The 70951-nt window shown below is 39.5% G+C and overlaps 6 protein-coding genes across 14 annotated transcripts in view; 2 read left to right on the top strand and 4 right to left on the bottom strand.

Moving 5' to 3' along the window:
- The first annotated feature begins 17522 nt into the window (after positions 1-17522).
- Positions 17523-21281, top strand: c8h22orf15 (chromosome 8 C22orf15 homolog). 2 transcript variants are annotated; one of them, XM_058071658.2, is made up of 5 exons: positions 17524-17689; positions 17803-17889; positions 19325-19447; positions 19579-19653; positions 19726-21280. In XM_058071658.2, the coding sequence occupies exons 1-5, from the start codon at positions 17665-17667 to the stop codon at positions 19857-19859; spliced, it is 444 nt and encodes a 147-aa protein (XP_057927641.2). In that variant the 5' UTR covers positions 17524-17664; the 3' UTR covers positions 19860-21280. The 2 variants fall into 2 exon arrangements, with proteins under 2 accessions (XP_057927642.2, XP_057927641.2); XM_058071659.2 differs by lacking the exon at positions 17803-17889 and having other exon boundaries at positions 17523-17689; positions 19726-21281.
- Positions 21282-21477: 196 nt separating this feature from the next.
- On the top strand, positions 21478-30177 carry upb1 (ureidopropionase, beta). Its single transcript, XM_058071649.2, has 10 exons — positions 21478-21642; positions 23240-23411; positions 23486-23573; positions 23639-23733; positions 24707-24865; positions 24934-25103; positions 25931-26012; positions 26185-26227; positions 28239-28393; positions 29436-30177. Exons 1-10 carry the CDS (start codon positions 21539-21541, stop codon positions 29517-29519), a joined length of 1152 nt encoding a protein of 383 aa, XP_057927632.2. The 5' UTR covers positions 21478-21538; the 3' UTR covers positions 29520-30177.
- gucd1 (guanylyl cyclase domain containing 1) lies at positions 29437-34549 on the bottom strand. The gene is made up of 6 exons (XM_058071657.2): positions 34231-34549; positions 34023-34107; positions 33738-33903; positions 32233-32324; positions 31908-32149; positions 29437-30789 (listed from the first exon to the last, which is right to left on the bottom strand). Exons 1-6 carry the CDS (start codon positions 34235-34237, stop codon positions 30698-30700), a joined length of 684 nt encoding a protein of 227 aa, XP_057927640.1. The 5' UTR covers positions 34238-34549; the 3' UTR covers positions 29437-30697.
- A 2398-nt stretch (positions 34550-36947) lies between these two features.
- On the bottom strand, positions 36948-41527 carry zbtb26 (zinc finger and BTB domain containing 26). Of its 3 annotated transcripts, none has more exons than XM_058071646.2 (2): positions 41266-41440; positions 36948-38760 (listed from the first exon to the last, which is right to left on the bottom strand). In XM_058071646.2, the coding sequence occupies exon 2, from the start codon at positions 38730-38732 to the stop codon at positions 37401-37403; it is 1332 nt and encodes a 443-aa protein (XP_057927629.2). In that variant the 5' UTR covers positions 38733-38760; positions 41266-41440; the 3' UTR covers positions 36948-37400. The 3 variants fall into 3 exon arrangements, 2 of the variants coding, with proteins under 2 accessions (XP_057927629.2, XP_078645321.1); XM_078789195.1 differs by lacking the exon at positions 41266-41440 and adding an exon at positions 40657-40733; XR_013627099.1 differs by lacking the exon at positions 36948-38760 and adding an exon at positions 39090-39378 and having other exon boundaries at positions 41266-41527.
- Positions 41528-42057: 530 nt separating this feature from the next.
- susd1 (sushi domain containing 1) lies at positions 42058-57666 on the bottom strand. Of its 4 annotated transcripts, XM_078789199.1 has the most exons (19): positions 57656-57666; positions 55880-55954; positions 55666-55806; positions 54164-54319; positions 53929-54081; positions 52035-52214; positions 51733-51912; positions 50471-50650; positions 50209-50388; positions 48766-48945; positions 46940-47119; positions 46496-46660; positions 45217-45311; positions 44942-45128; positions 43570-43663; positions 43192-43447; positions 43070-43109; positions 42717-42810; positions 42058-42188 (listed from the first exon to the last, which is right to left on the bottom strand). In XM_078789199.1, the coding sequence occupies exons 2-19, from the start codon at positions 55932-55934 to the stop codon at positions 42170-42172; spliced, it is 2535 nt and encodes an 844-aa protein (XP_078645325.1). In that variant the 5' UTR covers positions 55935-55954; positions 57656-57666; the 3' UTR covers positions 42058-42169. The 4 variants fall into 4 exon arrangements, with proteins under 4 accessions (XP_078645325.1, XP_078645324.1, XP_078645326.1 ...); XM_078789198.1 differs by lacking the exon at positions 57656-57666 and having other exon boundaries at positions 55880-57565; XM_078789200.1 differs by lacking the exons at positions 50209-50388; positions 50471-50650; positions 57656-57666 and having other exon boundaries at positions 55880-57562.
- A 1819-nt stretch (positions 57667-59485) lies between these two features.
- The window catches only part of LOC131128625 (uncharacterized), an 11855-nt gene continuing 389 nt past the window's right edge, over positions 59486-70951 (bottom strand). The window contains exons 1-7 of one of the 3 annotated variants that reach the window (XR_013627098.1): positions 70933-70951; positions 70705-70868; positions 68348-68590; positions 68078-68278; positions 66302-66477; positions 62318-62405; positions 59486-60127 (exon numbers count right to left, since the gene is read on the bottom strand). The exon at positions 70933-70951 is cut by the window's right edge and continues 389 nt beyond it. Coding sequence is in view for 2 of the 3 variants with exons in the window: in XM_078789192.1 (XP_078645318.1) it covers positions 66308-66477; positions 68078-68278; positions 68348-68590; positions 70705-70868; positions 70933-70951 (797 nt within the window). In the remaining variant the exon portion in view is untranslated. Of the gene's footprint in view, positions 60128-61928; positions 62406-66129; positions 66478-68077; positions 68279-68347; positions 68591-70704; positions 70869-70932 lie in introns of those variants that run through there. The other 2 variants (XM_078789192.1, XM_058071650.2) reach the window with 2 other exon arrangements.

The raw sequence follows: 70951 nt of genomic DNA, 5'->3' as shown, positions 1-70951 counted from the left end.
GATACGAATCAAAATTTATGAAAACAAATCATTATACCGGTTTGCGCGCAGAACTCACAGCTAGGAGACCAGGGTTCAATTCCACCCTCGGCCATCTCTGTGTGGAGTTTTCATGTTCTCCCCGTGCATGCGTGGGTTTTCTCCGGGTACTCCGGTTTCCTCCCACATTCCAAAAACATGCTAGGTTAATTAGCGACTCCAAATTGTCCATAGGTATGAATGTGAGTGTGAATGGTTGTTTGTCTATATGTGCCCTGTGATTGGCTGGCCACCAGTCCAGGGTGTACCCTGCCTCTCTCGCCTGAAGACAGCTGGGATAGGCTCCAGCAAACCCCACGACCATCGTGATACGAATCAAAATTCATAAAAACAAATCATTATGTTGCCCTGTGATTGGCTGGCCACCAGTCCAGGGTGTACCCCGCCTCTCGCCCCAAGACAGCTGGGATAGGCTCCAGCACCCCCGCGACCCTCGAGAGGAAAAAGCGGTAGAAAATGAATGAATGAAATCATTATGTTCCAAGAAATGACTCTTTGGGTCTCAAATATTATGTTAAGAAAAACCATCAACCATGTCTCAGTTAGTGGACGCTTTTTAGTAATAGCAAAAACACGGACCGGGACTTGATGGGATGGTCACCATAGGTGCGTTGTCAACAAGAATAGTGATACAAATCAAAAATTTATGAAAAACAAATCATTATACTCCAAGAAATGACTCTTTGGTTCTCAAATATTATGTTAAGAAAAACCATCAACCATGTCTCAGTTAGTGGACGCTTTTTAGTAATAGCAAAAACACGGTGGACCGGGACTTGATGGGATGGTCACCATAGGAGCGTTGTCAACGAGAATAGTGATACGAATCAAAAATTTATGAAAAACAAATCATTATACTCCAAGAAATGACTCTTTGGGTCTCAAATATTATGTTAAGAAAAACCATCAACCATGTCTCAGTTAGTGGACGCTTTATAGTAATAGCAAAAACACGGACCGGGACTTGATGGGATGGTCACCATAGGAGCGTTGTCAACAAAAATCGTGATACGAATCAAAATTTAGGAAAACAAATCATCCAAGAAATGACTCTTTGGGTCTCAAATATTATGTTAAGAAAAGCAATCAACCATGTCTCAGTTAGTGGACGCTTTTTAGTAATAGCAAAAACACGGTGGACCGGGACTTGATGGGATGGTCACCATAGGTGCGTTGTCAACGAGAATCGTCATACGAATCAAAATTTATGAAAAACAAATCATTATACTCCAAGAAATGACTCTTTGGTTCTCAAATATTATGTTAAGAAAAACCATCAACCATGTCTCAGTTAGTGGACGCTTTTTAGTAATAGCAAAAACACGGTGGACCGGGACTTGATGGGATGGTCACCATAGGTGCGTTGTCAACGAGAATCGTCATACGAATCAAAATTTATGAAAACAAATCATCCAAGAAATTACTCTTTGGGTCTCAAATATTATGTTAAGAAAAGCAATCAACCATGTCTCAGTTAGTGGACGCTTTTTAGTAATAGCAAAAACACGGTGGACCGGGGACTTGATGGGATGGTCACCATAGGTGCGTTGTCAACGAGAATAGTGATACAAATCAAAATTTATGAAAACAAATCATTATACTCCAAGAAATGACTCTTTGGGTCTCAAATATTATGTTAAGAAAAACCATCAACCATGTCTCAGTTAGTGGACGCTTTTTAGTAATAGCAAAAACACGGTGGACCGGGGACTTGATGGGATGGTCACCATAGGTGCGTTGTCAACAAAAATCGTTGCACGGCATCCAATGGGGTTATTGGCATAATCCACAGATTAAATATTGCAAATCATTCAATGAACCTTGAACAATTTCACGTAAAACTGTATCTGGTACCAGTATCAGCTATGCTGGCCCTGCTGACCAACGTATCGGATGGACACCGAGATTAGAAGTATCCTTTAGCCATTGTTAATGTTCATTGCTGTAGACGTAAACACTAACCAGGTCTTTCCCTATGAAGGTACAACAGTCTCGTGACGGGCCAGAGGGCGCAGTGCATCATTGCCATCTGTTGGTTCCTCTCCATCATCATCGGCCTCACCCCCATGATGGGCTGGCACAAGTTCTCTCAGAAAGAAACCAACGGGTGTCCGCCGGGCCTCATGAGGTGCCTCTTCGAGGAAGTGGTTGTCATGGATTACATGGTGTACTTTAACTTTTTCGCCTGCGTCATCATCCCGCTGCTGCTGATGCTGGCCATCTACCTGTGTATCTTCATGGCAGCTCGCCACCAGCTTAAACTCATGGAGGTCAAAGCGTCTCACGGGGAGAAGTCGCGCTCCACTCTTCAAAAAGAGGTCCAAGCTGCCAAGAGTCTAGCCATCATAGTTGGACTGTTTGCGGTGTGCTGGCTGCCGCTGCACATCATCAACTGCTTCACTCTTTTCTGCCCCGAGTGTCAGCGTCCTCCTCTGTGGATCATCTACGTGGCCATTATACTGTCTCACGGAAACTCTGTCATCAACCCGTTCATCTACGCATACCGCATCAGGGAGTTCCGGCAAACATTCCGGAAAATTATTTGGCGCCACATATTGGGTCGACAGGAGGTGATGGAAATACGTGGTAGTAAGCGAAACTCCATTCACAGCAGCATTAATGACTCCATTCGATTTAAGGCAAACTGCCTCAGCTTTGATCGTTTCAATGAGCAGGGAAGCAGCAGCAGCATCTCCCAAAACTCTCATGCTTCCTCCGGAGGGGGCGGCCAATTGGGAGTACCCCCAATGCCCCTTGGCGTCTCTAAAGTGGAACCCATTAGACCAGGGGTGGGCAAACTTTTTGACTCGCGGGCCGCATTGATATGACAAAATTTACGGGGGGGGGGGGGGGGGGGGGGCAGACTATATATTTTACACATAACAATCCACCTGGTATTATTGTATCTGTAAAATTGTCATGCAATCTGCTATTATTTATTATTTTATATTTATATTTAAATATTTGAAAAATAATAAAATATTATAATAATTACAATAAAATTAAAATAATAATTATTATATTATTATTATGTAAAATATGCAAATATAACAAAAATGTTATGGATGCTGTATGGTATCATGTACCCAGAAAAAATTATTACGTTTGATTAATGTTCATGTTAAAGGTTAAATAACTGTTAATAGTTATCCTCCCTATCCGTGTGGAAGTGGTAAGTTTTTGGCTATTTAAGTTTAAAGGAAATAACCTGAAGGCAACCGTTTAGGTCGCTAGCTCTCTAGTTTGCGAGTTAGCATGTGTCTCAAGACCCTGCAGTTGCGCAATATGTTGTAAATAACAAGGACACTAGTTTGAGGCCCCCGCCTTGATATGAAAGTTTAATGTTAGTGCGGCCCGCGCAAGTTTGATATGGATGCTGCATGGTATCATGTACCCAGAAAAAATTATTACGTTTGATTAATGTTCATGTTAAAGGTTAAATAACTGTTAATAGTTATCCTCCCTATCTGTGTGGAAGTGGTAAGTTTTTGGCTATTTTAAGTTTAAAGGAAATAACTTGGAGGCTACCGTTTAGGTCGCTAGCTCTCTAGTTTGCGAGTTAGCATGTGTCTCAAAACCCTGCAGTTGCGCAATATGTTGTAAATAAAAAGAGTATAAATTGTCACGTTTCGGCATCACTGTGTTGCGGTGCGACCCCAGGATGCAGAGAGCAGGACCGAATGCAGGTAAAAATATTTATTTTTGCAATAATTGCGGCAGGCAGGAAAAAGGCAACACAACTTGCTGACTGACAAATGATAATGATCCCACGAAGGGAGAAGCGCACACCTGAACTATATACCCACACAAATTAGGGACAGGTGTGAACGATTACGGCAACCAAGGACGACAGGACAAAACAGGAAGTTAACTACAAAATAAGAGTTCCAAAACGGAAACCAAAACCTAAACCGAGAACATAAACCAACTGTCACGCAGGACCTCACGCAGGGCGTGACAGTACACCCCCCTCAAGGACGGATCCCAGACGTCCAAAACAAATAGTAGTCAAAGAGGGATGGGTGGTGGGGGGACCGGAGGTGGGTCGCCGACGGAACCCTTCTGGGGGCCGGCCGGGGCGGCAGGCCCGGCGGAGCCAGCAAGACCCCTCCAAGTGATGGAGGGAATGGTTGGGTTGGTAAACGCCTTCCGGGGGGCGCCCTCGACCAAGCGCGAGGTAGGCTTCCTCAGGCGGGCGCCCTGGGTGTAGAACCAAGTCTCCGGCCGAAAGTCTAGAGGCCGTCCGGCCCCGACGCGGAGACGGCAAAGAAGCAGGCGTCCGGTCCCGACGCGAAAAAGCAGGCGTCCGGTCCCGACGCGAAGAAGCAGGCGTCCGGTCCCGACGCGAAGAAGCAGGCGTCCGGTCCCGACGCGAAGAAGCAGGCGTCCGGTCCCGACGCGAAGAAGCAGGCGTCCGGTCCCGACGCGAAGAAGCAGGCGTCCGGTCCCGACGCGAAGAAGCAGGCGTCCGATCCCGACGCGAAGAAGCAGGCGTCCGATCCCGACGCGAAGAAGCAGGCGTCCGATCCCGACGCGAAGAAGCAGGCGTCCGATCCCGACGCGAAGAAGCAGGCGTCCGATCCCGACGCGAAGAAGCAGGCGTCCGATCCCGACGCGAAGAAGCAGGCGTCCGATCCCGACGCGAAGAAGCAGGCGTCCGATCCCGACGCGAAGAAGCAGGCGTCCGATCCCGACGCGAAGAAGCAGGCGTCCGATCCCGACGCGAAGAAGCAGGCGTCCGACCCTGACGCGCCGACGGCGAGGCAGCAGACGTCCGACCCTGACGCGCCGACGGCGAAGCAGCAGGCGTCCGACCCTGACGCGCCGACGGCGAAGCAGCAGGCGTCCGACCCTGACGCGCCGACGGCGAAGCAGCAGGCGTCCGACCCTGACGCGCCGACGGCGAAGCAGCAGGCGTCCGACCCTGACGCGCCGACGGCGAAGCAGCAGGCGTCCGACCCTGACGCGCCGACGGCGAAGCAGCAGGCGTCCGACCCTGACGCGCCGACGGCGAAGCAGCAGGCGTCCGACCCTGACGCGCCGACGGCGAAGCAGCAGGCGTCCGACCCTGACGCGCCGACGGCGAAGCAGCAGGCGTCGTCCCTGCCAGAGCCTGTCCATCTGCTCCAGCAAGCCCTGCTGCTCGTCCTGCAGGTGGAGTGGGCTGTGCCTCCCCACTCCCCCAGCAGGTGGTGCCATCCTCCCCTTCCATCGGCGGGCTGGGCTGTGCTTCCACCGTAGCCCAGCAGGTGGTACTAGCCCCCCCTCTCGAAGGCGGATCCCAGACGCCGTAATCCGAGGGAGCCGAAACCAGGGCAGGGAGGAGGGAGGCTTGGAGGAGGGCTACTGGCTCCTCCAGGTCAACAGTCCCGGCCACAGCCACCTGCCTGGTCCCGAAGCTGCGCGGCTTGGGCACGGGCGGGATCAGGGACGCCACGCAGCTTGGCATGGGAGCCGGGTCTTGAGAACCCCAGTGGCTGCGTGGCTTGGGCACGGGCGCCAGGTCTTGGGGACACCTGGGACTGCGTGGCTTAGGAACTGGAGGAATCCGAGAGGCCACGCAGCTTGGCACGGGAGCCGGGTCTTGGAAACCCCTGGGGCTGCGTGGCTTGGGAACTGGCAGAATCTGTGAGGCCACGCAGCTTGGCACGGGAGCCGGGTCTTGAAAACCCCAGGGGCTGCGTGGCTTGGGAACTGGAGGAATCTGAGATGCCACGCAGCTTGGCACGGGAGCCGGGTCTTGGAAACCCCAGGGGCTGCGTGGCTTGGGAACTGGAGGAATCCGAGAGGCCACGCAGCTTGGCACGGGAGCCGGGTCTTGGGGACACCTGGGGCTGCGTGGCTTGGGAACTGGAGGAATCCGGGGAGCCTCGCCACTTGCCACGGGAGCAGTCAGGGAACGCCCGACGGGCTGAAACTCGGCAGCAGCGAGAGAGTTGAGCTGTGCCGTGGCGTGACATGGCGAGGCGGAAGAGGGCGGCCACACCTCTTGGCGACGTGCCGTGCGCCGGCGACGCCGCCGCGTCGGAGGGTGTGCAGCGGTTACCGGGAACACCGACGCCATGGGCACTAGGGTGCCGTCCGGCCCCCACACCATGGTTTCCAGTTCCTCCGGAGTATACCTTGCACATTCTTGCTCCATTGCCTTGAAGAACTGCCGGGTCCATTCGTCGAACTCCGCGAGGTCGTCGTCGGGTCCGTCGAAGCCGGCAGGGCAAGAGGGCGGGTGCACCTCGACTTGGCGTGGAGGGGAAGACGAGCTAGGCGTCGCTCTGTGGCGCCGCGGCTTGCGTCGGCGTCGCGAAGGGTTTGGAGCGTCGTCGGCGGGTCCGGGATACAGCCACGCCGTAGCGACGAACGTGTCGTCCGGACCGCACACCAAATCCTCCATCTCCCATGGCGGCATCGCCATCTCCTCGTCCTCCATCGCCTTGAGGAGCTGCCAGGTCCAATAATCGCTCTCCGCGAGGTCTTCGTCACTTGGTGGGATCATTCTGTCCCGTTTCGGCATCACTGTGTTGCGGTGCGACCCCAGGATGCAGAGAGCAGGACCGAATGCAGGTAAAAATATTTATTTTTGCAATAATTGCGGCAGGCAGGAAAAAGGCAACACAACTTGCTGACTGACAAATGATAATGATCCCACGAAGGGAGAAGCGCACACCTGAACTATATACCCACACAAATTAGGGACAGGTGTGAACGATTACGGCAACCAAGGACGACAGGACAAAACAGGAAGTTAACTACAAAATAAGAGTTCCAAAACGGAAACCAAAACCTAAACCGAGAACATAAACCAACTGTCACGCAGGACCTCACGCAGGGCGTGACATAAATGTGACTATAGTCGTGTTTTGTCATGTCTACAGGGCTCTAATAATGCTTTGTTCATTTTAATCTGAAAAAAAATAATTTGTCTACCCACCAACTATATGTGGTTTCTTAAGTTTTTATTATTTGCCGTTTTATTATTATTATATATAATTATTATATTTATTTATTTATTACTGATTGATTGATTTTCTTTATTCTTGATTTGTTTATTTATTTTTCATCTTATTTTGTGTAGAAAAATAAAAAGTAAGATATTTGAGAACAGTGGAATGTTTTATCAGAGCTCAGAAAATTGGAACCAAAGCAAAGTTTATTCATTTTTCTGTTTTTAATAAATGCGTTTTTTTTTTTTTTTTTGGGAAAACCTGATGCGGCCCAGTCTCACCCAATTCATGGCAGTAACTGAAAAAGAAACAAAAAAATGACATTATATGTACTTTTCTAAAAAAAAATTTTTTTGTTTTACTTTATTTGCCTTTTATTTAACCTACAAATGTCTCAGATCATTTAGCCCGACCCTGTATAATACACATAGTAAACAGTACATGTTTTAATTCTTAATTAATCTTATTTGTATTGGTTTAGGTTTTTCGTTGTTTTTCAGGAAATATTACATTGACAGATGTGTGTAGTTTAGGTCTCTTAAGTACTTGAACTCAACCCCGAGTGTCTACAGCTGTCTTTCAAATGATTATAATTAGATTAGACCTCATCCTATGCCGTCAGGGGAAATTAAGGTTCTAATAGCAGCAATGTCACAAGTAATATACAAAACAGGAACAGCAATATTCCTCATAATAGAGAATAAAATTGAATAATTAGCAAGAATAACACAAATATCAAAGAGAAAAGTCAAATGACTGAAGTTTTAAAATGTATATACATTATGTGTTTACTTTTTCTGGATTTAGGTTCTGGATTTAAGAGAAGGTGAGGCCAGTTCTCATATCAGATCCTGGAGAAAGATCTGGTTTACTCATCCTGGGAAAAGCAGAGTTAATCAGTCAAGACTATCTTTGGAGTTCCTTATTTTCCCAGCGTTACTTGCAGTTCCCCTGTGAGTGCAGGTTACACGAGTCAGGGCCTATTTCTATTTCAAAGGTCCCCCCAGGGTCCAAAGTACTTTTTAAACATTTACCACAGAGACCACCAGGATCTGTGACCGTGGCCTTTTTATTTCTATTCTGAGGCGTTGGTCTTATGAATGAAGTACAACGTTTTAGCTAGTGTCTACAAAAAGGAAATTCACTTTCGTTCCATCCATCCAGTTTCACTATGGGGGGGGGCGGGGTATGCTAGAGCCTATCCCAGCTGACTTTGGGCTAAAGGCTCCCCTGCTCTTGTTTATAGCTGCTTACTGACTAGAACAGCTTTCTCATTTAGCAACACTGACACCTGCTGGTGCTTCACTTGAACTACTCCCATGCAATCTGTTACTGCAATAATGCAGTACCGCCAATATAATGAATATCAACTCTGAACATTGGGAAACAGTATTCTGGTATTTTATTTAGAACTAATTAGTCAGGTGTGAGGAGGACTTAAGTGGTATGGACTCTGTATTGGTTTTACTGTATTGGTAAAGGGGGGGGGGGGGCTGAGTCAAAAAGCACAGCTGTCAATTTACCATTCCCACCCTCATCTATGGTCACGAGTTTTGGGCAGAAAATGAATGAATGACTGAATTATACCATATACACCAGGGATCTCAAATGTGCCAAATGTGGCCCGCAGGACACTAGTTTGAGGCCCCCGCCTTGATATGAAAGTTTAATGTTAGTGCGCCCCGCGCAAGTTTGATATGGATGCTGTATGGTATCATGTACCCAGAAAAAATTATTACGTTTGATTAATGTTCATGTTAAAGGTTAAATAACTGTTAATAGTTATCCTCCCTATCCGTGTGGAAGTGGTAAGTTTTTGGCTATTTAAGTTTAAAGGAAATAACTTGGAGGCTACCTGTTTAGGTCGCTAGCTCTCTAGTTTGCGAGTTAGCATGTGTCTCAAGACCCTGCAGTTGCGCAATATGTTGTAAATAAAAAAAGTATAAATGTGACTATAGTCGTGTTTTGTCATGTTTACAGGGCTCTAATAATGCTTTGTTCATTTTAATCTGAAAAAAATAATTTGTCTACCCACCAACTATATGTGGTTTCTTAAGTTTTTATTATTTGCCTTTTTATTATTATTATATTTATTTATTACTGATTGATTGATTTTCTTTATTCTTGATTTGTTTATTTATTTTTCATCTTATTTTGTGTAGAAAAATAAAAATTAAGATATTTGAGAACAGTGGAATGTTTTATCAGTGCTTTTCTTGTAGAAAATCAGAACCAAAGCAAAGTTTATTCATTTTTTTCATGTTTTTAATAAATGCGTTTTTTTTTTTGAAAACCTGATGCAGCCCAGTCTCGCCCAGACCCTAGCTCCAGTGGCCCCCAAGTAAATTGAGTTTGAGACCCCTGTTCTAGACCATGCACGTAGGTCGGCATTATGGAATACTGTAGAGGAGTCGAGGAGGAGGAGTACAATACTATAACAAGAGCGATGTTTTAACAAGGACACAAAAACACTACAGCCGAACAGAACAGATCCTCATTCATTCATTCATTTTCTACCGCTTTTTCCTCACGAGGGTCGCGGGGGGTGCTGGAGCCTATCCCAGCTGTCTTCGGGCGAGAGGCGGGGTACACCCTGGACTGACCGCCAGCCAATCACAGGGCACATATAGACAAACAACCATTCACACTCACATTCATACCTATGGACAATTTGGAGTCGCTAATTAACCTAGCATGTTTTTGGAATGTGGGAGGAAACCGGAGTACCCGGAGAAAACCCACGTGAACATGCAAACTCCACACAGAGATGCCCGAGGGTGGAATTGAACCCTGGTCTCCTAGCTGTGAGGTCTGCGCACTAACCACTAGACCGCCGTGCCGCCCCACAGAACAGATCGTGCCCTCATTTTTCCGTTTTTTTTGTTTGTTTTTTTTGTTTGTTTTTTTTTTTAAAACCTGATGCGGCCCAGTCTCACCCAGACCCCCCAGGTAAATTGAGTTTGAGACCCCTGATATATACCAATATTTATGTATATTTGATGAATAGATAAAACCCTCTAGAACACACTTTATTCACCAGAAGGGAACATTTCTGGAAAATAATGGAAATTCAATTGAACACATATCAGTAACCCTTCAAAACCATTTGGGTACTACATTTTATTTATATTATAAATTATCAAAAAGCACTTTTATTCAAGATTATAGAGCAGCTTGACTACCATATACAACATGTGAAATTGGTGCATTCAGCTGAAGTGAAGTGCGCTAAATTGTTTAAACAGGGGTGTCCAACGTGCACCACAGGGGCCATTTTAGTTCTGCAACAATCTTGATAAGTTTTGATAAGTTCCTTCACTTGTTTCACAACCTCGAGGGGAACTTGAAAAAAGGGGGGCTGAGTAGCCACACTGAGGAAAGACTGGATCCACTCGATGCTTTCGCTGTTTTTTTTTTGTTTTTTTTTAGCGAGGCACAAGTCTCGTTGTGGCAAAGTACAGCACGACACAGCACAGTACAGCACAGCACAGCACGGCACAGCAGAGCACAGCACAGGTGAAAACCTTCAAATAAAAAGGGGAAAGTATAAGTATACACAATATACATACTATTTCTAAATATATATAATATGCACAATAATATACAGTAAAGTCTCGTTATATCGATATTGGTTATATCGAAGTACTGCTTATTACGATACTATTTTCATTTCCCGGCAAATTTCTAGTATTTTATGATATAATTAGTTCCGGTTAGTACGATACCCGGTTATTATGATAATCCGGTTACTACGATGCCCTTTTCATCTCGCCAGCCAATTTGTTCTGCTTATATCGATACAAAAGCATCTTAAAGCTGAATCAATATTTGCTTAAGGATTTCAATACCACCATTAACTAAATCTGTAAACGGCGTATTGTTTGATTTTCGGCTTTTCCAACGACAAATGGTAATTAGAGGATTACAGGTAATTAATATGAGGTAAGTATTAAAAAATCTTTTGAAGTAAAGGAGTAAATATTTGTATAATTTAGAGGGAAGATTCAGTGAATAGACTTAGTGTTTTCAGATGTGTTCAATATTCTTGGCACTAGCTTTACTGATAAATTATGAAAGTAAACTTACGGTATTGATTGATCAAAGAAGCAATCTCTTGTTGTTTGAAATAAATCAATACACTTGTATCTTAAAGATTAATATGAAATGTTAAACAATATTGAATCTTTTGTGTTAAAAGGTGAAACGGGGAAGCAGAAGAAGATGGAAGATTTTTTTTAAGTATTGCAGAATAAGTAATGTAAACGTTGCAGTTTTTGTTTTCCATACATGTATTTAATTGTGTTGTATTCAGATATCTTTTTATCGCTTGCAATAATCACTGTTTTTCATATGTACATGCTGGTGTTCGTGGTTTCTCTCGTGTGTATAGAACAATGTCGAGTGCATTATTGAATATTTACTCAGAGTCACTATTGCAAGAGTGCGTTATGAAAATAATAAATGTTGAAAAAAAATGTGACCCATCTGACTTTAACTGAATTGTGTTATGTATATGAATGCAATCATTTTTTGCAACAATGTTTATGGTTTTGTCTACTGAAGCGTGAGGATTTTGCATTGGTTGAATTTTAGAAAAGAAATAGTCATTAAAAAAGCGTAAAGACGTTTTTATTTAATGCATAAGTTTATTTTTCACTTCACTACAGTACAAAAGCATGCTAGATACGCAATCCATGAACTCAAGGAGAAAATTACATGCCATATCAAAGATCCGCCCACTTTTAATGCAGTTCGGCGCAGGATCGGATATATCGATAGTCCGGTTATATCGATATTTTTTCCGACTCCCGAGAATATCGATATAACGAGACTTTACTGTACTTGACAAGATAGGCGCAATGCCAATGGTTTAAACTGATCAAATAAAATAACGAAATAATGAAGAAAGAAATGAAGTAAAGAATAAGTTAATAAATGCAGGTAAAGGGGATGAAATTATTTCCAATCGTTGTCAAAATGTATAATGGTTAATGTACTGCTGAACAACATGATTTATATACCTTATATAAATACTTATATATGTACAGTAAAGTCTCGTTATATCGATATTCTCGGGAGTCGGAAAAAATATGGATATAACCGGACTATCGATATATCCGATCCTGCGCCGAACTGCATTAAAAGTGGGCAATAATGCACTCGACATTGTTCTATACACACGAGAGAAACCACGAACGCCAGCATGTACATATGAAAAACAGTGATTATTGCAAGCGATAAAAAGATATCTGAATACAACACAATTAAATACATGTATTTGTACGCTTGTGTCTTCGTTGGAATAGGTGTGTATGCTATGTCAGTTGGTTCTTCTGTTGCAGGCATGTGTTTGGCCAGCTACGTGGGGCGGGTTGAGCATGACCTGTGAACCAGGAAGTGCGGGAATCGGTGTGTGTGTGCTGTGCTCTGGTGGTGGAAGTGTGAAAAATAAAGTTGACTGGAAGCAGCCGTTCGCCGTGTTCTTTTTTGGTATTGAAATCCTTAAGCAAAGATTGATTTAAGCTGCTTTTGTATCGATATAAGCAGACCAAATTGGCTGGCGGGAGATGAAAAGGGCATCGTAGTAACCGGATTATCGTAATAACCGGGTATCGTACTAACCGGAAGTAATTATATCATAAAAGACTAGAAATTTGCCGGGAAATGAAAATAGTATCGTAATAAGCAGTACTATCGATATAACCGATATCGATATAACGAGACTTTACTGTAGAGCTCCAGCTCGCACAAGGTTTGGGGTGCAGTTCTGACTACCTTTTGATCCCACCTGTCTGCAGCCTTACCTGCTAAAAAAAGGAAGTGCCCTAATGCAGACGCCCAGGTGCGCTTAAAGCTGATTCCCACTTCCGGTTTAGATTTTTACCCACCTGATCTCCCGTGTTTAATTTAGCAAATAACGTGCTAATCGCAACGAAAAGTTATTACTTCCTTAATGAGGGCTTTTGTCCAAATTATTTTGGACAATGGTTTGACTTGACAGTGACCTTCATTCTGAGGCGTTGCAGGGGTCTCCATGTGAGCTGTGTAACGCTTCATATTCCCGAGGGGCTTCACTCGCGACATTAGCCCAGGATGCAACATGTGTCTCAATGTCCTCCTGGCGGGTCTCTAGCAGTTTACTACAAGCCGTAAGTTGAATTCTTATGTGTCTGTTCATCACCTTCCTCTGCTTGTTTTTACTCGGTAACTTCTCCAGAGGAGCTCCGGTCTTGTTGTCGTCCTGAGATGTAGAGGTTTTACAATCCAGAATGGCTTTGGTGCTCCTGTCCCCATGAGATGCCGTTCTTGTCGGGTCTTCCTCAGCTGTCCCACCGGTCTCATCCTCCTCGGGGATTTCAGGAAGATAACAAATCATGATTTTCTGCCTGCTCCTGCGTTTCCTTTGCTTCTTTTCAATCTGCATGATTAAGCTTCGAGTCGAGTCCACTGATGGTCTTGTGGTTGACTCGTTTGACTTGAGTGTCTATCTGGAAATATGCCCTCTTGATTAACTGGTCCAGGATGTAGTCTGCGTTTCTTCCGAAATCAGCTGGGATAGGCTTCAGCAGTACAAAATATATAGATGGATTCGGTCTGTGGTGAATTTAAGACCACTGATGTAGTTGGACACATCCGAAAAACATCTTGTAAGAAAAATAATCATTGTGACAAATACAAAGGCTTCAAAGTCAACAAGGACTGTATGTCGTTCTTCTTTTGCGGCCCCCCAACTCCTATGAAAATGACTTTACTTATTTACACCTCTACAAATAACACTTGAGGTTTTGCTCGTATTGTCCTTATTGTTCCATCACTGATATTGTTTACAAATTCAAGGAACAAGTCCACTTGGATACAGAAGGGCTTTGGAAAAAGAAAAAGCCAACTAGCCAATAGTATTCTTGGGCTAATTTTGTACTGTTGACTTGATTTTGAGTAGTTGATAATGAAGAGTGATTAGGCTTAGCATTGTATATATTAAGTATTGTGTGTATCTTCCTTGTACTTGATATGTTCAAAAATTAAATTCCACTAGAGAAGGTTTTTAGCGTCTGTGCATATTAGTGTTTTAGGGTAAACATTTTCAAGGGTCAAATTTGTCCTCTTTTTGAAATGATTTCTTTTGTTTTTCAGGTAACAGGTTATTTATTTTTTTTTTGCTTTATGCATAATTTTACCTGTTTGAAAGTTTACCAAGTCAGCAAATTGTAGTAATTGTGATTTTAAGAATAACGGGTTGTACAGTAAAGTCTCGTTATATCGATATTCTCGGGAGTCGGAAAAAATATCAATATAACCGGACTATCGATATATCCGATCCTGCCCCGAACTGCATTAAAAATGGGCGGATCTTTGATATGGCATGTAATTCTCCTTGAGTTCATGGATTGCGTATCTAGCATGCTTTTGTACTGTAGTGAAGTGAAAAATAAACTTATGCATTAAATAAAAACGTCTTTACGCTTTTTTAATGACTATTTCTTTTCTAAAATTCAACCAATGCAAAATCCTCACACTTCAGCAGACAAAACCATAAACATTGTTGCAAAAAATGATTGCATTCATATACATAACACAATTCGGTTAAAGTCAGATGGGTCACATTTTTTTTCAACATTTATTATTTTCATAACGCACTCTTGCAATAGTGACTCTGAGTAAATATTCAATAATGCACTCGATATTGTTCTAAGTCTAAGTCACTAAGTCTATTCACTGAATCTTCCCTCTAAATTATACAAATATTTACTCCTTTACTTCAAAAGATTGTTTAATACTTACCTCATATTAATTACCTGTAATCCTCTAATTACCGTTCGTCGGTGGAAAAGCCGAAACGGTGTTAGCCAAAAATCAAACAATACGCCGTTTACAGATTTCGTTAATGGTGGTATTGAAATCCTTAAGCAAATATTGATTCAGCTTTAAGCTGCTTTTGTATCGATATAAGCAGAACAAATTGGCTGGCGGGAGATGAAAAGGGCATCGGAGTAACCGGATTATCATAATAACCGGGTATCGTACTAACCGGAACTAATTATATCATAAAAGACTAGAAATTTGCCGGGAAATGAAAATAGTATCGTAATAAGCAGTACTTCGATATAACCGATATCGATATACTGATATCGACTTTACTGTATGTTGTATAATAACGGGTTGTATGCCCCGCTCTGCTTTTTCTCATGTTTTAACTGTGTATTAACAAATGAATGTTGTATTTTGGTGTGTCTTCTACTCTGTTTACTTGCTTTTATTCAACTCCATTCTTCTGTAAAGTGTCTTTGAGTATTTTGAAAACCGCTATACAAATAAAATGTATTATTATTATTATTATGTTCTCTGTAAGAGAAATGATGGATTATCCTAAGTGACCTTTTTTGTGGCATGCTTAGTGAGTCAAGTGCACTTTTATAGTCATTACCTCATATCTCCACACAATAAGTTCGATATGGTAACATCAGTGCACAATAGAGCGGATGGAGTGATTTTTGGTGAGGTTTAATGTGAGTTTTCCAGTTCATATTCTCATCTATTATGACCCAGAGAAATTTGTTACTGTTCACTCTAATGATGTCCGCCATGTCCGTCAATTTGTATTTGTGCATGCATATCCTTTTTGCCCTTATCAAATAACATGATTTTAGTTTTACTTAGGTTCAGGGATAGTCTGAACATCTTTTTAGTATGGTTGTTTATCATACTTAAATGTTTCCAAATTAAAATATTAATATCAACGACAACACAACTGAACACAAAATGCAGTTTTTAATTGAAAGTTTGTATGATTAACGCAGAAACAAAATCTAAACCTAACTAAACTGAGATTAATATCAGTATCAGTCTTGAAAGGTTATAAATCTATTTCCACTCCAGCGAACCACAATGAGAGCCATTGTCCACAAATGGCAAAAACATGGTGAACCTTCTTAGGAGCCAAAAAAAAAAATTCCCCAAGATTGCACAACGACTCATCAAAGAGGTCACAAAAGACCCCACAACAACATTCAAAGAACTGCAGCTCTCACTTGCTTACATGCAACAGTAAAATATGGTGGTAGTAGTGTGATGGTCTGGGGTTGTTTTGCTGCTTCAGTTATCTAAAAGACTTGTAATAAACGGAAATATGAATTCTGCTGTCTACCAAAAAAAATCTGGAAATGTCCAGCCATCTATCTGTTCATGACCACTCGACCACCGTGCAGCCCCATCTTTGGTATTGAATGAGTTAATAATTTAGCAATTTGTATCCTTGAAAATGCTTCATTTAGGCCAAAGTAAGTACAATTTTTTTGCCTCAAAATCATGCATAAGGCTAAAAATAACTAATTAACAAAAAAATATGATCTCAGGGAAGAAGTACCTTTGAAACACTTCTATGCTAGGACTACGTTATGCTAGCCATAGCATTTCAGTATGTGGAATCAAACTATGGAATGGATTGAGTAAGGAAATCAAACAATGCACAACGATGAGCCAATTCAAGAAACAATACAAGCAGTTGATGTTTGCTAAATACAAGGATGAAGAGTCTTGAACCAGTCATGATGTGCTATATATATCACTATATTGACACTTACTATGGCACCCATTATGGCATTGGATGCTCATATCACCTCCTACTTCGCTATGTGACAAAAAATTAAAAAATTTAAATTAAAACTATATTAGGAAAGCAGGAAGTGAACAAATTTAACAGTTAAGAGTCTTGAACCAGTCATGATGTGCTATATATATATCACTATATTGACACTTACTATGGTACCCATTATGGCATTGTATAGTCATATCACCTTGTACTTTGATACGGGACAAAAAAATAAAAATAAAAATAATAATTAAAAAAAACAAATTATATTAGGAAAGCAGGAAGTGAACAAATGTAAGTTACTGTGCCGCCCCGTCCCTTAATAATGAAAAATGTAATTTAAAAAAATGGATTTGGTGTTCAGTTGTGTTGTCACTGACTAATGTTGAAATTTGTTTGATGACCTGAAAGATTTAAGTGTGCCAAAAAATGCAAAAATATAAGCAATCAGGAAGAAGGGGGGAGGGGCAAACACTTTTTAACACCACTCTAAGTTTGTTGTGGTATTGCCCAACCTAAATTGCAACAATTGCAATACGAAACAGTTATTGGCCCTTTCAATGTTGCACAACAGCCAACATATACAAATATATAGTATGCATGTAACATGTAATTTGACTCTTGCATATGCTTGTATTTCTCTCAATTTTGTTGCATTTACCTGGTTTCAGTTTCGAGTACAGTACAGATAAATGGTTAGGGGCTTGGGGGGGGGACGGGGGCATGACGGAAAATCATTGAGAAGCGCTGGTTTGTTCTCGGCTATAAAAGATCCTTTTCACGCTGCAAAGTGGCATTAAAGTCCAGAGTGCCTTTTTGTCTTTGTGTGGAAAAATCCATGGCGACCAAACAAGATTTCTCGCTCCTTTTCACACATTTTACAAGACTTGACTTTCTAAAGAAAAACAAGCTGATGATGTAATGATGTGTGTGTTTGTGTGTGTTTGTGTGTGTGTGTGTGTGATCATAGAATCTTTGTGTTGAGCATGAAAGCCTCAATTGCTGACATCGGATTTTTTGTTACCGCCTGGGCTCTTTGGCGTAAACACATGTGGGTTTGGAACTCCTCAAGAGAACAGCAGAGAACAAACCGAAATGTTTGTCACCGTCCTGTTTGGAGGTTAGAAATATTCTATTATTTATTTCACACTGAACCAAACTTTGCTTGACTGTTTTATTTGTAATGCGAGTCGTAACAAGTATGCCGTTTCTAATAACGACTTTTCTTGACAGAGAGCAGAATGGAAATGTTCAATATCAACTGCAAACTGATTCACTTTATCCACAATTTAAAAGAGCGTTGCGGTGTGGATATGAAAGGTATTTATCAACACTCTTGATGCCAGAGCCTGTGATCCCAAGGAAAAATAATGGATGATTTTCAAGAAAAATGTTATGAATATCTATTTGGTTAGTTGAAAATTAGTTATGAATGTTAAAGAAATCAAAACAGTCCACAGCCAAAATAATTAATGTGCAGTAGAGGAGCACCATCTTTTATAGTCATTACCTCATATCTCCACACAATAAGTTAGATATGGTAACAATAGAGCGTATGGAGTGATTTTTGGTGAGGTTGGTGATTTTTAATCACAAAATGCAGTTTTTAATTGAAAGTTTGTATGATTAACGCAGAAACAAAACCTAAACCTAAAAAAACATAACTAAACTGAGTATCAGTCTTGAAAGGTTATAAATCTATTTCCACTCCAGCAAACCACAGTGAGAGCCATTGTCCACAAATGGCAAAAACGTGGTGAGCCAAAAAAAAATTCACCAAGAGTGCACAACGACTCATCAAAGAGGTCACAAAAGACCCCACAACAACATCCAAAGAACTGCAGGTCTCACTCTCAGGTCTCAGAACGGCTTTGAGACGACAAGCAAATGGTGATAAATGAGCAACTGATATGCCTATAAAAATGAAATGATCAAATGTATAAGTACTCACATCTAGAGAAATATGAACAGATGGAATCTATTTTTATAAAGTCATGGAAAATTATTATATATTATTATTATTATTATTCATTTTCTACCGCTTATCTTCACGAGGGTCGCAAGGGTGCTGGAGCCTATCCCAGCTGTTTTTGGGCGAGAGGCGGGGTACAACCGCCTGCGGACAATTTGGAGTCAGCAATTAACCTAGCATGTTTTTGGATTGTGGGAGGAAACCGGAGTACCCGGAGAAAACCCATAAAACCCATGCATGGGAAGAACATGCAAACGCCACACAGAAATGGCAGAGGGTGCACAACTATTCGCTGTGCAGCCCCTATTATTATTATTATTATTATTATTATTATTATTTTATTATTATTGTATTATTATTTTATTATTATTATTATTTATTATTATTATTATTATTTTATTGCTATTATTTTTGTATTTTATATTATTAGTAATATTGTATTATATATATATTATTTTATTATTATATATATTATTTTATTATTATATATATTCTTATATATATTATAAACAATTATTAGACCACCCTTGTTTCTCAATTCATTGATATGTTTTAATACCTGGTACATCTAAAGCTCCAATTGTTTGGACAAATATAATGATAACAAAAATAGCTCATAACAGTTTCGTTTTGAAAGCTGATATGTAGCAACTTCCATGTTTTTCTTCATACCAAAATTATAACTAAATTACCCAAATCACTCAAGTTCTTACTATAAGTTCGAACTATAACTGTTGAGCAAATTGACTGGGCCATTAATGCTCTATGCTTCTCATGGTACAGTTTGTGTGGACCTCATGAACCACAACGGGACGGTGATGAACCTGGAGACCAAACGGTTCACTGTGGACATGGCCAGCAGTCTGCTAGCTGAGAGAGAGTACTACGTCCTCCTACAAGTCTGTCGTGAGTCCTTCCTGTCTACTCTTAAGACAAAATGACTAAATATGATTAGAAAAACTCTTGATTTACTTGAAAGAAGCACAGAGGACACAAAGGTTTTGTTCCTCAAGTAAAATGAATCTATTCTTCTTCAGGAAATGACGATGACGGAAGTCAAAAGTACATACCCCTCTTACAAAGTGTCAGTCAAAGCCATCAAGAATTGACAGGTATGTCATGAAAAGAATACTATTCAGTCATGTCCTTGAGGTATACAGTAGTATTATTGCATTCTGATGCAGAACTACTGAGGAAACTGTGCAACCCCGGCCAGGAGGGAGACAAGAAAGACAACGCTCCAAGGAGAGGACGCATAAACAGGAAGGGTCCTGCTAGCCACAAAGAGCAAGGCAGCAAAAATGTCTCGGAAGCATAAAGCACGAAAACAAAAACAAAGCATCTTGGTTTAGATCAGGGGTCTCAAACTCAATTTACTTGGGGGCCACTGGAGTTAGGGTCTGGGTGAGACTGGGTGAGACTCAGGTTTTCCAAAAAAAACCCCAAAAAAAACGCATTTATTAAAAACAGAAAAATGAATAAACTTTGTTTTGGTTTTGATTTTCTACAAAAAAGCTCTGATAAAACATTCCACTGTTCTCAAATATCTTAATTTTTTTTTTTGCAAAAAATAAGATGAAAAATAAATTAACAAATCAAGAATAAAGAAAATCAATCAGTAATAAATAAATATAATAAAAATAATAAAACGGCAAATAATAAAAACTTAAGAAACCACATATAGTTGGTGGGTAGACAAATTATTTTTTTCAGATTAAAATGAACAAAGCATTATTAGAGCCCTGTAGACATGACAAAACACGACTATAGTCACATTTATACTCTATTGCGCAACTGCAGGGTCTTGAGACACATGCTAACTCGCAAGCTAGAGAGCTAGCGACCTAAACGGTAGCCTTCAAGTTATTTCCTTTAAACTTAAATAGCCAAAAACTTACCACTTCCACACAAATAGGGAGGATAACTATACCATACCATACCATACAGCATCCATATCAAACTTGCGTGGGCCGCACTAACATTATACTTTCATACCAAGGCGGGGGCCTCAAACTAGTGTCCTGTGGGCCACATTTGGCCTGCGGGCCGCGTGTTTGAGACCCCTGGTTTAGATGCAGTATTTAAAGACAACCTGTATTTGTAATTTCTTGTTACAACACAGTGAAAAGTTGTGTTTAGCAAATATAATATTTATGTACATAACAGATGTACGATCAGATGTTAACAGTGCCATTGAAGGGATTTGAACATGAAGGGAACTAATGTAATATAAATGATGCAAGGAGATTTAAGGGTTTTTTTTTTGGTCAATTTTTTTCACCTATAATACTTTCATCACTTTAAGTCTGTACCAAGTTATTAATGATACAAATTAAATACACATACTACTGTTAAAGCCCACAACTCTGTTGTATCTTAATGTTTTCTCTTCAAGCAAGCGCTGAGATTTGGTGGACCTTGAACGCATCGTAGTTACTGTGAGACACTAATTACACAAAATATTTTGTCGCATTTGTTTTCTCCAAATTTGAGAAGACGGAAAAGGTTTTAGTTTAATGCACACCAGAATGTGATGTTGATAAAAAAGCATTTTGAGTTGCCCATCCTGTCCAAGTGTCGGTTAATAACCAACCTCAGCAAACATTGGTGAAGTCGAGGTACATCAGCATGATACAAAAACACTAAAGAAACTAAAAGTTCTGTGCAGGTTATTGTGTGTAGCTGCTCTATAGGAGTCCACAACTCAATGCAAAGGGCCGAAAAATGAGCACGATAGGTGCCCTTTAAATGTTCATTTATGTATTTCTGTGCATCTGATGCTATTGGAGCTAAACAAGGGAGGGGCTTGAGTTAGTTTTTAAGAGCATTTGAGGCTGTCCGTCCTTTCCAAGTCAAGTTAATAACCAACTTCAGCAAACACTGAGTGAGGACGAGGTGCGTCAGTATGACGTGGAAATACAGATGATAATCAGTGACGGGTGGACAAAAAAAAAAATCTTCTGCACGGAACCTGCAAAACCTGAAGGATCTGCTAAAATGTCTGCGTGCGAGTTTGAATCGGTTGAGAAAAGTCTGGACACTCACATCCCAGAAGCTGAACTGAAAGAGGTCAAACGCATCTTATATGGCAAGGATACAGAGTGAGTTTAAATAATTTGGTGTGTACTTTGATCAGTGTGCTTCAGGATGGCCCTTTGACCTGTTTTACTAGCCTGGACAGACTTGTTTTGCACAAAACAAACATGAAAACAATCAGATAGTATCTTAATGCTAATGATTATTAACATGAGTAACTGATCATTATTATAGCAATATGCATGCACTGTATACATGTTATAAAGGAAACACATGATCATACTATCTTCTTCAAAATGCTTTCAATGCCGAATGAAGTTATGGTAACTCATTTTAATGTATTTAATTTATCATTTCTAATTTTGCAATGTTTTCTGCATGTAAAACTACAATTATTCGCTATAAAATGTGGGGGAGGGAGGTTCGAATTCCCCTTTGAATTTTAATGATCAACATTTTGGACACAAGAAACTAATAGGTGACTCACCATATTGACTCATCTGACGTGCCTCGTCCTGGCTCTATTTCGGCTGTAGCGTTTTTGTGTCCTTGTTAAAACATCGCTCTTGTTGTAGTATTGTACTACTCCTCCTCGACTCCTGTACAGTATTCCATAATGCCGACCTAGAGCAGGGGTCTCAAACTCAATTTACTTGGGGGCCACTGGAGCTAGGGTCTGGGCGAGACTGGGCTGCATCAGGTTTTCCAAAAAACAAACATAAAAAACGCATTTATTAAAAACAGAAAAATGAAAAAAACTTTGCTTTGGTTCCGATTTTCTACAAGAAAAGCTCTGATAAAACATTCCACTGTTCTCAAATATCTTAATTTTTATTTTTCTACACAAAATAAGATGAAAAATAAATAAACAAATCAAGAATAAAGAAAATCAATCAATCAGTAATACATAAATAAATATTATAATAATAATCATAAAACGGCAAATAATAAAAACTTAAGAAACCACATATAGTTGGTGGGTAGACAAATTATTTTTTTCAGATTAAAATGAACAAAGCATTATTAGAGCCCTGTAGACATGACAAAACACGACTATAGTCACATTTATACTTTTTTTATTTACAACATATTGCGCAACTGCAGGGTCTTGAGACACATGCTAACTCGCTAACTAGCGAGCTAGCGACCTAAACGGTAGCCTTCAAGTTATTTCCTTTAAACTTAAATAGCCAAAAACTTACCACTTCCACACGGATAGGGAGGATAACTATTAACAGTTATTTAACCTTTAACATGAACATTAATCAAATGTAATAATTTTTTCTGGGTACATGATACCATACAGCATCCATATCAAACTTGCGCGGGCCGCACTAACATTAAACTTTCATATCAAGGCGGGGGCGTCAAACTAGTGTCCTGCGGGCCACATTTGGCCCGTGGGCCGCGTGTTTGAGACCCTTCGTCTAGTGCAAAACTGAATGCAGGGTTGTAGCTGTTGTAGCGGTAACAGGCTCATGTCTTCAACTCTCACATGAGTATACCACACCTTGTACTGGTAGCAGTACTAAATGCGCTAACAGAAGATACAACAGAGCAGCTATAGATTGCTCTAATACACCACAAGGACACAGAACCATACTTCATACGCTCTAAAAAAAAGTTTGCAATTGCAATTGCTTTAATATTTTCTGCATACAGGAAGTTGGACCTACCATCAAGTGCTGTTGAGGCTGCACGTGAAGGTGACTTTGAGCTGAAGGGCTACAGCTTTGAAGCGACACATGAGCAACTGCGGTTGCCAAGAAGGATCCGAGTGGGACTCATCCAGAACAGCATTGTTCTGCCAACAGATGCACCGATTCTGGACCAGGTTAGAGAGAAGATTGGAGAGAACTTCAGTGAAATACAATTTCTGCTTGAAACACACTGTCCGTCTCCTTACAGGTCAATGCTCTGCATAGCAGGGTTGGGGAAATTGTCCAAGTTGCAGCCATGTGCGGTGTGAACATTGTCTGCTTTCAGGAAACATGGAGTGAGTGCAGATTTTGATTTGGAAAACAAAATATGTTAGACTGACTTGCTTGTCTCTGTACACAGCCATGCCGTTTGCTTTCTGCACGAGGGAGAAAGAACCGTGGACGGAATTTGCGGAGTCTGCTGAAAATGGAAATACTACACGATTCTGCCAAGAGGTGACCAAACAGACATCTCACATATAATACATATATCTAATCAATCAGTTGGAGTTGGGCTGGACTCCTTTATTCCATCTAAATCTTAATTGTTCCAAACACTAAGTTATTTGTTTATTTTGGACAACTGTTTCTCATCAAACACAAATAAAACAGACAAGCTGCAAACAGGCCCTAAAATCCAGTATCAGTGACCCCTGACCTATTGTTCTTCTGAATTTTCTTTGTTTATTTACAACATATTGCGCAACTGCAGGGTCTTGAGACACATGCTAACTCGCAAACTAGAGAGCTCGCGACCTAAACGGTAGCCTTCAAGTTATTTCCTTTAAACTTAAATAGACAAAAACCACTACCACTTCCACACGGATAGGGAGGATAACTATTAACAGTTATTTAACCTTTAACATGAACATTAATCAAACGTAATAATTTTTTCTGGGTACATGATACCATACAGCATCCACATCAAACTTGCGCGGGCCGCACTAACATTAAACTTTCATATCAAGACAGGGGTCTCAAACTAGTGGGGCCGCGTGTTTGAGACCCCTGTGTTAAGAGCTACAGTTTGTGTTTTGGTGTTATGTTTTGCCATTTTTAGTGTAGCCATACAGCAAAATGTTTGCAAAAAATGTTTGCAAAATGAAGATTGAAACCGATTCTTCTAATTCTTCACTAAATGGAGAACAGGAAACAGGAAGATAGCGAACAGAGATGAATCAGGGTGCATTGAATGAAAAACTAATTATCTGGCATCTTGCAGAACATGACATTTGGAGATATTTAGTCTTTGTCACTATCTGGTGGAGTAAAGGTGTAACTACAAATTTCAAAGGTATTTTCTGTCATAATCATAAGCCAATACCACTCTACAACTTGCACCCCCCTTGAAGTAGTCCCCCTGAGGAAGTCTATTAGTCACTCTAATAAGTGCTATGATGCATATTAACATTGTGATGATCTCATTCAGCTTGCCAAAAAATACAACATGGTCGTTATTTCTCCAATTCTGGAGCGGGACGACATGCGTGACACGGTGTGGAACACAGCAGTGGTGATATCAAACTCCGGAAATGTACTGGGAAAGACCAGGAAGCACCACATTCCCAGAATTGGAGACTTTAACGAGGTCAGGACGTACAGTCTGTTAGATTTTGTGATTCATTTCAGACATGTAAAAAATGTCTTTGCTCTCAGTCAACATATTACATGGAAGGTGACACGGGTCATCCGGTGTACCAGACGCAATTTGGAAAGATAGCTGTCAACATCTGCTACGGGCGCCATCACCCTCTTAACTGGTTCATGTTCAGTATGAACGGGGCTGAGATCATCTTTAACCCTTCGGCGACTGTTGGAGGTCTCAGGTAGGCACCAATGTATATCTTTACTTTTTTTTTAAAAGCAATAAGATAATTACAAATCCATAAGCACAAATCCATCAGATGCTAGACAAACCAGCCACACCCAAGCCTCATATTAAAAGCTAAACAAAGGAGGGGCTTGAACCCCCTCAGCAGACCCGACACAGACCCCAGTGTGGAGGACCCCCACTGAGGAAACACTGGAGTTAAAAGCTAAAGACTAAAAGCATAAAACAGGACTAAAAAGATAAAAACATAAGAAAAGTTTAAAAATATTAGTTAAAAGCCTGATTAAAAAGGTGTGTCTTTAATCTTTCTTTAAAAAGATTTAGAGCCCTGTAGATGAAACAACACCCCTACAGTCAACTTTATACTAGTATTATCCAAAATAGTACACATAATAACAGAAAATAAACCAGACATAAATAATACTCATGCTCATGTGTGTTGCTGTAAATGTGTTCCGGTGCTTGAGGAGTTGAGTTGGGGGCAGACAGGAAGTGGCGTCAGGGGTTCAGAGTTGAATTTCAAATTGGTAGTAGCCCGTGTTAGACATTTTTGTGCCAGTTGTGAGTCATTAAAAGTGTTTCGGTGATCATTTCTTATGCTTTTGTGTCTCACTGTCTTTGAATGCATCTTGTGAATGCCTTAATTTCACCATTTATATGCTATATGCAAAATAATACTTACTAATAATCTGCCATATTCAACCAGAAAACAGCATGATTTTTTAATAAATATATTTCTTTAACCTAACTTTATTTTCAAGGGAATTTTTCTCATTTTCAAGTACATCTTTATGCTAGTAATGGTATGTTTTTTTTCTGCAGTGAGCCCATGTGGCCTATAGAGGCCAGGAATGCAGCCATCGCTAACCATTGTTTTACCTGTGCAATCAATCGAGTCGGGACGGTAAGTCACATATTGACAAGGTTTTTTACCCATGATGAGAGAAAAAAAAAATCATTACTAAGGTCATGCAACAAACTTGCAATACATTACTGTTACTTGCTATTATTTGTTAATTTGAATGTTTATTTGAATAAACTTGAATCAATAATAAACATCCCTTTGTTTCATGCAGGAGCATTTTAAAAACGAGTTTACATCTGGTGATGGAAAAAAAGGTAGGACATTAAGAGCTTTTGTAAGATTTGAGCAATACTTGTGTGATTGAATGTATTACTTAGAATACTAAAACACCTTCCAGAGTTAACTTATATATAAGAGTATACAGTAAAGTCTCGTTATATCGATATCGGTTATAACGAATTACTACTTATTACGATACTATTTTCATTTCCCGGCAAATTTCTAGTCTTTTATGATATAATTAGTTCCGTTAGTACGATACCCGGTTATTATGATAATCCAGTTACTACGATGCCCTTTTCATCTCCCGCCAGCCAATTTGGTCTGCTTATATCGATACAAAAGCAGCTTAAATACATGCCTGTATAGAATCTAAACACACGAGAGAAACCACAAACGCAGTTGGTTCTTCTGTCGCAGGCATGTGTTTGGCCAGCTATGTGGGGCGGGTTGAGCATGACCTGTGAACCAGGAAGTGCGGGAATCGGTGTGTGTGCTGTGCTCTGGTGGTGGAAGTGTGAAAAATAAAGTTGACGGGAAGCAGCGGTTCGCCGTGTTCTTTTTTGGTATTGAAATCCTTAAGCTGATTTAAGCATTGTTCTATACTATAGAACAATGTCGAGTGCATTATTGCCCACTTTTAATGCAGTTCGGCGCAGGATCGGATATATCGACAGTCCGGTTATATTGATATTTTTTCAGACTCCCGACAATATCGATATAACTTTACTGTATATTGAAGCAGGCGAAATTATCAAGTTCATTTGCATTTATTGTGTGATTAATAACTTTATTATAATCCCAGCCATAGTGCCTACTGTACAATTAAAAAATATTTCTTAAATATGACAATATATTGCAGTGTTTTAATTGAATTTCTATGACGGTAAACTCTTTTGCACGCTGTACTGTATGCGATTGGTTCTGTCTGCAGTTGCCAAGACTGTATGACTGACAAAAGGGCTCACTCCGTTCACGCCGTTGTTCTATGAAACAATGCAACCAAAGTGTTGAAACCAAAACAGAGTGAAATCTCTTTCCTGTCTGTTTTTAGGCAGGAGTCAAGGAAAACAGACATGCATGCACATGGCAATATATTGAAGCAGGCAAAATTTGCATTTATTGTGTGATTAATAACTTTATTATAATCCCAGCCATAGTGCCTACTGTACAATTAAAAAATATTTCTTAAATATGACAATATATTGCAGTTTTTTTATTGAATTTCTATGACTCTTTTGCACGCTGTACTGTATGTGATTGGTTCTGTCTGCAGTTGCCAAGACTGTATGACTGACAAAAGGGCTCACTCCGTTCACGCCGTTGTTCTATGAAACAATGCAACCAAAGTGTTGAAACCAAAACGGAGTGAAATCTCTCTGTTTTTAGGCAGGAGTCAAGGAAAACAGACATGCATGCACATGGCAATATATTGAAGCAGGCAAAATTTGCATTTATTGTGTGATTAATAACTTTATTATAATCCCAGGCATAGTGCCTACAAAAAATCTTGCGACATAAGACCTTGTGACACCCCTACCCTGTAGTGCTATTTGAAACGAGGGTGGTGGTCTTCTACTGTTAAGATGTCGAATGTGACAGTCTTGTTGTTTGCCTGTTTTTTTATTGTATTTTATGCTTATTATTTTGGTTGCAACTAATGACTATTTTCTTAGTCGTTGAATCATGTATGATGCATGTAATTTGAGAAATTTGTATCTAATGTAAGTTATATTTAAAATGCTTTATTTCCGTGCGTTCCGTTTCTGAAATGGAACTCTACTTGAGTCTTTAACGAGAACCGGTTCGCAGTATTCTAAGCTAACAAGTAGAAATCAAATGTCAATCAAACCTTTACATACACTTCATGTTAATATCATTTTTTGTTTACTTTGTGCTAGTACAGTTATTTTGCACTACCTCAAATTCAATTATTGTCATCAAATATGCTACCACTGCTATATCAGATTTGACTAACATTTATGCGCTACCGGTGATGTTTTGCTAGTAACTAACCACAATGTCATCGTGCATTGTTGTCTGCAGCTCACCATGACTGTGGACACTTCTATGGATCCAGCTATGTGGCAGCTCCTGATGGCAGCCGCACCCCAGGACTCTCTCGGACCCGTGACGGACTGTTGGTGGTAGAACTGGACCTCAACCTGAACCGTCAAATCAGTGACAAATGGACTTTTAAGGTAAAGAAATTATAAACAGATTACTATTTATTCCTACTTGAATCCATAAAGTCCTAGACCCATTTCCAGTGTTTCCCATATATTCATTTATTTGTGGCGGCCCACCATAACAATTTTTTAAATATTTGTTTGCTTACATCCGTCATATTTTTTCATTGTACGTTTCTTAAAATTAATATAAAAATCTCATCTTGTCAACCTGTCACGTGAATTGAGTGTCTCGTAACACTCCATAAATGATAATAAAAGAATCAACATACATTTATGTTACTGTTCCCAAAGACACAATGTGTCAGCGAGATCAACTCCTTCCTCTTCGCCACTACCTTCCTGTTTTGTGTTGAGTTATTTCTTGAAATAATTACTCATGTTTTTGGGAACAGTCACATCTTCAACAAAGGTAAAGGTTCATTTATCCCTTTAAATCATCATTTATCTGCATTGTAATTATTTTCTGTATGTAAAACGTGAAAAGTGTGTTATGTTTTGACATCTTTTGGCTTGCTGGAGCGGATATTTCTTATGGGTAGAATTCATTTGGATAGCGTCGGTTTCGTTTACATTCTGACATTCTGGAACAAATTAATGACGCTAACTAATGTTACACTGTACTTTGAATGAATTCAAAACAACTCGATTGTATTGGAGGACATATTAGCATTTGTGATATACAGCACGTCCGGTTTTTTTCATAGCAATTAGCAATAGCTAAATTAGCAATAGCTAAAAGCCCGACAGCACGTTTAAGTGAAGTCATTCAAGATATATAATAATAGCAGTTGAGATGCAATATTTGACGCGCTGTTAAACCCGTTAACATTGTGAAATGGCTTTAAAATTAGCTTTAATAAGAAATAAATAAGATTTGGGGAAATTAGCTAGCTTACCTGCTATTTTGGGGAAGACATGAATGTCACGTGACATAACAAGGTTCAAAAGCCTCAGAGGTAAAAAAAAAAAAAAAAACCAAACAACAAAAAAACAAGTATGATTTGAAATGTTTTGTAATATAATGTACTGTATATTGTCTTTTTGTGTGTAGATGACCGGACGCTACTCTGAGTATGCAGAGGAACTCACCAAAGCTGTGAGACATGACTACAAGCCCAATATAATGAAGGAATAGCCCAAATCTCCTGTGGGAACGATAAATAAACCTCCACAGTATGAAACACTTTTTTTTTATTATTGTTATATGCTGTTAATGAGGTTGCAAATGGTTTTATAGCATGAAACAATACAACTTGTGTGAAATCTTTTGATTTATAACATTGTATGATTACATGGTGAAACGTCTAGTGCAAGAACTCAATGTCGGAATGACAAAAATAAGAACATGTGAGGATGTGATACATTGAACAAAACAAAAAAAAAATGTAGGCACACTTTTGTCTGACCTTTGTTCTGCCCTGGATTTTTCCATGACAACAGACACTTGTATTAAAAAAAAAAAAAAAAGTGAAATAAACAGATGCGTTCATGATCAAGCATGTTCTTTTGGCAGTGTTTCCTTTGGAAGAATTCATTGACGCCAGTTTCCCTTTTTTGGGGATCAACAAAGTGTTATCTTTGATTGGCTCATTGGAACACTTCATTAGTTACACTTGCACAATCTAATCATGAGAAGTGCTGCATCGGATAATGTCGCCTATTCGAAGACAAGCACAATGCTCAGTTTATTTGATTTTTTTACCCTCTCGTGTAGACACAATACTGGAAAACAAGAACGCAGTGCAGTTGTAAAATACACACACCATAATAAACATATTGCTAGTTTCGCAAAACTGAGCATTATTATCTTTGCACAGGTAGATTTGAATTACCTGAGACTTTCAAAGCTCCACTAGTTCCCCTTATTGTGAACAAGTGACACAAAGTGACTTTTTAAAAAGTAGTGCTGAAGCTGGTCACGTGACCTCTAACATAAATGACTTGAATACAATGAGTACTGTCATCGTAAAAACCTGAATTAAGTGTACGTTACTTCCTGAAAACTCCTATTCTAAAAGGTCATAATTCATCTATTGTTACTTCCTCTTAATCCTCTTAAGGTTACGAAACATTCAACAATTTAAAAAGTCGTCTCAAAACAACACAACACAATCGAAAACAATTCAGCTTATTGAGTTAAAACCTGAACAGGCTGAGTGGTGTTGTTTTGTATGAAGGGGAACAATAAAGTCTTTTCATGTGAGCTGTCGGGACTCCAAAGCACCGATGAGGATGGCCAAACGGTCTCTGGACCAAATGAAAGAAGTTCACTTTTTAATGTTCATAATGCAAGTGACCTTCATACACTGTCAATCAGCTCTCCTTGAAGATGAACAGGATGTCTTCATCTGTACCGTAGCTCCGTCGAGCCTCCTCAAAGTTACTGACGGTCGTGCAGCACACACCTGAATTGACACACATAATACCTTGTCAGAGAAATTTTATGAAAAACATTTTTTCCCTCCATTTATTAGCAGGGGTCTCAAACATGCGGCCCGTGGGCCAAATGTGGCGCGCAGGACACTACGTTGAGGCCCCCGCCTTGATATGAAAGTTTAATGTTAGTGCGGCCTGCGCAAGTTTTGATATGGATGCTGTATGGTATCATGTACCCAGAAAAAATTATTACGTTTGATTAATGTTCATGTTAAAGGTTAAATAATTGTTAATAGTTATCCTCCCTATCTGTGTGGAAGTGGTAAGTTTTTGGCTATTTAAGTTTAAAGGAAATAACTTGAAGGCTACTGTTTAGGTCGCTAGCGCTCTAGTTTGCGAGTTAGCATGTGTCACAAGACCCTGCAGTTGCGCAATATGTTGTAAATAAAAAAAATATATAAATGTGACTATAGTCGTGTTTTGTCATGTCTACAGGGCTCTAATAATGCTTTGTTCATTTTAATCTGAAAAAAATAATTTGTCTACCCACCAATTATATGTGGTTTATTAAGTTTTTATTATTTGGCGTTTTATTATTATTATTATATTTATTTATTACTGATTGATTGATTTTCTTTATTCTTGATTTATTTATTTTTCATCTTATTTTGTGCAGAAAAATAAAAATTAAGATATTTGAGAACAGTGGAATGTTTTATCAGAGCTTTTATTGTAGAAAATCGGAACCAAAGCACTGAAAAAGTTGGTATATTTTTCTGTTTTTATTAAATGAGTGTGTTTTTCTTTTTTTGGAAAACCTCATGCGGCCCAGCCTTGCCCAGACCGTAGCTCCAGTGGCCCCCATGTAAATTGAGTTTGAGACCCCTGTATTAGGGGGTCTAAGGAGTAATCTACAACATTGATGTATCGATTTCTATTCCTATGATCCAACTACATCAAATTACATTAAGCAAGTTCCCACTCCGGGTAACATATATTCATATAACATCATTTGAAGGGTAGTCAATCGATTGCATCAATACTAGGAAATAAAGTTTTGGATGTTATAAGAATGTGTGGATATTATGATGCTATCCAAGGTCTAAAAAAAAAATAATAATAATAATCGTGGGATACAATTACTCACGGTCAGAATATGCAGGGTTGTTGTACAAAATGCAGCCAGTGGTCCTGTTGAAGCCCCGCACCACCACAAAATGACCCTGATACTCTGGTTTCCTGCAGAAACACTTCTGGCCCACAGGGAGGAAGCAGCAGTATTTGACCGGTGCAGAGCAGAGTTCACATGTCAAGATGACAGCATTGATGAGCACGATGGCAACATGACGCTGTTCCAGGTGGGATTCAATTTCCTGAATTGTCACAGAGCTGCGGTGAGATAAGCACAGTTCCAGTGAATCGGCGATTCACCAAAATCATCCACATGAATCGCTATGAACAATATCACCCACCATTTCTTCACCAGTACACCTTTGTTCTCTGCTTTAAGGAAAAGCTCATTGACTCGGTCTTCTTCCATATCAAAATGCTTCTTATAAAATGACTGCAAACAGGATAAAATACAAAAATATGAAAAACTTGTTAGTATGAACTTCCATCTTTTTTTCCCCCAATTTTGCTGTTCTTCTTAAATAATCTTTAGGCGTTTTCCCGTTGTAATATTATGACTTAGTTTTTACAACTTTATTAGAATTTTTTAAATCATGTAATCAAATAATTAGTTACGAAAACATTTTCCCACATATCACACTTAATAATTTTGACTTTTTTAAAATTTTGTAAATGTTCTTCTCATGACTTAAGCGGTATAGAAAATGGATGGATGGACTTTACTTCAATAATATTTTGACTTTATTCTCATAACATTATAATTTTTTACACAACCTAGAAACCAGGGAACGGCCAAAAGAAACAAACAAAGACTTTTCCAAAAATTACAACTTTATTAGTTGTTTTGTTCCTCATATTCCGACTTTAAACTAATACTAATAATTTATTTTTTCTTTAATATTTAAACCCTATGCTACTAAAACATTATTTGTCGTTATAATATTCCATTACTCTCAAAAATGTTATTTTTGTTCTTATTCATGTACATTTATTGCTGATTTTTCAATTTTTGCTAGTTTTTATTAGGTTTTCTTGTTAAATTATAGAATATTTTTAGATGTGCAGCAGGTCGTAAATAGTAATATTTTGTTCATTTGTGCAATTAATAGTTAGATTAATCATTCAAGATGCTTTTTAACAGATCAATGTGTGGAAAGGCTCATTAAAAAAAAAACACTGAATGCAAACGTTAAGCTCAATATCAATCGCATTTGCAAGGTTTAGACCAGGGGTCTCAAACACGCGGTCCGCGGGCCAAATGTGGCCCGCAGAACACTAGTTTGAGACCCCCGCCTTGATATGAAAGTTTAATGTTAGTGCGGCCCGCGCAAGTTTGATATGGATGCTGTATGGTATCATGTACCCAGAAAAAATTACTACGTTTGATTAATGTTCATGTTAAAGGTTAAATAACTGTTAATAGTTATCCTCCCTATCCGTGTGGAAGTGGTAAGTTTTTGGCTATTTAAGTTTAAAAGGAAATAACTTGAAGGCTACCGTTTAGGTTGCTAGGTCTCTAGTTTGCGAGTTAGCATGTGTCGCAAGACCCTGCAGTTGCGCAATATGTTGTAAATAAAAAGAGTATAAATGTGACTATAGTCGTGTTTTGTCATGTCTACAGGGCTCTAATAATGCTTTGTTCATTTTAATCTGAAAAATATAATTTGTCTACCCACCACCTTAAGTTTTTATTATTTACCGTTTTATTATTATTATAATATTTATTTATTTATTACTCCTGTGGCCCCCAAGTAAATTGAGTTTGAGACCCCTGGTTTAGACTAAAATACAAGGCTACAAAAGACAGTAAATTAGGAGAATCAGACCATCATTTGTGCAAACGTACCTGATTCCTAAAGCCCTTATCAACACCCAGAGTCTGTGTGTAGAAGCAATGTTTGATTCCTAGGTGGCACATGAGGTAGGCCAGGTCAATAGTCCACACACTCTCTGTCATCCTCAGCTCCCAGCATGCCCGCTGAAACTCCTCATCGCTGATGGGGTGGAGATACCTTACAAAGGGATGTCACAGGTTCAGTTACACTCCTTTTTCTACTCATTAATAGCTTACAGGTATGGTATACATGTTTATTATATACTGTAGAATAGTTTCACGCATATTCTAACTTACTTGAGGACCATTCTGGAGCAGGCTAGACCACAGTCCCAGTGGTAAAGCTGCCGAACGACAGGTACATCCAGCAGGACGGCATCATCTGGAGAGAACATACACACGGAATGGTAACGTTGTGGAATTAATTGATGGCATTGTGGTGCTAGTGTGGCTAACAAAGCACGTACATTACGTTTAATTGTTGACATCAGCTGGCGTCACTCACCTGTCATTCTGCTGTATTCTCTCTTGGTGGAAAATCCGCCTCCTAGCTAACTCAGCTGAAAATGTATAGTCTTAGCTACAGCATTTACAGCAATTAAGTCGGGTTTCCTTATCGAGAGAACCGCAAGTTTAACGTCACACGCTTCCTAAAATTATGTTGAAATTATGTTAGCAGATTCTCTATTGTTTATTCTTAAACACTTCGACGAGGACGAAACGGTGTTACACACGTTCAAAAACTCAACAAAAACAAGTTGCCTTAATTCAGCGTCTCTTCCGGTTCGCCATAGCTTTTCTTCTTCGGTCAAGTTTACCGGGGTGACGCATACAACAATATCCAAGGCGCCACCTAGCGGATGTAAGTGTACATTGCCTGTTAGCCTTGTGGAATTGGATGGAGAATTAATGTTGAGGTTTTTATTTTTTTTATATAGTTACAATACAAGTAAACTATTAAAAATATAATACATAAATATACATATAAAAGCTCCTCATCGTTGTACGTTGTACTCCTTTTTCTACTCATTAAAAACTTGCAGGTATGGTATACGTAACTACTTATTATACTGTGTAACCGTTCAAGTTCCGTCTTTATTTCAGACATGATGAAAGATTTTTGACAAAATCAGTAATACCTCTCCCAATGAAACAACTGTAATGGAGATATTTATTGTTATTACGCAGTAACAGGAATTACCATACATTTTGCATGAACAATAGACAGAATAAGGAATGTCATAGTGGTAACAGTGACATATGTGTGTTTTGTACTATAGTTATGCAGGGTTTTATGGAATGGAAAAAAATCTATACAAATATAATTTTTCCACACAAAAAGTTAAGTATGGTATCCCGTTTTCACACAAATCTAATGAAATATTTTTGGTATGTATCAAATGTTTTCCATACATTATACTTGTACACTTAAGACTGTATATAGTATACTTGTATATACACACACACAAAAAAAGAAGGTTTTCATTGTCAGTTATCCATTGGACAAAGTTGGAAAAATGACATGATCCTCAGTCGTGTGCAATATGAAGGCATCTACAATACTGTACATTACAGTGAAATAAGTCCACAGTGATAAAAACCTAGTTACAGAAGAGCTGGGACACAAATGTACAATATGAAAAGAGATTATTTTCTGTGCTGTATAGTTACCAGTTTATGGAAAGTCTTTGTAATGCTACCGTGCAATGAATCATGAAGGCTGAAGACAGAAATCTACATTTTTGGCATCACGCCTGTCAGCGTCTTAACATTTATATCACAGAACCAGCTGTTCCTGCTAAACTGCAGGGGTGCCAAACCCCCCCCCCCCCCACACACACACCGAGGGCCACATACATAAAAAACTATTCAGTGTACAGCAACAAAGCAAATTAGTGTAATATCTACTAAGATAGCTAATCAGTAATTCATTTATTTTATTTTACTGTATGCAAGGGGGCCCAAAACCCCCAAAACAAAGCATGGACCGACAGCAGAGTACTTAAATTTTTTTTTTTTACATTTATACTAGTTGTAACCCAAGCTGAAACACTATTTCAACTTATTTTCAAATAAAAAAATGTTCAGCATTCACAGCCGCGCAAATTCACAGGTTTTTGGTCAAAAACATTATGTATTTTCCCCCCAAAAATAGGTTGTTTAATCCAGAAAAACACATCTCATTCTCACGCAATAATACATACAATAAAAATGTACCACTGTTCAAAAGTCCATAATTTTTACATTCACTTATAATGTTTGCAATCAAGGATTCGCACTGGAACTGGAAGTTCATATATGAGTGTAAATTGTTACTGGAAGTACTACAGGTAAACATTGTGGATTATGTAGACTTAGAGAATGTCTGCTTGTGACGGTGCTGCCAATTTCATCTGTTTATGGATCATATCCAATTATTATTCATGAGTACTGAGTACCTATACAGTGTGTGAGGCATATACCAGGCTCATACCTGGATTTAATAATTAGGGGAGCGACCTACATGTAAAAATAGATGTTTTTATTTCCTCGTATTTTTTCTTCATCTGCTGGTGTTCTCGTAAAGTAGCACCAACAAAAAACGGGCATCTACTGTACTTAATTTATCACACCACGCCAGTACAGTGATATGACAATAAGCTACATGGTAAATACCTAGTACAGTTATCCCTCATTTATCACGGTTAATCTGGGATTAATAAAATAGTACAAACCTAAATGTGAGTATTTTCTACTGTGCAATGTTGTACAGTAGGGTGCATCAAAAAACACAATTATTGAATTTTTATATAACCTAGGATGGTTTTTTTTGGAATGTGGGAGGAAGCCGGAGTACCCGAAGAAAACCCACACATGCACGGGGAGAACATGCAAACTCCACACAGAGATGCCCGAGCAGGGAATTGAACCCGAGTCTCCTAGCTGGGAGACCTGGCAAAACAGCAACAGCAACAGAGTCAACTATAATGAGTAATATGAATGGAAAGATGACTGTAGGGGTGTTATTTCATGTCTAGAGGGCTCTATAAATATTCATTTTCGACCGCTTTTCCTCACAAGGGTCGCAGGGGTGCTGGAGCCTATCCCAGTTGTCCCGAGTACCCGGAGAAAACCCACGCATGCACGGGGAGAACATGCAAACTCCACACAGAGATGGCCGAGGGTGGAATCGAACCCTGGTCCTCTTAGCTGTGAGGTCTGCCGCCCAAGTCTATCATTTCCTATTTTGAAATTTTTAAATTCTGAAATACTGTACATACGATAGTGGAAATAATTATTTGACACTCTGTTGAATTTGTCATTGTGGACCGCCATAGATACATTTGCCACTTACTTTTTTTTCCATTTTGGATTTGGCGCTCTGTACTGACTGTCTCACAAACACATTATAACGGGACTGTCTGTGTATCCTGACAGTACAGCTCCGTACAGTAGATGGCATCATAACTCTGCTCCGCCGTGCCGCCAGCCAAATTGATATTATGAAATTAAAATTTCGCATTCAAATTTGATGCACCCTATTATACAGTATATTTCATTGACGACATTTACTACAATGGTGTTGCTTCACGTCCAGTTTTTCCAATTTAGTCCAATTTTGCGGTCAATCTTACCTGGGCAATGTTACAGTAATTTTTTTTTCCACCGTGTAGTCTCTCTCATCCTTTCGTTCATTTAGACACTCTCATCCGGACAGTGTCTCAAATTGTACCTGAAGTCTGTCTCATAATTGTTAGACTGACTGATAAATGGTCCGCCGTTGTCATTCTCTTCAGGCACGCCGTCATGCAAATTGCCTTCGTTTGCGTTGTCAAAGCTGTTCTTGCCATGGATCTGCTTGAGGTGCTTGCGGAGAACGGGCTTATGCGCGAACATCATGTCGCAGTAGTTACAGCGGTGAGGCTTGTCTCCGCTGTGCAGGTTTAAGTGGTCGAGTAAAGAGCACTTCTGCGTGAAGGTCTTCCCGCAGATCTTACACTGGAAGGGTTTGATGCCCGCGTGGACCCGCATGTGGCGGTGAAGGTTCCCCTTTTGCGTGAAGGTCTTTCCGCACAAGAGGCACATGAAGAGCTTGTGCATCTTGAGGTGGTTGGCGTACTTCTCCAGCTGCCGGAAGACGCGGCTGCACTTGGGACACTGGTGGTACCACTGGAGGGGTTTGTCGTAGTTCTTCTGTTTTTCAGCAGGGTTGGACGGAGACGGAGGGCGGAAGGGGTACCCCGGCATGCTCGGGGGTGCCATCATTTCACTCCCACGGCTGTCAACGGTGGAATTGATGAGGGAGTGTTGCGGCTCGGGTGAGTGAAGGGCAGCCGGAGAGCTTGTCGGGAAGGTGGACTCCACAGACTCCACCTTCACTATGCTGATGTCACTCTCTTCCACTTCCTGAACGGGATGCAAATCCGACGTGTGAGGAGGAGACTTGGGTTGTATAATGACATCATCGTCATCCTCGTCATCATCAGTACTGATGTCCTCCACTTGCTCCACCCTCTCTAGATCCTGGACAGTCTTCACCTGGAAGTGCTCCTGTTCTCTCAATGCCTGGGAGCACAAACGTTCCTCTCTGTTGGCTCTTTTCATCTCAACGTCGACTTCCATCTTGGGTGGCGGCTGCGGCTTGATGAATTTGTTTAAGGCTTGAGTACACTGCTCGACAATGTGGCCCATTTGGAGGAAGCTGGCCACCGTCAGGTAGTTGACCAGCTCTAATTCAGGAAACTCCAGTTGGCCCGTGTAGCAGGACAGCAGCAGCTGTTGGCCAACCTTTGCCTCCTGGATCATGGAGATCTGGACTTCGTTGGAGTCCTGCTGAAGGATGAACTGGTCTCGGAGGAAAGATGAACCGGCGGCAAACACGACCTTGTGACCAGGGACTTTAAGCTGGTTGATGCGCACAGTCACATCACAGAAGCGGCGCTGGTGCCGAAGCAGGTCCATTTTCTGCAGCATGGAGTCCCCGTATGTAGCAAAGTGGAACTGCAGGATTACCTGATTCTGGGCCATAGTGAACTACGGACCACAGACAATGCACCTGTAGAAGAAAGAAGTATGAAGTCTATCATTTCATTCATTCATTCATTTTCTACTGCTTTTTCCTCACGAGGGTCGCGGGGGTGCTGGAGCCTATCCCAGCTGTCTTCGGGCGAGAGGCGGGGTACACCCTGGACTGGTGGCCAGCCAATCACAGGGCACATATAGACAAACAACCATTCACACTCACATTCATACCTATAGACAATTTGGAGTCACCAATTAACCTAGCATGTTTTTTTTTGGAATGTGGGAGGAAACCGGAGTACCCGGAGAAAACCCACGCATGTACAAGGAGAACATGCAAATTCCACATAAAGATGGCCGAGCGGGGAATCGAACCCGGGTCTCCGAGCTGTGAGACCTGGCAAAACAGCAACAGAGTCAACTATAATGGGTAATATGAATGGAAAGATGACTATAGGGGTGTTATTTCATGTCTAGAGGGCTCTATAAATATTAATTCATTTTCGACTGCTTTTCCTCATGAGGGTCGCGGGGGTGCTGGAGCCTATCCCAGCTGTCCAGAGTACCCGGAGAAAACCCACGCATGCATGGGGAGAACATGCAAACTCCACACAGAGCGGGGAATCGAACCCGGGTCTCCGAGCTGTGAGACCTGGCAAAACAGCAACAGAGTCAACTATAATGGGTAATATGAATGGAAAGATGACTATAGGGGTGTTATTTCATGTCTAGAGGGCTCTATAAATATTAATTCATTTTCGACCGCTTTTCCTCATGAGGGTCGCGGGCGTGCTGGAGCCTATCCCAGCTGTCCAGAGTACCCGTAGAAAACCCACGCATGCACGGGGAGAACATGCAAACTCCACACAGAGATGGCCGAGGGTGGAATCGAACCCTGGTCCTCCTAGGAGTGAGGTCTGCGCGCTAACCACTCGACCGCCATGCCGCCCAAGTCTATCATTTCCAATATTTTAGTATTTTAATTCTGAAATACTGAATTTGTCATTGTGGACCGCCATAGATACATTTGGCACCATTTTGGATTTGGCGTTCTGTACTGACAAGAACTCGCAAACTCATTATAACGGGACTGTCTGTGTATCCTGACAGTACAGCTCTACAGTAGCTCCTTAACACACCTCATACGGACATACCGGACCACAAATATAAGAGATCTGTTTATCAATACAGTCAGATAGTAAACAAACATTGACATGTATTATTTTTAATTAATGAGGCACTTTGGGGCACCAAAACATAGGCTCTTTCTTTAGAAGGTATATATAATATACAGTGTGTTGCATATTTTTTATGACAAAAACCAAAAGCTGTATTTCACTCATCTTTTTTGAAAACGCATATCTTACAGTGGTGTAATCCCAGAGGGAAACACTGTAGGAGGCATATTTTAACAAAAACAGAATCCCAAACCAAAAATCTGCATATGTGTACGTATGTGTAAGAAGGGATTTTTGGTCCCAATCTTGAAAGTTTTTCGAAGCTGTCCCTTGGCAATTTAAAGTTAATGCTCCCTCCACTGATTTTCTTTTGGATTAATATACGGACACTTTGTCTTGGTTACCATGGTTCCACCTATATTGAGATCGTTAACAGGCTGAACATTGAACCCTCACCTTTGTTAGTCACCCTTAGGCAAGGGAAATTCAGTGGTCTGTTTTTCTTGACACGATTAATACTGTATGTGTACATACAATAACATGTATGCTTGGGTCAGAATTCTTGCTGGACAGTTTAGCATCTAATACTTTTAATCAAATACAAATGTATTAACCTTGTCTGTTTGATAATTATTACCCCCATTGCATACTTTTAATTAATGATCTCATGTGCATGGGCAAGAATCAACATCAAGAGAACCATCTTCTGGGTGGAAACTCCCAAAATAGATATAACAGATTAGACAGCTCACCGCAGATAGATTGCAGTCCTGTAGAATACGCTTCAGTGTTTTCCCATAATAACTAACTAATGCATCTTACATCAGTTCAATTTGTATGACTCCAAATCAGGTACCTGTTATATGATCAAATGAGAAGGGGTAACCAAATTCCAGTAACAACTGAACCAGCTATTAGTCCATCAATAAAACGACTATAGTCACGACTAAACCTCTGCCCTTCTTATGTCAACGTAACGGAAGCTTTCAGTTTTAACCGTTAAGTGCATCGAATAATGTCCATACTTACACTGACCATTTACAGTGCGTACTTTGGCACTCAAAACGCTAAAGATAAATGCGTGAATGTAATACCATTTGCGACCATCAAACAATAATTCACGTTCATAGGTTATTATATCAATTGAAGATGAATTGAATATTAAAGAATGTGGCTCTTCAACAAAGCTAACCGTCCACCGTAACCATTTGCGGATGCTACGTGCTAACAATGAAAGGGCTGCCTTGTGATGCTAGCTGTAGCACATTTAACATTGGGTTAGCATAGCAAAGATGTGTGTAGCTAACTAGCTAGCTGCTATTGTATTTTATTGTTTGCTTGACTGACGAAGAGACACTTACCACTCTTTTTTTATCGTATTTAAAACGATGTAAGACGCCGTCTTTAGTGGCTTATCCTCCACGGTCCGTCTGTCCTTTTAGCGATATATTTTCTTAAGACGTAATAAGAGTACACTGCCTCCCGCTGCATTGGAGTAGGCGACTTACTGTAAAATGGATTCATTACTACATTGTTACACAGTATCTTATAACCTTAATACACATTATAGACTGTTCTTAATGTGTAATTGGGATAAATATTGACGTAAATAGGAATATAAATGATATTATATTCAGTTTTAATTCCTAATTGGGGTTGGACGGAACCATCAAAATATCGTATCGATCGAAGCATAGCACAGTACCAGTATCGGACCGATACCATAGCGTGATGAGATCGTTATTTTTCAGTTTTCTCTCTCTTTTTTTTAAAAAAAATATCTGTGTTGTTCAAATTGTTACACTGATAGTATTTTTATATTTATATATTGTTAAATTATTCACAATTTTTTTTTGAATTAAGTTGTCTGGTTGGTATCGTGCTGAACCAATTAAAGAAAAATTAATAAACTCATTAAAGGAAAGTGATTTAAATTTCAAGTAAAAGTATGAAAATCAGGTATATCGTCCATACTAAAATTTACAAACTTAGACAGAAAATGTAAACAACTGACATCACTGTGTGAATACAAACTATACATAGTCTTCCATCATTTAACACTGATTCATTTGACTGAAAATATTGAAATATTATAATGTTACTGCAGAATCAACTCCAAAAGTGTCACATTTTCATGCTAAAACCTAATATATGCATTATTATCACCCACCATGCATGAGAAAACAACAAAATTATTGCAAAGGAATACAGATTTTATTTCAAATATGTAGAAAATGAAGCAATAATGTGTGTGAAGGCTTGTTGTTATGTTTTCTTGACACACCTAGAAGACAGATAAGAAATTTCACAATAGTGCATTTTTGATTGGAGCAGTTATTCATAGAAAAGTGACTATTATTGCCAATGTATCCAAGTTTTGCATATACTTTATTCATTCAAAACTAAATTTAGAGAGAAAAACAGACTTGTACATACATAATCCACACATGTCCATGTCATAAAATATCATATTGTGGCACATATGAGTCTGTGAGGACCAAGCAATTTTTTTACTTGACTCACGACAAGCTTGTCAACCAACTGGAAATTGCAGGAGGTCATTACTCAATCTACAATCATCACACAGCAACTTAACACGAAAAATATACAAAGCAAGTACCATTCATTCATTCATTCATTCATTTTTCTACCGCTTATCCTCACAAGCATGCTGGAGCCTATCCCAGCTGTCTTCGTGCCAGAGGCGGGGTACACCCTGGACTGGTCGCCAGCCAATCACAGGGCACATATAGACAAACAACCATTCACACCACCATACAGTACACGTATATACATAAAAAAAAATACTCACCAGATATAAGTGTATCTGAGCAAAACAGCTAAAGCTATCAGCCCTACTGTGGCAGCACCGCACAGCGATGAAACCCTCACAACATAAGATGTACCTACAAAAAAAAATACAACAGAAAAACAACATATGTGCACATATCACAAAAGTGAGTACAGGACTCAACCATTTTTTAATATTACAGTAATCTTTTCAAGAGAGAATTATTGAATAGTAGAATAAACGCGTGAATTTTCCCACTCCATACCAATACAATGACTCTCAATGTCATTTTTATTCATTTTGAATGTATTATTTAAGGTTTATTTGTGTTCTTTACATTTGTTTATTAATTGGTGCAAAGTGGTTGTAATTACCTGTGACTTTAGCCCAAAGGACACAGGAGCTTTTTAAGTCCTAGGAAGTAAATAATAAAAATAACAAAATAATTTAAAATGTACTACGTCCAGATATGTAATGTAGTCGTGATTGCACCCACCCTTTTCCATTGACTGACAGCTCGCAAGACAACATAGTAGTGTCTGCCTTTCTCCAGAGGAGCGTTGAAAAAGCCTCCGTAGTAGAGACCATCTCCCACAGTAAAATTCATCGCCGTTCCAACATGGCTGATGCGCATCTGAGCTTGAACGGATCCTTTCACGGAACCATACTCGCTTGCGGTGTCGCCATCGACGGGAGCGGAACAGTCAAACACCATCGTGTCGTCTATAGGAAGTACAAACACTTGGTACAAACTGTCAAATGAAAAAGAAAATCACAATATTATGTATTTAACAGCAATCTGTTAGGTTTTTTTTTGCAAATTCACATAATTAATGGAGATAGTGTTCATATACATATTTTGTTTTTTACGTACCTTATTGGGTCAAGACTATTGGGTGATCTGTGCAACCTCAAAGTCGGTGCAGGAGTCTCGTATTCTCTGTAGTAGATGTCTGGTATTGGCGGTACTGTCAAACAGTGTATTGTAAAATATGTATTAGTCAGCAAATATGTATCCCTATTTCCTGTTCCATAATGAAAAGTCCAGATTTTAGCATAAGCGGTAGAAAAATGAATGAATGAATGCTACGTGCTTTGTATATTTTTAGTGTTAAGTTGCTGTGTGATGATTGTAGCACCGTGAGTCAGACTGTTGTATTGAGTAATGACCTCCTGCAATTTCCAGTTGGTTGACAAGCTTGTCGTGAGTCGAGTAAAAAAATGCTTAGTCCTCACAGACTCATATGTGCCACAATATGATATTTTATGACATGGACATATGTGGCTTTTGTGTACTCTTTTGTTATAAGTGATGGACCAGGACTTAACAGGTTGGTCAATTTAGATTAGTTTTTGACATAAATGTTGTCAACTTCAACAAATTCTAGTGTAAATCTGTTGTTGATTACAGTACTCCCTCGTTTATCAAAACCAACCATGATAAGTGAATTTCCATAAAGTAGGGTTCCTTATTTTAAAAAGGAATATTTTTATAGTTGTTTTTTTAACATTATTAGAGCCCTATATGCATGCAATAACACCCCTATAGTCACCTTTACCCTCATAGGCTCATACACCTAACAGGTATTTGTGTGTGTTGCTGTAAATGTGCATCATTGCGCCTGTCATTTAAATCTGTAATAAAGCCCTGTTGTTCCAGCTGTATGAATGTGAGTGTGAATGGTTGTTTGTCTATATGTGCCCTGTGATTGGCTGGCGACCAGTCCAGGGTGTACCCCACCTCTCGCCCCAAGACAGCTGGGATAGGCTCCAGCACCCCCGCGACCCTCGTGAGGAAAAAGCGGTAGAAAATGAATGAATGAGTGTTCCAGCTGTCAAGTCTGGTGCTTGTGTGTCTCCCCCAACATTACAGTAACATTACTGACACCTAGTGACCAGTGTAGAATACTACATATCATCACAACACCTCTAAATGCCTTATATCTGGATTTTAGTTGATATGAGAATGCTTAATTTCGGCAAAAAATATTTGTTTGACAAATGGGCTGCACAGTGGCCGTGTGGTTAGCGCGCAGACCTCACAGCTAGGAGACCAGTGTTCAATTCCATCATCGGCCATCTCTGTGTGGAGTTTGCATGTTCTCCCCGTGCATGCGTGGGTTTTCTCCGGGTACTCCGGTTTCCTCCCACATTCCAAAAAACATGCTAGGTTAATTAGCGACTCCAAATTGTCCATAGGTATGAATGTGAGTGTGAATGGTTGTTTGTCTATATGTGCCCGGTACCTGTTAAACTGGTGTTGGTGCTGATGGAGGCTGTGAACCCCTTTGACATCGCCGTGATAGAGATGCTGTAGTTTGTGGCTGGAAGCAGACTTAGACAGACCTTTAGCCAATCTGCCTTCGAGCTCAAAAACTGTTTCCTTTTGTCAACATTGGCCCTGTCGTAGTCTCTGGATCCTATGTAGGCCACCTACGATTGAAAGGTTACATTTATTGACACTGCCAACACGTGCTCATACCTGTATTTAACTTCAATGTTTACGCTGGTCTTGTTTTACCTTGTAAATTTCTGTATCCTCTTCATATTTCTCTGCTCTCCATTGCAGACATTTTTCATTGGAAACAAGGAGATGACCGATGGGTGGCTTGATTTCTGTGAGAAATATATCCATGTCCACATGAAAATCAAAAACAATACTAAAAAAAAGTATTCAAACAATAATAATAATAATATATACTATAATTATACAAATAATATAATATAACTAATGATAAAAACAATATTTTATACTAAGCCCATGCACACACTCAGCATGCCTTACGGTTATAAATTAGTATGAAACAGTGTTGTTGTGGTTGTATATTAGTGTCTTACTTGGCTACTCAATTAGAAGCGGCTTTTCAGCATTCACTAGCCACGTTTACATGAGGAGTTTTTCTCTTTCCGAGTGACCTTTCCGAAAGCAATGGTATACATGGAAAGGAATATTCCAATGGCGTGTCTACATGCGCCGCTATAATCAACCAGAATAGTCAATGGGGCATGCGCAGTAAATTGTAAACACCAAAATCACGTGATACCGACTTCCTGGACTTTTTCTTTCACTTGTTGGAATAACTCCGTATTGCCATTTTTTTCCTTCGTCCAGTCTTGAAATTTAGTTTGAATCAAAAACAAACTTTCCTTAGCAGTCCAGTGCCGATTGCTCGCCTCCATTTTTTTTTAAATCGAAGAACGTCTCGAGCTACGTGTGACGTCATATCTCAGCATTCGCTGAAAGAACGCACCCGGAAACAGGAAAAGATAAAGTTCAATCTTTCTAATATTTTATAATTAAGCTCGGCACATGTTTTATATAGATATATTTTTTCTTTTTGAATAAAAGTGGACTTGTGAATGGCGTATAGAAGGGTTTAGATTCTGTTCCACAGATAGCGCTAATGCACACAGAAGCTGCTTGCCAACCGCCAATAAACAACAGAAGAAGAAAAACACCACGAAGAAGAACGCAGTCTGACAACTTTCCGTTTGAGCGGGTACAAGATACCTCAATCGGATTGGGGAAAGGAATATTCCACAACCTGGGAATCCCATTATATATTCATTCGGCACTTTTGGCACTTTTTTTGGGGAATGAGGTGTATACAAAGGTTACATTTGAGCAAATAACCCGAATGGAATTGGAATATTATTTGGGTCCATGTAAACGTGGCTAATGATGGTTTTGAGAACACAACATTTGTGAGTAGTGGGTATTTACTGTATAACGATAATAACAAGAGGAAACACTATTGGATAGAATACTACTGAGAGATTCAGGGAACTAAATAGCTCACCTATACATTTGATTGTAGCCATCTGCCAAACACCAGAACTGCTGCAGAGTGAGACGTCGCTGCCCCTCCAGCTGTGATATCCATTTACACAGCGATGGATCACTACACTGTTGTTATGCCATACCACATCTGAGTGGGCAAGCAAGGGGATTGGGCCACATTTTGCTGGGGGGGGGGGAAAAACAATGGCACTGATTGATCAGGGGTTGCAGAAAGTATTGTTTTGTGCACATATTGGGTGATTTGTGCATGTTTATTTATACATAGGTATTTTTATTTGTATTGATTTTGGTTGGTTTTTTGTGTTTTGGATGTTTTTCATGTTCGAAATAAAGAAAACAAAAAAAAAAACAAAGCACAGGAGGTGTTCTTGTATGCCGACACACAACCAGCAAAACCCACAGTACAAAAAAAAATAAAAAATACAAGGGCATCTTTCTATACCTTCGCACTTTAATGACACTTTTGCCCATTCTCCTGATGTTTGACACGTAGAAATATTATCTCCACTCTCACGGTAATATCCACTGATACACTCATACAGCACCACACTGCCAGGACGAATGGAGCGGTCCCACAGGAGGTTAGTATTGGGGAGCGTTTGTGGGGGACCGCAGCTTATTTCTGCACACAGAAATAAATTAGTGAAACAAAAAAAGCAAATCAGGCAGCAGGCTTCAACTTTCAGAATTCAAACTCGCATTCATTTCACATCACTTGTGACGTAAGACGCTAAAACGCATTATATTTTTTTTGTATTTGAATTTCATGTTTATAGTCTGTCGACTTTATACAGTGGAACCCGCTTACTAAAAAATGGCCGCTTAAGTGGTCATTTGTATGGAAAATAGGTAAATTTTTGTGTTGTGGTATCGCTAAGCATGCAGTAGTAAACAACTACTGTCTAGTTACAAAGCATTAAAACTTGCACAGCATGACTTCCTGTTCAGTGCAAAGCAAGCATAAAAATAAAAGCATTTTTTTTTGGATTGCAGCTCTTTAGATTGCAGTTTTTTACATTTGCACATGTACAAAAGCTTGGTTGTTATTGTCGTCAAGACACGCAACAAATTTATTTTGCAGTAGCTCTGTTAAGATAAGAGTATAAAATACTGTCAAGTAGTAGTTCCAACAGACTACAATCTATATTGGGGAGATAGATACTGTTATTGTCTTAATTTGCAAAAACAAACAAAAGAGAAATACATGCTTTCATATTAGTGTCTCCGGAAGTGTCCAATTAAACCACGAAAATGTTGCTAGTCGCTTAAAAAAAACAACAACATACAATCCAGAAGGGACCATCTACAGTACAGAATTGGAACAACAAGCTACATTTACAGGCAGTCCCATTATAATGTGTTTATGAGAGAGGGCGCCAAATTTAGTCGTATTCGTCAAAAATAAATGAATGAATGGGAAATACTCATATGAAAAGATCTAATAATATAAATGTTAATCTAATCTAATAATTAGATTAACATTTAATCTTTAACATTCAATAATTAATCTAATTAATCTAATAATCTAAATACACAGAAAGGAAAAACCATGTTGGCAAACTACCAAGGGTGAATGAATGGCAAATACTCCTATGAAAAGATCTAATAATCTAAATGTTAATCTAATCTAATAATTAGATTAACATTTAATCTTTAACATTTAATAATTAATCTAATTAATCTAATAATCCAAATACACAGAAAGGAAAAACCATGTCGGCAAACTACCAAGGGTGAATGAATGGCAAATACTCATATGAAAAGATCTAATAATCTAAATGTTAATCTAATCTAATAATTTGATTAACATTTAATCTTTAACATTTAATAATTAATCTAATGATCTAAATACACAGAAAGGAAAAACCATGTCAGCAAACTACCAAGGGTGAATGAATGACAAATACTCATATGAAAAGATCTAGTAATCTAAATGTTAATCTAATCTAATAATTAGATTAACATTTAATCTTTAATCTTTAACATTTAATAATTAATCTAATAATCTAAATACACAGAAAGGAAAAACCATGTCGGCAAACTACCAAGGGTTAAACGATGCATTCGCTCTATATCATTGGTCAAAGTCACAATTAAATGTGACTTTCGACTTTCGACTTCGACATCCACTTAGGTCGCCGTCATTGATCCAGGTTCCACTGTATTACCGAAATGCAATCATCGTATAATACTCTACAATACATATACTGAAGTATATGCCAACAATGCATTCTGTCAATCAGTTCTGATGGTCTTCAAACGTTGCACCTTCACACCAAAGATCAATATCCTCCCACAGGCCACTCTGTCCACATACTGAGTAGTTTCTGGTACTCCTTGTGTCATATCCTTCATCACATTGGTAGACGACCACACTGCCGACATGCGTAGCGCCGTCCCATAGCCTTTTTGTATGCGTTATCACAACAGGCTCCTGACATTTGATTTCTACAACAGACAGACAGTAAATCACTGCAGATCAATTGTTATGGCAAAATTATGATATTTGATTTTTACAGTGGTATCTCAGTTAACGGTTCACGTCATTTTGTTAACAATCAAGATTTTTGCAAAAATTTTGCCTTGGCTTGCGTTCATCCGGTTTGTTTATGCCACCATCTTGGATTACGTTATGTTGTTAGGTGTGCAAGACCTCCGAATTTTATGTCCAGTTGTTCAATCATTTGTCTTTTTTTATTCTTTTTTATTCATTCATTCATTCATTTTCTACCGCTTTTCCTCACGAGGGTCGCGGGGGGTGCTGGAGCCTATCCCAGCTGTCTTTGGGTGAGAGGCAGGGTACACCCTGGACTGGTGGCCAGCCAATCACAGGGCACATATAGACAAACAACCATTCACACTCACATTCATACCTATGGACAATTTAGAGTCGCTAATTAACCTAGCATGTTTTTTTTGGAATGTGGGAGGAAACCGGAATACCCGGAGAAAACTCGTGCATGCACAGGTAGAACATGCAAACTCCACACAGTGATGCCCGAGCGGGGAATCGAACCCGGGTCTCCGTGCTGTGAGACCTGGCAAAACAGCAACAGAGTCAACTATAATGGGTAATATGAATGGAAAAATGACTATAGGGGTGTTATTTCATGTCTAGAGGTCTCTATAAATATTCATTAATTTTCTACCGCTTATCCTCACGAGGGTCGCGGGGGGTGCTGGAGCTTATCCCAGCTGTCTTTGGGTGAGAGGCGGGGTACACCCTGGACTGGTGGCCAGCCAATCACAGTGCACATATAGACAAACAACCATTCACACTCACATTCATACCTATAGACAATTTGGAGTCGCTAATTAACCTAGCATGTTTTTGGAATGTGGGACGAGAACATGCAAACTCCACACAAAGATGGCCGAGGGTGGAATTGAACCCTGGTCTCTGTGCGCTAACCACTCGATCGCCGTGCCGCCATTATTTTTTATTATTAATATATTATTTTTGCATCATTTCTGCATGTAAAACTCTGATTATTGTCCTTAAAATGTGTTTTGTGTTAACGTTTTTGCTGTCTGGCAAAGATTTTATTGGTTTTATATGATTTGTTTTGGTTAGAGTTCATTTCAGTTTGAGTCGGATGTTCTGGAACAGATTAATGACGTTAACCAAGGTACCACTGTTTTTTTTTATTTTGTGGCTTAATTCTATCACCTTTTGTAAATAATTTATGAATTAGGTGTCAGGTGTATCACCTTGGCAGTGCAGAATGGGTTGGTCCCATATTCCAGTGTCGGTACACACTGATGTAGTTCTGTCTCCAATATTGTAATATCCAAAGTTACAGAGATAAACAACTTCAGAGCCCACAGTAGATCTGTTATCCCATAAACGGACCGAATTCGAGATGTCAGGAGGAGCGCCGCAGTCAACTTCTACAGAGATTCAAAAGATGATTGAACCGTGATGTCGTAGTATACGTAAGAAAGTCATCAACAACTAAAGCAATGTTGTTACCTTTGCATGAAACGTCTGGCTTTGTCCAGTTACCGTTAGACATGCACCGCGATACGGCGCTTCCCTCGCTGTGATCGAATCCTGGTTTACAGTAATAGCTTGCTATGCTTCCAAGAACAGAAGTGCCATTCCATACATATCCTGTGTTTGGTAATGTGGGTGGTTTGCCACATAATATCTCTGGTACAGGATGATACACGTATGGGGGTTAGGACATGAAAACAACACAAACATTGAAAGCTCATCCATCAGAACACTTTAAATATCCTAAAATTGGTCCTATACTGACTTGAACTCATTAAATTGACATATAGGAAACATTTTTGGAGTGGTTCTTATGTTAAAATTAAAAAAAAACTAAATTTAGAGAGAAAAACAGATTTGTACTCACGGTGCTACAATCATCACACAGCAACTTAACACTAAAAATATACAAAGCAAGTACTATTCATTCATTCATTTTCTACCGCTTATCCTCACGAGGGTTGCGGGGGGTTGCTGGAGCCTATCCCAGCTGTCATTTGTACGAGAGGCGGGGTACACCCTGGACTGGTGGCCAGCCAATCACAGGGCACATATAGACAAACAACCATTCACACTCACATTCATACCTATGGACAATTTGGAGTTGGCAATTAAGTCGCCTAGCATGTTTTTTGGAATATGGGAGGAAACCGGAGTACCCGGAGAAAACCCACTCATGCACGGGGAGAACATGCAAACTTTACATAGAGATGCCCGAGTGGGGAATCGAACCCGGGTCTCCGAGCTGTGAGACCTGGCAAAACAGCAACAGCAACAGAGTCAACTATAATGGGTAATATAAATGGAAAGATGACTATAGGGGTGTTATTTCATGTCTAGAGGTCTCTATAAATATTCATTCATTTTCAACCGCTTTACCTCACAAGGGTCGCGGGGGTTGCTGGAGCCTATCCCAGCTGTCATTTGTGCGAGAGGCGGGGTACACCCTGGACTGGTGGCCAGCCAATCACAGGGCACATATAGACAAACAACCATTCACACTCACCTTCATACCTATGGACAATTTGGAGTCGCTAATTAACCTAGCATGTTTTTGGAATGTGGGAGGAAACCGGAGTACCCGCAGAAGAAAACCCACGCATGCACGGGGAGAACATGCAAACTCCACACAGAGATGGCCGAGGGTGGGATTAAACTCGGGTCTCCTAGCTGTGAGGTCTGTGCGCGAACCACTCGTCCACCGTGCAGCCAAGCAAGTACCAATATGTTATGCCTACCTTGGCAAAGAACAGATGCACCCTCCCACTGCCCTGCGGCGGTGCAGGTGGAGACATTGCTATCTCCAGCGTGCCGATACCCAAAGTTACACTGATAAAACACCTCAGCGCCCATCTTTGAGCTCTTATTCCAAAGCATGTGTGAATGAGGGAAGTGAGGAGGACGACCACAGTCAACCACTGAGTTGTAAGACAAGGACATAGAAAGCATTTCATACAACAGCCATAGTATTAGTGTAGTATTAGTAGTACTAGTATAGAGTCTATGTGCTGCAGAAAGGTTTGGTTCTTTGTTTTCTTACCTTCACAGATCATGTTAGTCCTACTCCATAGTCCGTCATCTCCACATTGTGAAGTGGTGACCCCGCTCTTCAACAGAAAGCCTTCACCGCAGACAAACGTGGCCACGCTTCCATATGTGGTCCCTGTTGCTGAGAACAACAGCATGTTGTCCTGCAAAGCCGGATGGCCACAGTCCACCACTGATTGAGTCATGAGAAACTACAATTAGATACGGCGGGATGGGTTCGAACATCAATACTGGGTCGTATCTGTATTGGATTATACAAGTCATTTGATTACATTTTTTTATATTAAAAAAAATATATTATGGAAAGCAGGAAGTGAACAAATATATTATATACTCGGAGAAAACCCACACATGCACAGGGAAAACATGCAAACTCCACAAAGAGATGGCCGAGAGTGGAATTGAACCCTGGTCTCCTAGCTGTGAGGTCTGCACGCTAACCACTCAACCACCGTGCCGCCATTATTTTTTATTATTAACATATTATTTTTGCATAATTTCTGCATGTAAAACGCTGATTATTGTCCTTAAAATGCGATTTGTGTTAACATTTTTGCTGTCTGGCAAGGATTTTATTGGTTTTATATGATTTGTTTTGGTTAGAGTTCATTTCGGTTTGAGTCGGACATTCTGGAACAGATTAATGACGTTAACCAAGGAAAACCCACGCATGCACGGGGAGAACATGCAAACTCCACACAGAAATGGCCGAGGGTGGAATTGAACCCTGGTCTCCTAGCTGTGAGGTCTGCGTGCTAACCACTTGACCACCGTGCCGCCATTATTTTTTATTATTAACACATTATTTTTGCATAATTTCTGCATGTAAAACTCTGATTATTGTCCTTAAAATGTGTTTTGTGTTAACATTTTTGCTGTCTGGCAAGGATTTTATTGGTTTTATATGATTTGTTTTGGTTAGAGTTCATTTTGGTTTGAGTCGGACATTCTGGAACAGATTAATGACGTTAACCAAGGAAAACCCACGCATGCACGGGGAGAACATGCAAACTCCACACAGAGATGGCCGAGGGTGGAATTTAACCCTGGTCTCCTAGCTGTGAGGTCTGCGCGCTAACCACTCGACCGCCATTATTTTTTATTATTAACATATTATTTTTGCATAATTTCTGCATGTAAAACTCTGATTATTGTCCTTAAAATGTGTTTTGTGTTAACATTTTTGCTGTCTGGCAAGGATTTTATTGGTTTTATATGATTTGTTTTGGTTAGAGTTCATTTCGGTTTGAGTCGGACATTCTGGAACAGATTAATGACGTTAACCAAGGAAAACCCACGCATGCACAGGGAGAACATGCAAACTCCACACAGAGATGGCCGAGGGTGGAATTGAACCCTGGTCTCCTAGCTGTGCGCGCTAACCACTCGACCGCCATTATTTTTTATTATTAACATATTATTTTTGCATAATTTCTGCATGTAAAACTCTGATTATTGTCCTTAAAATGCGTTTTGTGTTAACATTTTTGCTGTCTGGCAAAGATTTTATTGGTTTTATATGATTTGTTTTGGTTAGAGTTCATTTCGGTTTGGAACAGATTAATGACGTTAACCAAGGAAAACCCACGCATGCACGGGGAGAACATGCAAACTCCACACAGAGATGGCCGAGGGTGGAATTGAACCCTGGTCTCCTAGCTGTGAGGTCTGCGCGCTAACCACTAGTCCACCGTGCCACTCATACAAAAACAGATATCAGTGAAAATAAACATAGTAGAGAATTGAAAAATATTAGTCGTGACCCAATACTGATATTCTTCTTGGTATCAACACTATCAATATTTGTATATTTTTTATATTTATATGTTTTGCCTTAATTTCCACACAAAATACCAATCCCACCCGTTTGCATAATGCACTTTTACCTTTGCATGAAACCTTGTCTTTGTGAGGATGAAAGGGTTCTTTCCCATTGTGGACTCGGTACCCCAGCTGGCAGCTGCAGTCAAAACCGCCATCCAGGTTCCTGCACTGACCCCCTGGTCCACACTGCCCCGACACGCTGCACTCATTCATGTCTGCAGGAAACAAGCATGCTATGGCAGGTACTTCACAATGGAGACTAATCATAACAATATTTCATGAAACTTTGAGACTCACCCTGGCAGTGGGTTCCATCGTTTGGAATGAAAACCGGCATGTTGTTGGACGCCATGTAACCGTCCAGGCAGGTACAGTAGTAACTGCCATACGTATTGTGGCACGTTGTATGCTGACCGCATATCTTCGTGGCTCCTATCTGACACTCATCTTTATCTAGCAGCGAAAAGCCATTAAAGTCAACTAACGATATCAGAACTTGTTCAGTCTAAGGCAGGGGTCTCAAACACGCGGCCCGCGGGCCAAATGTGGCCCGCAGGACACTAGTTTGAGACCCCCGTCTTGATATGAAAGTTCAATGTTAGGATGGTTATATGGATGCTGTATGGTATCATGTACCCAGAAAAAATTATTACGTTTGATTAATGTTCATGTTAAAGGTTAAATAACTGTTAATAGTTATCCTCCCTATCCGTGTGGAAGTGGTAAGTTTTTGGCTATTTAAGATTAAAGGAAATAACTTGAAGGCTACCGTTTAGGTCGCTAGCTCTCTAGTTTGCGAGTTAGCATGTGTCTCAAGACCCTGCAGTTGCGCAATATGTTGTAAATAAAAAGTATAAATGTGACTATAGTCGTGTTTTGTCATGTCTACAGGGCTCTAATAATGCTTTGTTCATTTTAATCTGAAAAAAATCATTTGTCTACCCACCAACTATATGTGGTTTCTTAAGTTTTTATTATTTGCTGTTTTATTATTATTATTATATTTATTTATTACTGATTGATTGATTTTCTTTATTCTTGATTGATTTATTTTTCATCTTATTTTGTGCATAAAAATAAAAATTAAGATATTTGAAAAACACGACTACAGTCACGTTTATACTTTTGCTAGCTAGCGACCTAAACGGTAGCCTTCAAGTTATTTCCTTTAAACTTACATAGACAAAAACTTACCACTTCCACACAGATAGGGAGGATAACTATTAACAGTTATTTAACCTTTAACATGAACATTAATCAAACGTAATAATTTTTTCTGGGTACATGATACCATACAGCATCCATATCAAACTTCACGCGGGCCGCACTAACATTAAACTTTCATATCAAGCCGGGGGCCTCAAACTAGTGTCCTTGTTATTTACAACATATTGCGCAACTGCAGGGTCTTGAGACACATGCTAACTCGCAAACTAGAGAGCTAGCGACCTAAAGGGTAGCCTTCAAGTTATTTCCTTTCAACTTAAATAGGCAAAAACTTACCACTTCCACACGGATAGGGAGGATAACTATTAACAGTTATTTAACCTTTAACATGAACATTAATCAAACGTAATAATTTTTTCTGGGTACATGATACCATACAGCATCCATATCAAACTTGACGCGGGCCGCACTAACATTAAACTTTCATATCAAGGCGGGGGGCCTCAAACTAGTGTCCTGCGGGCCACATTTGTTTGGGAACCCCTGCTTTAAATAGCAAATGAACCAAACTGCAAACTTTGATAAAAGCCGACTCAAACTGCGCCACGAGTTATGAGCTAGGAAGTTCCTACCTTGGCACAGAGTTCTTCCATTTCCCACAAAACCATACTTGCAGTTGCAAACTTTTCCCGAGTTATCTGACTTGTTATCACATGTGGCGTTGACGTGGCAGCTGGAACAAACGTCCTGAATGTTTGCAGCTGCTGGCATCCCTGAGAGACGGGAAAGTTAGTGATGCAATAATAATAAAATGCTGACACGGCGTTTTTGTATTCGTATGCTCACCTGCAATCAGACAAAACAGGAAGAACGTGAATACAGGAGTACTTCTCTCATCCATCGTTTGCTCTCGTCTTCACTCTATCACAAAGTCATCCTCGTCTTTCACTGCTTTTGTTTTCATATTGACCGGCTAAGCAGAATTGAAAAGGGTTTTTTTTTTTTTAGTTGGTGGTTTTTGTGGTTTCTGTCACTGCTGACACTTTCAGTTATACTTCACTCACACTGTCATCACAGTGTGGAAGTTGATAACGGGGTACCACCCACCTCAATCCATCACACCACAGCAGGGGGTGTCCGAATATATCCCACCCAGAAAAATGATACATTTTGTACATTAGCTTTGTGTTATGAGTAAACAAATGAGGGTAACACAGCAGTGATGGGAAGTTCATCGCTTTTTAGAGAACCGAATCTTTTGACTCGGCTCCCGAAGAAAGGCTCTACCCTCTATGGGTCGCTACTCCTGACTGTGTGGTCGACATGCTAACCACTAGTTCACCGTGCAGCATGTAAAAATTTAATTACTGTATCATTCATTCATTTTCTACCCTGGACTGGTGTCCAGCCAATCACAGGGCACATATAGTCAAACAACCATTCACACTCACATTCATACCTATGGACAATTTGGAGCCGCTAATTAACCTAGCATGTTTTTGGAATGTCGGAGGAAACCGGAGTACCCGAAGAAAACCCACACATGCACGGGAAGAACATGCAAACTCCACACAGAGATGCCCGAGCGGGGAATCGAACCCTTATCTCCTAGCTGTGAGACCTGGCAAAACAGCAACAGCAACAGAGTCAATTATAATGGGTAATATGAATGGTAAGATGACTATAGGGGTGTTATTTCATGTCTAGAGGGCTCTATAAATATTCATTCATTCATTCATTTTCTACCGTTTTTCCTCACAAGGGTTGCGGGGGTGCTGGAGCCTATCCCAGCTGTCTTTGGACAAAAGGCGGGGTACACCCTGGACTGGTGGTCGCCAGCCAATCACAGGGCACATATAGACAAACAACCATTCACACTCACATTCATACCTATGGACAATTTGGAGCCGCTAATTAACCTAGCATGTTTTTGGAATGTGGGAGGAAACCGGAGTAACCGGAGAAACATGCAAAGAATTGAACCCGAGTCACCTAGCTGTAAGACCTGTCAAAACATCACCGACAACAGAGTCAACTATAATGGGTAATATGAATGGTAAGATGACTGTAGGGGTGTTATTTCATGTCTAGAGGGCTCTATAAATATTCATACATTCAACATGCAAACTCCACACAGAGATGGCCGAGGGTGGAATTAAACCCAGGTCTCCTAGCTGTGAGGTCTACTCGCTAACCACTCGACCACCGTGCAACTTGTATCAAATATTTATTATCGAAATAGTAAATTTCCAACAAAACACAACATAATCAAATATAAATAATAAGGAAAAAACAGCACACAGCTGACTCTTTAGAAAGTGCCACAGCTTTTGTTTCCTGCTGCTCATTTTCTTCACTTTCCCAACCAATCACGTGCAGCTATGACAGAAAAAAGGAACTAAAAAAGCATCTCGTTCATGTACTCCCATCAGTATGATACAGTGGGATACGCTTACACAATATCTAGGCCAGGGGTCGGCAACCTTTACTATCAAAAGAGACATTTTACCCCCCCCCCCCACACACACACACTCACTAAAGGAAAATTGACTGTAACCGCAAAAAACATAATTTAAATATCCAAATAAATATATGAGTGATAAATAGAATAGCACCGCTTACCTGATGGTCTTTACACAGCTAAGTCAAACCAACCTCTAACTTTTCCTTTTCTGTCAAGGAGGGGGGTGGAGGGAGGGGGGTCTGCTGGTGGGTGTTTGAGGGTCAGTGGGAGGGGGGAGATAAGTCGGGTCAAGTGTTATCTCGTCCCGTTCAGATGCCTTCTCAGAACTCGGGGTCTGTCACTCAAACAGTGATGGATGCTTTGCATTAGGAATGATTAAGCACAATAAACCAACTGGAATAGGCTCCAGCTCAACAGAATGAGCTTACCTTACATCTAAAATGTCACTTTTGTTTTTTATTCTTTATTTGAGTACCGTTGCAAAGTACATTGCAAAGGTGTCCAAAGAGAGGCTTGGGGGCCCATTATTTATTAGGTATACAGTGGAACCTTGATTCCAGAAGATCTGACACTAACCAAAACATAATCTAAAGCCAAAAATGCTAACACAAAACACAGTTTGTAGTTTAATACGTGGAATTGATGACTTGACATGATTGTTGCCAAAGACACAATTCATTCATTCATTTTCATTCATTTGTCCTCACCAGGGTCGCGGGGGGTGCTGGAGCCTATCCCAGTTGTCTTTGGACGAGAGGTGGGGTACACCCTGGACTGGTGGCCAGCCAATCACAGGGCACATATAGACAAACAACCATTCACACTCATATTCATACCTATGGACAATTTGGAGTCGCTAATTAACCTAGCATGTTTTTGGAATGTGGGAGGAAACCGGAGTACCCGGAGAAAACCCACGCATGCACAGGGGAGAACATGCAAATTCCACACAGAGATGCCCGAGCGGGGAATCGAACCCGGGCCTCCTAGCTGTGAGACCTGGCAAAACGGCAACAGCAACAAAGTCAACAATAATGGCTAATATGAATGGAAAGCTGAGTGTAGGGGTGTTATTTTATGTCTAGAGGGCTCTATAAATATTCATTCATCCAATCACAGGGCACATATAGACAAACAACCATTCACACTCACATTCATACCTATGGACAATTTGGAGTCGCTAATTAACCTAGCATGTTTTTGGAATGTGGGAGGAAACCGGAGTACCCGGAGAAAACCCACGCATGCACGGGGAGAACATGCAAACTCCACACAGAGATGGCCGAGGGTGGAATTGAACCCTTGTTTCCTAGCTGTGAGGTCTGCGTGCTAACCACTAGACCGCCGTGCCGCCCGCCAAAGACACAATGATAAACATAAACACCACTTTCCTTTCTTGCATATTGTTTCTCAGCTGCAAAGTGGTTGAGTGGTTAGCAGGTTAGCAGGAGACCCGAGTTCGATTCCCCGCTCGGGCATCTCTGTGTGGAGTTTGCATGTTCTCCCCGTGCATGCGTGGGTTTTCTCCGGGTACTCCGGTTTCCTCCCACATTCCAAAAACATGCTAGGTTAATTAGCGACTCCAAATTGTCCATAGGTATGAATGTGAGTGTGAATGGTTGTTTGTCTATATGTGCCCTGTGATTGGCTGGCCACCAGTCCAGGGTGTACCCTGCCTCTCGCCTGAAGACAGCTGGGATAGGCTCCAGCACACCCCGCGACCCTCGTGAGGATAAGCGGTAGAAAATGAATATTTATAGAGCCCTCTAGACATGAAATAACACCCCTACAGTCATCTTTCCATTCATATTACCCATTACAGTTGACTCTGTTGCTGTTGCCGTTTTGCCAGGTCTCACACCTAGGAGAATAGGGTTCGATTCCCTGCTCGGGCATGTCTGTGTGGAGTTTGCATGCGTGGGTTTTTTCTCCGGGTACTCCGGTTTCCTCCCACATTCCAAAAACATGCTAGGTTAATTAGCGACTCCAAATTGTCCATAGGTATGAATGTGAGTGTGAATGGTTGTTCAACTGAGTCCAACTGAGCTTCATAGAATGACGCAGCTGCAGCACGGTTCCTTCCCACGTGAAGGCTTCTGCTCCTGAGGAGAAGCCACCTGAGGAGCAGAACTTTCATCCTTGCACTCGGACAGCGAGCCGCTAGAAGTGGAAAACAGTCTTCCACGCACCAGGTCTGCAGCTTTCCCGTCCATGACAGTTAAGTTATTCACCGTTTTCTCTCTCAAGGACATGTCCCCGTCATCTTCGTCATCGATGAGCACAAAGTCTTTGAGGTAAATCTTCGTCACCGCATGGAGACTGTGGTCCTCAACGGTGTGACCGTCAACAAAGGTAAGAGTGGAAGTCTCAGTCAGGGTCTCTTGCGGATCTGTGGAGTTGTCCTCTGGTCCTGAATAGGCCTGTGAGCTTGAATCCACGGTCCAGGAGGAAATCCTCTGAGCAGCGAAGTCCTCAATGCAGGATGGATCTTCAGTCTGGCCATGTTCAGGTTGCATCTTAAACACCACCTTCTGGTAGTCATGGTAGACTTGCACAGCGCTGCCCCCTGTTGGGGATGAGAGAGTCTCCCCTTTTCCTTGTGTCTTCATCGACTTGATGTAGTTTACACACTGCAAAAAGTACAAGCATGAATAGCTGATTTCATATAGCTGACAAGCACACTTTTTATTGCTCTCTGGTTCTACCATATCTTACTTATGGTGTGGAAATATGGGCTAATAACTATAAAAGCAATCACTTGCTGAATGTACTGCAAAAAAGGCTAGTAAGGATAATTCATAATGCCGCCTACAGAGAACATACTAACTCCTTATTTCTAAAATCACAAATACTTCAACTTGCTGATATAGTTCATAGTTCAAACAGCTAAAATAATGCATGAGGCTAAAAATAACCAATTAGCTAAAAATGTCATCCAATACTTCTCTACAAAAAATAAAAATAAAAATAAAAATAAAAATAAAAATAAAAATAAAAATAAAAATAAAAATAAAAATAAAAATAAAAATAAAAATAAAAAATTAGGAATTAGGAAAGCAGGAAGTGAACAAATGTGACAGTGACTGATTGTAAAAGTACCAGATGGAGGGGTAAGCTTTGCTTCTTTGTGAACTGATTATGTGATGCATTCAATTGTAATCTGATGCATGTTCAAATGAAAATAAAACCATTACCATTACCAATGACAACATATTCAATATTGTCATGCCTGTCATGACCGCATTTCCCATGATCCTCCACTGCAGCATGTAACGTGATGAAATAAGTACAAGAATTACAATTGCTGTTGTGATTATAGTTAGTTTAGCCATTGCAGTGCCTCATCAAGCATTCATAGACCTGCAAATTTGCTGATTTTTGGTCATAATTTATTGTTTTCCCGGGGTACACCCTGGATTGGTGGCCAGCCAATCACAGGGCACATATAGACAAACAACCATTCACACTCACATTAATACCTATGGACAATTTGGAGTCGCTAATTAACCTAGCATGTTTTTGGAATGTGGGAGGAAACCGGAGTACCCGGAGAAAACCCGCGCATGCACGGGGAGAACATGCAAACTCCACACAGAGATCGCAGAGGGTGGAATTGAACTCGGGTCTCCTAGCTGTGAGGTCGGCGCGCTAACCACTAGACCGCCGTGCAGCCGCAGTATACATTTATCACTGTAAAAAAAAAGACCACAATTTGTACACATTTAGGTCTTTATGCGCTTTAAATTGTGTTAAACAAACGTATGAGGCATATTTATGGCTTAAAGGGGAACTGCACCTTTTTTTGGGAATATTGTCCATCATTTACAACCTTATGTGAAACATAAAACCATATTTCTTTCCCTTTTCTGTGCATTATAACACCAGAAAACGAGTCAAGTTCAGCTAGCTTACAATACTGACATTGGGATGCAACTATTTCGAGTATATTAGTCTAAAAAATAAAAAAAAACCTCTAACAATGTTGCACGGTTTGATATACATGCATTAATGTGTACACTGATGATAATATGTAATATTGCAGTATCTTGCCCTATTTTGATTATCTAAAACACAAATGAAACTTATTTTCGAGGCGCCCCTTTAAATCTTTATTATCGCAAGGGGAACAACGGCAATTAAAGAGAGACTGTATGCATATTTTGACGAATAATATTCAACTATGAAACAGTATGAATTAATAATGAATATATTTGTGAAAAACTGTGATAAAGAGAAGCTGCAAAATCGAAAGCAGGAAGTGGCGAGGGACGACTAAGTCCTTCACTACTGGCCTCTGTAAATAAATAAATGAAGCTGGTACTCTGGTACTGGAAGTAAAAATAACGTATCTCCCTGATGACCCCTTTTGAGGTTGGACACGGTTGAACTGCACCGAAGTGGTGATAACACACACACACACACACACACACACACACACACACTCGGAATGACTTTAGATGTCAATATATAATATGTTGAAAATAATATTTGTGTAAAATACAGCAGTGTTCATATTGTGTGACTGTACATGCTAAATGCGGTACAGTCTTACACTCCACTGACTAAAGCGCATGACAGAATCAGGACTCTATAAATGAATAATAACATGTAGTACATGTTCCTGCGGTTTGGGCTGAGAAACAAAAGATGAAAAATAAAAAATAGATACCGATAGATTGAAGCTTACCTTCCTTTTCTAGTGTGATGAAAGTTCTTTTAGTATACCGATAATAAAATCTCTACTATAAAGTACAGTAGTAGTTTAAGATACATAACATTATTCAATAAAACAACTTTCCAAACATACATGTCTTACTTACCTTAAGCCCTTAGCAGTCCAAGCCTTCCAAGTGGTCCAAGCAAAAATCACATGACACTGGAGGGACGACACTCGTGTTCGAGTCTGACCTGCGTTACAACTAATGAATGTTAGTTTGTGGTCTGGGGCATCAGACCTTCCCCGCACACGCCCTCCCTCCACTCCCTCCATCCAATCTACCATATTATTCTGACACTGTGTCACATGATGCTGCCACATTCATTTTCTACCGTTTATCCTCACGAGGGTCGCAGGGGTGCTGGAGCCTATCCCAGCTGTCTTCGGGCAAGAGGCGGAGTACACCCTGGAATGGTGGCGAGCCAATCACAGGGCACATATAGACAAACAACCATTCACACTCACATTCATACCTATGGACAATTTGGAGTCGCTAATTAACCTAGCATGTTTTTGGAATGTGGGAGGAAACCGGAGTACCCGGAGAAAACCCACGCATGCACGGGGAGAACATGCAAATTCCACACAGAGCGGGGAATTGAACCCGAGTCTCCTAGCTGTGAGACCTGGCAAAACAGCAACAGCAACAGAGTCAACTATAATGGGTAATATGAATGGAAAGATGACTATAGGGGTGTTATTTCATGTCTAGAGGGCTCTATAAATATTCATTCATTTTCTACCGCTTTTCCTCACGAGGGTCGCAGGGGGTGCTGGAGCCTATCCCAGCTGTCTTCAGGCGAGAGGCGGGGTTACACCCTGGACTGGTGGCCAGCCAATCACAGGGCACATATAGACAAACAACCATTCACACTCACATTCATACCTATGGATAATTTGGAGTGGCCAATTAACCGAGTACAAGGGTCTCAAACTCAATTTACTTGGGGGCCACTGGAGCTAGGGTCTGGGCAAGGCTGGGCCGCATCAAGTTTTCAAAAAAAAAACAAAAAAACGCATTTATTAAAAACAGAAAAATATACAAACTTTTTCAGTGCTTTGGTTCCGATCTTCTACAAGAAAAGCTCTGATAAAACATTCCACTGTTCTCAAATATCTTAATTTTTATTTTTCTGCACTAAATAAGATGAAAAATAAATAAACAAATCAAGAATAAAGAAAATCAATCAGTAATAAATAAATAAATATAATAATAATAATAAAACGGCAAATAATAAAAACTTAAGAAACCACATATAGTTGGTGGGAAGACAAATTATTTTTTTCAGATTAAAATGAACAAAGCATTATTAGAGCCCTGTAGACATGACAAAACACGACTATAGTCACATTTATACTCTTTTTATTTACAACATATTGCGCAACTGCAGGGTCTTGAGACACATGCTAACTCGCAAACTAGACAGCTAGCGACCTAAACGGTAGCCTTCAAGTTATTTCCTTTAAACTTAAATAGCACAAAACTTACCACTTCCACATGGATAGGGAGGATAACTATTAACAGTTATTTAACCTTTAACATGAACATGAATCAAACGTAATAATTTTTTCTGGGTACATGATACCATACAGCATCCATATCAAACTTGCGCGGGCCGCACTAACATTAAACTTTCATATCAAGACGGGGGCCTCAAACTAGTGTCCTGCGGGCCACATTTGGCCCGCGGGCCACGTGTTTGAGACCCCTGATTTAGCATGTTTTTGGAATGTGGGAGGAAACCGGAGTACCCTCGTGAGGTTAAGCGGTAGAAAATGAATGAATGAACGAATGTTGAAGGTCAATATCCCAGTGGACCAGTAGCCTGTACGTGGCGGCCATTAGTGGCCACCCTTGGTCATTGTCCGGCCACCCCACAGGTTATCGAGACAGTTCAGATATCAATTTACTGCCACCCCTATGTGAGTAACGGCCCCACCTCGGCAGCCCTAATGAAAGATTTCGACTCTTCCACTCCAGAGGACAATGAGGACTACACCCTAAATTGGTGTGCAGTCAGTCACATGATGCATAGCGACAGACAACCATACACGTTTAGAGCGATGTCGCATGGGCTGCAGGAAATAAAGACTATCCTCTTCGGCATCGTATATAAATACTCACTACTACTAAATCGTCTTATATTTGAGTAATTTCTCCTGCTGGTAAATAACATTATTTTCAGTGCAAGGAAGCACACAAAGCCTTTTTTCTGTCTGTTCTACACAGTGAAGGTGTTTCAATAAATAATAAAGGACGACAGACCCTTACATACATGAAAAATGCAAACAGCATTATGAGCAGGATATTGAAATATTGAAAAGCTTTTCCATGCAACAAGGAATGAGGCCCACATTAGTGCAAAGTGTGTCTTTGTGTTTGTATGCAATACATTTCCATTATGTTATTACATGCTTGCATATTATACCATGTAAAAACTCTAATTCCAGCCGATGGTACAGCGGAAATGAAAAGATATGACAAAGATATGATATGATGGTATGGATGTATGCTTGAGCTTGATTTACATTTTTAGTTCAATCAGAGTTATTCTTAAACATACATGATGTTAAATACACTACATTAACTACTGATCAAAATTTTAAGACCGGTTGAAATATTACTTAAGTCCTTACAAGCACTAAAAGGGGAATAGTTGGCTCATTGCCTCATCAAAAGTTTAAAACCACGGCTTTTTAAAAATCCCCAGGGTTATATGTCAGGTTCAAAATCCTGTGACACTTTTAAAAACACTTAAATACAAAAATATATATTCAAATATATCCATATTGATATGGAGTATATAATCAAGTACTGTCATTTATATTTCAGTTAATAAAATGCAGGTGCGTATTTAATAGTTGCATATAGTGATTGGTCACTATTTATTTATGAAGTGTGATTAATCTGATTAAATAATTGGTATTTTAATCATTGGACAGATACAATGTAAAAAGCAGTGGTACATGTATGTCCCTTATACTTATAATTATTATTAATGCATTTATTAACATCTAATTGCGAATGAGATGGCCTGTTTTTGATTAAAATAATAAACGTAAAATTATTTATAATGATTTTTGTCCATTTATGCAGCATCTGCAGGGCCATAAATGCTTTTAAGCCTTTTTAACTTAAATAAAATGTTTTTAAAGACATTAGAACAGGGGTCTCAAACTCAATTTACCTGGGGGCCACCGGAGCTAGGTTCTGGGTGAAGCCGGCGGGCCGCATCAGGTTTTCAAAAAAAAAAACAAAAAAAAAACGCATTTATTAAAAACTGGGAAAAAAAATCAATAAAAAACTATCTTCAATGCTTTTGCTTCTGCTATACCCTACACTTTTTCAGTACTTTGGTTCCGGTTTTCCACACCAAAATATCTGATAAAACATTCCACTGTTCTCAAATATCTTAATTTTTCTATACACAAAATAAGATTCAAAAAATAAATAAACTAAGAATAAAGACAATAAATCAATCAATCAGTAATAAATAAGTAAAATAATAATAAAACAGCAAATAAGAAAAACGTAAGAAACCACATACAGTTGGTAGAGAATTTTTTTTTCCAGATTCAAATGTACAGTATTAACAGTTATTTAACCTTTAACATGAACATGAATGAAATGTAATAATTTTACCCAAATTAGCAAGTTAGCATCGTACTCAGTTCCATCTGGGAGCAGCGTCGTAACTTTAACAACATGTTTGACGAGATGCTTTATCTTGACTTGTATTTTCCCTTTTATTTCATTTCAACATTAAACTTTGGGCCTCAAAGTAGCGTCTCGCGGGCCGCATTTGGCCCGCGGGCCGCAAGTTTGAGACCCCTGCATTAGAATATCCCTAAAATGGCCTATATCTGGAAACAATTTTTTTTTTTTAAATTTACTTGTAGAATCAGAGTGTAGTGATGCCGTAATGTCATTAAAACTAAGACAAAAAACAGATAAAGACTGGAAAAGTTAATTTTTTTTTTTTTTTTTACTGTCAACATGGTTCTAATCCTCCTTCAGAATGATTATGGTTAATTTCACGTATGGAATATTCCCCAAGCCTTTATGGATGGAAATGATAATACTTACTTCCTGTTAAGTCCTTGATATTATTCCCTGTAAGTGACACTTGCTGTGTTGCCGCATTTGAAAGGCGAAATCTTGTGTAGAGCACTTCCAAAATAAAAGTTTCACTTTGCTCGGTGCCAACAAAGGGTCCTGAAAATGTGCCACGATGTTCAACGGAGGTGTGATGACTCCCACCCCTGGGTGAGAATAAAATTGCAATGTCAGAATATTATATTTTATAATATTATTATTCATAATATTATAATTTGACAGGAAAAAAAATGCAATAAAAGCTGAAACATAAAAGAAAAACATTTTTAATGTTGTGATATTATGAGAAACAAAGAATAAAGTTACATTTTGTTGATATTATGATTTCATATTTACAACATTTTTCTTATAAAACTGCTTTTTTTCCTCAGTTTTAAAAATATTTTATTCTTGTCACTTTTTACCCACATAAAATTATGAATTCAATCCCATATTACTTTTTCAAATTATACATTTTTCCAAACCTAATTTTCCAAAAATTACAATTGTACTTGCTTTGATATTTCAACTATATATATAAATAAATATTTTTTCTCGTATTAGGACTCAAAATAATTCAGTTTTGGGTTTTTTTTCACACTCCCATTCAGCATTGTAGCATGTTTTTTCTTAATTAAAAAAAATATTTCAACTTTCTTCATGTAATTTCACCCCCACATATTATGTATTAGGACTCAAAATAATTCAGTTTTGTTATTGTAAAATTACTGCTCTTTTTCCATTTGTGCTGTTGTTTTTTTGCTTAAAAACAACTTTCTTTCCTCTTCATATGCTGACTTTATTCTCATAATATTTTGACTTTATTGTAGTAAGATAATAATTTATCCTTCCTCGCTTCTTGCCCATAGTCAGCTGGAATGGGCTCCAGCATACAATATTATTACTTTAGTCACATTTTTATGTCATTCACATCATATTAAAGCTTTTACCAAAGTATTTTCCAAAACATGGAATTGTACTTTTTTGTACTGTTTTTTTTTTTTTTTTCTTTATCTGGAGCCTATCCCAGCTGTCTTCGGGCGAGAGGCCGGGTACACCCTGGACTGGTGGCCAGCCAATCACAGGGCACATATAGACAAACAACCATTCACACTCACAGCATTCACATTCACAGCATGTTTTTTCTTAATTTAAAAAAACATTTCTACTTTCTTCATGTAATTTTCCCCCCACATATTATGTATTAGGACTCAATATAATTCAGTTTTGTTATTGTAAAATTACTGCTCTTTTTCCATTTTAACACTTTCTTTTCCTATTTTCCTCCTCATATGGTGACTTTATTCCCATAATATTTTGACTTTATTACTTTATTGTAAGATAATAATTTATCCTCAACTGAATTTCCCAAATGTTGTTGACTTTGTTTGTTTTGTTACTCATAATGCTGACCTTATTTCCTCATAATAATGTCTTTATTCCATTTTCACGACCGATTTGCGGTGGTGATGATGGGCTTTTGCTTTCATATTTCAACTTTTTTCCCATAACTTATTATTTATTGTAAGATAATAATTTATCCTCAACTAAATTTCTGAAATGTTGTGACTTTGTTTGTTTTGTTACTCATAATGCTGACCTTATTTCCTCATAATAATGTCTTTATTCCATTTTACCAAATGAATTTAATTTTTAATTGTGCTCAGGACTGATTTGGACAAATTTGGTCAACATGCAATGAAAAGCAGTGAGTGTTGACGTCGCTTAAAGTGAATAAAATCACAAGTGCGTGCTCGGGAGAATTACCTTCATGCTTTTCTATTTCAGCCAGGCAGGCAGACAACATCCAGACACTGGAAATGGGACGCAACTTCAAGCTGAAGAGAGCAGCTGGCAGAAGGAGGAACCAATGGTCAAAAAAGGACCAGAGACATGGCGGTCCGGTGCTCAGTGCGACGCGGAGATCCACTCGCTTCGCGTTTGAGGACATCACTTCATTCTCTTCGCCTGCCGACACAACCACACACATAAAAGCTAGATAAAAGCAGTCATGATCAAACACGCATTAACGCTCACCCTCGTCTTCTTTCTTGGCTGCACATGTGATGGCTTTTTGGGGCTTGTTTTCGGACAGGAGAGTCATGACGCTCTCCCACACAACAGTCTTGCATCGTGAAAAAGCCGACAGACACACATCCACCTCCACACCCGCATCAACGAGTCTGTACAGCAGGACTTGAACTCGGAGCATAAAGGGACCTTTCTTCAGCTCATCCACCGGTTGATGGCTTTTTATGCTCTGACGCACACAAAGCAGACCTGGAGAAGTCATGTGATCACATCTTGGAATTAGTTTTTGGTTATAATATTATGACTTTGTTCTTGTAATATTTGGACTTTATTCACGGAATATGATGTTAATCCCAAACAAAACACACATGAGTTTTCATAACATGATGAGACACAAAAAAACAAAGAAGAAAGTTGCGTATTTTGGTGAATAAAGTCAAAATATTATGGGAAAATATTACAGGATTGTAGTCACAATATTACAAGAAAGAAAAATTGAAATATTAAAGACTTTTTATAATATTAATTATTAATCAATAATTAATAATTAATTATATTAATCAATAATTATAAATTGTTGATGAATGAATATTAATAAATAATGAATATTAATTATTGTAATATTATGACAAACCAATATACAAAACAAAACAAAGAATATTTCAAATCTATTTCCAATTACCCCCATATTATTCTGCCGTTATTCCCATAATATTTTGACAATTTTCTCATATTATTGTGACTTTTTCACGACCTATATTTGGATAATGATGGGCTTTATTCATGTAATATGATGTTTATGATTTATGATCATATAATTTTTCATAACATGATGAGACACAAAAAAACAAAGAAGAAAGTTGCGTATTTTGGTGAATAAAGTCAAAATATTATGGGAAATATTACAGGATTGTAGTCACAATATTACAAGTAAGAAAAAGTAGAAATATTAAAGAAAATATTTTTGATGTCGTAATATTATGAGAAACCAATATACAAAACAAAGAATAAAGTTCCTTACTTTCAAATCTATTTCCAATTACCCCATAACATTCTGCCGTTATTCCCATCATATTTTGAACGTTTTCTCATATTACTGTGACTTTTTCACGACCTATATTTGGATAATGAAGGGCTTTATTCACATAATATGATGTTTTCCCCAAACAAAACACACATGATTTTTCATAACATGATGAGACACAAAAAAACAAAGAAGAAAGTTGCGTATTTTGGTGAATAAAGTCAAAATATTATGGGAAATATTACAGGATTGTAGTCACAATATTACAAGAAAGAAAAAGTTTTTTTTCATGTTGTAATATTATGAGAAACCAATATACAAAATAAAACAAAGAATAAAGTTCTGCTCCTTATTTTCAAATCTATTTCCAATTATTCCCATAACATTCTGCTGTTATTCCCATCATATGTTGACCATTTTCTCATATTATTGTGATTTTTTCACAACCTATATTTGGATAATGATGGGCTTTATTCATGTAATAGGATGTTTTCCCAAACAAAACATATATGATTTTTCATAACATGATGAGACACAAAAAAACAAAGAAGAAAGTTGCGTATTTTGGTGAATAAAGTCAAAATATTATAATTATATTATAATATTACTTATTACTTATAATATTACTATTACAAATTATATGTTATTCCAAACCTAATTTTCCAAAAATTACAATTTTACTCGTTGTTTTGTTTGTGATGTTGACAAAAAAATAAATCTTTTTTCTTTGATATTTAAACTTGTCATATATTTTTTTTTCTTCTCGTATTAGGACTCAAAATAATTCAGTTTTATTATTGTAAAATTACTGCTCTTTTTCCATTTATGCTGTTGTTTTTTTCCTGTCTTAAAAACAACTTTCTTTTCCTATTTTTCCCCTCATATGGTGACTTTATTCCCGTAATATTTTGACTTTATTTTTGTAAGATAATAATTTATCCTCAACTAAATTTCCCAAATGTTGCGACTTTGTTTGTTTTGTTACTCATAATGCTGACCTTTTTTGCTGACCTTACTCTAGTGGTTAGCGCGCAGACCTCACAGCTAGGCAACCAGGGTTCAATTCCACCCTCGGCCATCTCTGTGTAGAGTTTGCATGTTCTCCCCGTGTTCCATGTTCCTCCCACATTCCAAAAACATGCTAGGTTAATTGGCCACTCCAAATTGTCCATAGGTATGAATGTGAGTGTGAATGGTTGTTTGTCTATATGTGCCCTGTGATTGGCTGGCCACCAGTCCAGGGCGTACCCCGCCTCTCGCCCGAAGGCAGCTGGGATAGGCTCCAGCACCCCTGCGACCCTCGTGAGGAAAAAGCGGTAGAAATGAATGATGACCTTACCAAGTGGGCTCAACAGGAAGTTGTCATCAGTAATGACCATCAGCAGCAGCTTGTGGCACATCACCTGAGGGAAGCAGAGCGGGACATCTCTGTATTGACAGTCTGGGAAGTCCCAACCGTAACCTGTGGCACTGCAGAAGTTCCTCAACACTTTCACGTCCAGCCTGAAAGGCAAAACAACTCACTCACTTCACATTTCCGCCTTGTGCGGAAGTAGATAGTTCTTACCTGCAGTTATGGACGACAT

Source organism: Doryrhamphus excisus, linkage group LG3, assembly GCF_037039965.1.
Source record: "Doryrhamphus excisus strain RoL-2023G ecotype Guam linkage group LG3, RoL_Dexc_Guam_v1.1, whole genome shotgun sequence".
Classification (NCBI taxonomy): Eukaryota; Metazoa; Chordata; class Actinopteri; order Syngnathiformes; family Syngnathidae; genus Doryrhamphus; species Doryrhamphus excisus.
The sequence above is the reverse complement of the archived record's forward strand: the minus strand, read 5'-3'. Positions and strand labels throughout refer to the sequence as shown.

What these genes read in the sequence shown, in the direction of transcription:
- c8h22orf15 (XM_058071658.2), top strand. Translation starts at nt 17,665, where the DNA reads ATGTTTGTCACCGTCCTGTTTGGAG. An exon ending in TTGCGGTGTGGATATGAAAG is followed by an intron (nt 17,890 to 19,324) that starts GTATTTATCAAC and finishes CTCATGGTACAG; the next exon opens with TTTGTGTGGACCTCATGAAC. An exon ending in AAGCCATCAAGAATTGACAG is followed by an intron (nt 19,654 to 19,725) that starts GTATGTCATGAA and finishes ATTCTGATGCAG; the next exon opens with AACTACTGAGGAAACTGTGC.
- upb1 (XM_058071649.2), top strand. Translation starts at nt 21,539, where the DNA reads ATGTCTGCGTGCGAGTTTGAATCGGTTGAGAAAAGTCTGGACACTCAC. An exon ending in GCGACTGTTGGAGGTCTCAG is followed by an intron (nt 25,104 to 25,930) that starts GTAGGCACCAAT and finishes TTTTTTCTGCAG; the next exon opens with TGAGCCCATGTGGCCTATAG. An exon ending in ATCTGGTGATGGAAAAAAAG is followed by an intron (nt 26,228 to 28,238) that starts GTAGGACATTAA and finishes TGTTGTCTGCAG; the next exon opens with CTCACCATGACTGTGGACAC.
- gucd1 (XM_058071657.2), bottom strand. An exon ending in TGCTCCAGAATGGTCCTCAA is followed by an intron (nt 33,904 to 34,022) that starts GTAAGTTAGAAT and finishes TCCCTTTGTAAG; the next exon opens with GTATCTCCACCCCATCAGCG. An exon ending in ATAAGGGCTTTAGGAATCAG is followed by an intron (nt 32,325 to 33,737) that starts GTACGTTTGCAC and finishes TCCTGTTTGCAG; the next exon opens with TCATTTTATAAGAAGCATTT.
- zbtb26 (XM_058071646.2), bottom strand. Translation starts at nt 38,732, where the DNA reads ATGGCCCAGAATCAGGTAATCCTGCAGTTCCACTTTGCTACATACGGG.
- susd1 (XM_078789199.1), bottom strand. Translation starts at nt 55,934, where the DNA reads ATGGATGAGAGAAGTACTCCTGTATTCACGTTCTTCCTGTTTTGTCTG. An exon ending in CTGTCAGTCAATGGAAAAGG is followed by an intron (nt 43,110 to 43,191) that starts GTGGGTGCAATC and finishes TTTACTTCCTAG; the next exon opens with GACTTAAAAAGCTCCTGTGT. An exon ending in CCTTTGGGCTAAAGTCACAG is followed by an intron (nt 42,811 to 43,069) that starts GTAATTACAACC and finishes TTTTTTTTGTAG; the next exon opens with GTACATCTTATGTTGTGAGG.